Below are 60,552 nucleotides of genomic sequence, written 5' to 3'. Positions count from 1 at the left end.
TCTCCAGCCATGCCCTACTTGCCTACAGTTACCACACAGTCAATCCTTTTATACTAGGATGGACTGATTAGGTTACAGCTCTCACAACCCAATCATTTTTACCTCCAAACATTCTTGCATTAACCCAGGAATGTTTATAGGACAGCTTACATCCAAACCATAACAAGTTTAGGAGGGGGAGAGAGCAGCCTTGTTTCCCATCATAGGGTGTAAGCCCAGAGGGCTTGCTATTCCCAAAATTTGAGATAAACTGGGAAGTATCTAGAAGAAGAACAAGTTAGAAAGGCAAAAATGGAGTTACTTGGGACAACATCTGGGTCCTCCTTCAGCCTTACCTATAATGCTTATTTGATCATACATTCCTACTTGTTTAGTCTTTGTTTAATGATTATTTGTCTTCTTTCCTGACTTTATCACCCTAATTTTAAGTCTTTGACTCTGATGTATGTTATTCTTAATATACTGTAACATTTCATTAAGGACTTTTGAATTCATTAGAAGTCGTGATAAGTAGAAAACAGAAATTGAAAAAATAAAATATTTACCATCTTCTGAGGTGTGTGGCCTTGTGACATATACGTCAGTAAATATGCTATTTTGTTACTTGTTTGTTTTATTCTTAAAATATTTTTATTTTAAGGCTTTATTACATTTGGTTCTTAATTTTACATGAAATTAGTTTTCTTTTGTTTTTTTTTTACTATTAAAGGGAGATATGATTCAGAAACTTTTTTAAAACCTATGATTTTAAGCTCTTTTTCAAAACTACAGCTGATAACTTTCTGAGACCTGATTTCCTCTCCTTCGTGTTTATCTGGACCTTCTTTTTGTTTCATCTTTATTGACAATGCATTGCTCAATTTGGAGGGGTTCCCCCTCCTCAGAAAAAAAGACTTGCTATGAAAAAGAGGTTTGTCTGGTTCGTTTCTAGAATTCACAAGGCCCAGATTACACTGATCCCTAACCCTGGACCTCCCATACTCAGCTTTACTGGAATGTAGAAATCCTCCTCACCCCACCTCAATGCATTTACTTACCATCCTCAAATTGTTCTACTGAACTTACTAATGAATATCTGTGAGTGAGATGAGAATGTTTTAGATATATCATGTACCCCAGTGCTTCCTTCTGTTTCTTCTTGCATCATTGCTGATCTCACTTAGGTCTTGTGACTTTGGAAGGTTTATCTCTATCCACTTTAATTTTGGGTTTATGGGAGTATCTTGTCACCTAATTTTGGTTTAGATATTGTTCATGAGTTTTACATTTTTCATTCTAAATATTCTGCAGGAGGAATTCAGAGAGATGTAAAAAAAAAGTATATCACTCTCATAACTCCAGAATCCTTCTTCTTTTCATCAAATCTTTATTTCATGGAGATTTCAACATTCATTTAATGGGTTGAATCAAGCAACACTAAACATCAGAAACGTTATTTTTGTGTTTGTACCTTTTATTTGAGGATACTAACTCTCAACCTAAAATTGTATAAAGCTGTTATTTTTCTGATATGAATCAATCTAAAATATTATCTCTAATATAAGTAGAACTGGAACCTTTTAAAACAGGACTCTAGAAATTTTGCCATGTACTGATATAAAAACAACAACAACAACAAAAATCTAAAATACTTCCTTAGAATGAAGACAATAACAATTATTGATATAAGAAATTATCTGTGACTTCCATATACTCAAAATATATCATTTACTAAGATTATAGTTTATAAACAATCAGTAAAATAATGTAAAATAATGCAATTTACAATTATAGCATGCATGACTTCAATCAACACTTTTTGGCAGTGGGTTAAATACTACCAGATAAAGAAAATGTTTGAACCCAATTCCCCTAAAGTAATGAGTTGTTTTGTAAGATTTTATAGCACAACAAAGGAAACAGAAATTTGAATAGAAGCCAAGAATAGTCATAGAACAAACTCTGACCATACTTTATTGGACTTGTCTCATTTGCTTTCATAGGCAGTGGGCCTTCCTACTTTCTATTTCTCCTGCGGAGGTAAATCTACTCCATCTTCAGAACGCCATTTATTCTTTATTTCTTCACTCATATAACACTTAGTTCTTTAGCTTGGGAATATAAATTACATCAAATTGTCTTCCAAGTAGATTTCCAAGTAATTTCTGGATATTGCGATCACTGTGTCTCTTCTATTTATTTCTGGATCCCCAGTTTCTAGCTCATTGTAGGTGTATAATAATTGATAATGGAAAAAAATAGATACCTGGAGCTCTGGTGAATGACTGACTATATCTGGAAGTTCAGATGCGAATGTTAAAAATATAATCTGCAATATAATATTTCTTTCCACATGTAGCTTTAAAATTATTTTTTAAACTTTAGCCAGAGAATCATTATCCATTTTGAAATTTTAAAATAGCATATGGGCATTCTATTTTGGATCCAATGGAATAGCAATGTTCAAAATAAGGAATCTTGCAAAATTTGATAAGAGTTTGCAGTAGGTTCATTGGAGGTTGTGTTTGCTGGTAATAATAAATCCAGGTTTGCACAGATAGAGCATCTTGTCACATAAAATTTGTTACAAAAAAGTTTACAAATTAATTCAACATGATTTTCCAAGTGCAAACTATAAGCAAAAGACTGTAAAAAGATATAAAGAACAAATCCAGTAAAAACAATATTAAAATATTCCAGAAGCACTAAAGAATTCAAATTTGTCCCAAAACATTATTGATATTATGAATATCTATGACCAGACATCTGTGTTTGGGTAAATCTAGTAGATTAGCATTCAAGACAACCCAACAACATATTCTCTCAAAGTCAATAAAGTACAAGAGGTTTTAATAGAATTCTTGAAGAAATAAATGCCACTAAAAAACCATAAGCAAATGTTTTAATAAAATGTTTGGAATGACAAGAACCACTTAGGCATCTTTAGTTAAAGCAGGAATACTTGCAAATAAAACATGCAATTACCACATTAGCACAATAGCAACCAAGTCTATACCACTGGATTATAATTTCATATTGAGTTTTTTCTTCAGTTTTAAAACTGCTCTAATAATGGCAATTCTCAGTCATCTTCTTGGGATCTTGCTTTACCTAGAACAACATCCCTATGATTAATAAAAAAGAGTGGAGGTGGACTGAAGCAAAACCATCATCACTTTTGTAAAGAAAGTCTGAATAGTCATTTTCTGCTGATATTGTCAACAGCATTGTCAACTTAGTCAAAAGATATTATACATTTTATAATTTGATGAAGTTATGTTTTTGATCTCTTTAAATCCTTTGCTTACATGTTGGTAATTCTAAAAATGCCAATGTTGACAACAGTCTGGAGCTGTGTTTTATGTGGCCTATAGAATTACATGAACCTCATAGAGAACATGTATTTTTTGGCTACAGTCACTGCAATATAATGGATTCCCTGACTCCTACTTAAAATGGGTTGCAACTGGCTTTATATACACCTCTTTCCCTCCACTTAGTCTCATTATAGTTTATGGCCACATATGGATGGCCATTTGATCTTCGGTGAAACATATACTAAGTTATCCTTTCTAATTTTAAATGAGAAAAGCAGAACAAAACAGCCAGTTTCATTCTCAGACCTGGATAACAGGGAAGAAGTCCTACTTTTGCTCATTAAGAAAAATTGTTCCATATGTGGGAGGACATTTTAGGTTGTGTCCCTGGAAGAAAAAGGAGGAAGGTGTCAACTTGACTGTTTTATCTTTTCCCACCCTCCTGTGGTCATCCTTTACCTACCCTTACCCTTTACCCTAGGAGAATGAAGGCTCAGAAAAGTCACCCTGTGCCCCTTCTTATGCTCATTCTGTCAATATTTATTGGTCCCCTGTTTTAGCATAGGGACTGGATTAGGTAACAGGAGAAGAGCAAAACTTGGTTTTGCACTTAGTGAATTTAAAACCCAGAAAACAAAGCAGAATTATGTTATTATACATCAAAATATAATCAGAGTGATAACTCTTTTACAATTGAAACTATTGTCACAAAACACCAAACAACTTCAATTCCAATGAATGAGTCAAATAAACATACATGAAGAATCCCAAGAAGTGAGAGGTAAATGTTAAGTAAACAGGAAATGAAAAAAGGCAGAAAGTTCTAAAGAGCATCTCTTATGTTTCAAACATAGACCTTGTCTATTTGCTGTAGCAGCCCTTTGAAGTTTGTAACTATTTTACTATACAAATATATAAACTGAAGTTCAGAAATTATAAATTGTCTAAGACAATTTGAAGCTAGTCCAGGTTAAATTTTAAAACTGAGTTTCTAGAATCTAGACTATGAAGCAGTTGGCACTTAAGCTGTGCTTTGACTAGTGGGTCTAGGTAGATAGGAAATTAAGAAAAGAAAAGGCAGCAAAGCTTAAGGCAAGCAGTGAAATGAGATCAACAGGATCAGAACAGAAAACTCAACTATGACAGTAGTTGACAAGCCTAGAACTTGCACTGGATGTTTGAATTCTGGAGAATCAATACGAACTCTGACAGGAAAAGGCAGAGTGAACATGCAGGGCTAAGGAGATTTGCCAGGTTGTAGGATATAGGTGGAATACTAGGCAAAGGGACCTGCCCCTGGGTGACATGCACCAAAACCAAGAGGAACATGTGTCCATCTGTGAATGAAATTTTGTTTTTTGTTTTTGTTTTTGTTTTTGTTTAGTTCTGGGGATTGAACTCAGGGGTTCTCAACCACTGAGCCACATCCCCAACACTGTTTTGTATTTATTTAGAGATGAGGTCTCCCTGAGTTGTTCAGTGCCATGCTTTTTACTGAGGCTGGCTTTGAACTTGAGATTCTCCTATCTCAGCTTCTGGAGCTGCTAGGATTATAGGCATGCACCACTGCGCTTGGCCTGAATAAAGAATTTATATATATATATATATATATATATATATATATATATATATATATATATGACAGTGGAATGTATTACAATTCTTATTATACATATAAAGCACAATTTCTCATATCTCTGGTGAATAAATAATTTTTTAAAGCACCAAAAAGTCATTTAAATTACGTGAATCAAATTTCCTATGATAGGATGTTCTTGATTTCTGTCTTCTGTAACTCTGCAAAAAGTATAAGAATAGAAATGGATTTCCCCAACCTGATGGTGTGTTTTTACAGAGTCAGTCTCAGTAAATGGACCACTCTCTATCTGGTTCCTCAAATTGAAAACCTAAGCATCATTCTGGACTCCATTTCCCTCTCATCCTACCTCCAATTTGTAAAAGAACCTGATTAATTCTAACTTCAAAATTCAAACCTGGCCATTCTTTCCTATGATGGCTTCTACTCTAGTCTTGGTCACCATTATCTCTTTTTTGGCAGCTTTTTCCCAGTACCATCTACTTACCCCTCAACAACAAAGCAGCTCTGTAAAACAGCTACTCAGTATAATTTTCACAGTGGAGAAACTCGGAGTCTTCCATCACAAATTCTTAGCCTAGTCTACCAGCCCTTCAGGATCTGGCTTCCCCCGTGCTTCTGATGAATTTCCCCCTCCTGATTCCCTGGCAGCTCTGCTGCAGCCACACTCTCCTTGTTCTCCCATAGACATGCCAGGCACTTTCCAAATTCAGCTCCTTTTCACTTAGGGTCCCTCCACCTAACATACAGCTCCCAGGATTTCACATTTCTCCGTCTCTTAATATATTTGGGTTTCTGCATTAAAAAAATGTCAATTATTCACCATGTACTTACCAAAGCATCATCTCTGCAACCCCCTATAACCACATCTTCTCTTTACCTTTGCTTAATTTCTTTTTTAAAATTTTTATTTATTATTATTTTTTAGTCATACATGACAGTAGAATGCATTTTGATATATAATACATACATGGAATATACATACATTAATCATATTGTTTATTCTATTCTGCTGTCCTTCCTATCCTCCCTACTCCTCCTCTCCTCTCCCATCATTTCTCTCTATCCAATCTAGTGTGACACACTTTTTTTTTTCTTTTTCTCATTACAACATCATATATGTATTCTGTATAACAATGAGGTTCTCCTTCCATCTTCTGTGCAACACCCCTTCTTCCTCTTTTTCCCTCCCACCTCTCTTCCCTATTTAGTGGTAATCTTCTTCTCATGCTCTTCCTCCCTATCCTATTTTGAGTCACCCCCCCTTATATCAGAGAAGACACCCGGCATTTGTTTTTTAGGGATTGGCTAACTTCACTTAGCATAATCTGCTCTAATGCCATCCATTTTGGCTTACTTTCTTTATAGTGCTTATCTCTAAAATTTTGTAATTATATATTTGTCTTTTTTCTTCCTTAAGGTGCCTCTCTCTCTCTCTCTCTCTCTCTCTCTCTCTCTCTCGTAGTACTGTGGATTAAACCCAGGAGTGTTCTCATACTGGGTTACATCCCAATCCTTCTTTATTTTTTTATTCTGAGACAGGGTCTTTCCAAGTTACCCAGGCTTACCTTGAACTTGTGATCCTCAAGTCACTGAGATTACAGGTGTGCAGGATTGTACCTGCCTTGTGCTATCGCTAATGCAGAATCCATGCCAGGAATAGCATAGCTGTTAAATATATTTATTCAAAAATGATTTGATGACTACAAACATAAGTTAATAAGTAGACATTATACAGAAATAAAATGGCATATGTATGTAGCAACTCTTTTAAAGCTATCTTTTAAAACACAGCTTCCTCCCAAGTACCCATTGTCTCAATCTTCAAAGAGAAACACCTTGCAAAGTCTGAACAATGATTTACTTCTCTTACCACAAAATTGCAAGTAACCCTTGGTTATTTTTATAATTTCCTAGTTTTTATACTTTTAAGACTATGCATTTTTTTCTTAATTTGTGACTATTCTGTGACATTTAGTACATTCACAATTTTATGAAACATTACCTCAATTTAGTTTTAATACGTTATCAATAATGTTACATTTTAAAGAACTTATTGTCCAATTTGGCATGGTAGGAAGCAAACTGATTACATTGCAAATATTAAATAAAGAGATGGCATTGAGTTTTTATCTAATCATATTTATATAAGACATTATATAGTGTCACCAAACAGCAGGTTAAAGAAAAGCAGATATTTTTAAAAGTAATCCACCTGATAAATAAAAATAAATTATCAGTTTGTTACTTCATAATTTGGAACCTGCATTAATTAGTGAATATAGCCATTGAGCATAAATGTGTACAAACATCACAAAAAGGAATACAGACATTACAACTTTTAGAATCCAACTGCCAATTCTTCAGGAACACAGAAGACAGGAAAAACGGTCAAATATCACCTTGGGTGTGCAGCCAGCAAAGTCCAGACAGGGGCACTCTATAGGGTCAAATTCCCTTTGATCTTCAAACAATAAATTGGAAGAACAGCTTGCAAGGAAAAGTTGTAGATTAAGGGATTTAAAATGTATAACAGTTGTTTTCTGAGCATGCTTAAGCTGTGTTGAGAGATGCACATATTGGAGATAAAAAAGTGCAAAGAAATTGCAACAATAGAAGTCACAGCTGTGGTTACCTTGGAGAAGAGAGAAGGAATTGTAACTGGGTCAGGGTGTCTGTAAGAGCTTGGTGCTGGGACAGCTGAATATCCACATGCAAGAGAACAAAGCTGGTCTCTGCTTCATATCATCTACAAAAATTAACTCAAAATGAATCCATAACAGAAATATAAGACTTAAAATCATAAAAATCTTAGAGGAAAATCTCCATGACACCAAATAGGCAATGAATTCACAGATACAACATCAAAAACAAAAGCAACAACAAGAATAGAAAAATTGAGTTTCATCACATTTTAAAGCTTTGGGGCATCAAAGGATATTAGTAAAAAAAAATAAAAATCGCCCACAGAAGAGGTGAAAATATTCACAAATCACATGTATGATAGGATTCAATATCCAGCCTATATAAAGAACTCTTACAACTAAATAAAAAGTTCAATTAAAAAATGAGCAAAGGGCTGGGCATGTTTGCACATACCTATAATCCCAGGTGAGACAAGAGGATCACAAGTTTGAGGCCAGCCTGGGCAACTCGGTGACACCTTGTTTTAAAATAGGAAATGAAAAGGGCTAGGGATGTAGCTCAGTGTCAAAGTGCCCCAAGACTCAATCCCCAGTACCAAAATAAATGCAAAGACTTGAATAAACAGCTCTACAAAAGGCCTAGAAGTACATGAAAAGATATTCACCATGTTTACTCATCAGGAAAAAGCAAATGAAAACCACAATGAGATGCAATTTCACACCCATTAGAACGATTATAATAAGTTTTTATCCTCTGATTCTGGGGATTGAAACTAAGAGTGCTTTACTACTGAGCTACATCCCAGTTCTATTTGTTTATTCATTCATTCATTCACTCATTCATTCATTTTTTTAAATAGAGAGAGAGGAGGGAGAAAGAGAAAGAATTTTTTTAATATTTATTATTTAGTTTTTGGCAGACACAACATATTTGTTTGTATATGGTGCTGAGGATCGATCCCAGGCCGCACACATGCCAGGCGAGCACTTGAGCCACATCCCCAGCCCTCATTCATTCATTTTTAACTTTGAGATGGTTTTTCACTAAGTGACTAAGTATCTCACTAAGTGGCTGAGGCTGATGTCAAACTCTCCATCCTCCTGCCTTAGCCTCACAAGTTACTGGGATTTCAGGTGGGTACCACCATGCCTGACAATAATTTTTTTTAAATAAAGAGAATAAACAGTATAGGTGAAGATGTAGATAAAATGAGACTCTCACACATTGCTATTTGGAATATAAAAATGATACGAATGCTATGAAGAACAATTTGGCAGTTCCTCAAACTGTTAAGCACTGAATTATGATATGACCTCAGAATTCTGTTCTTATATACATATCCAAAAAATTGAAAACTCAAATAAGTATTTGCATATACATGATCTGTGCTCCATTAGCACTATTTAAAATAACTAGAAAGGAGAAGCAGCCCAAATATCCATCAGTAAGTGTATGGATAAACAAATTGTAATTATCTGTACAATAATGTATTAAGTCATAAACAGAAATTATATGCTAATACATTGTACAATTTGAGAAATCTGGAAAATATGCTAAGTGAAAGAAGTCAGACATATCACATACTATATTATTCCATATATATTAAGTATTAAAAATAAGTATAAACTGAAAAAGCAGATTAATGGCTGCCAAGGACTTTGGCAAGTGCAAGACAAAATTGATACAAACAATGTGGCTTACACAACTGGGAAGCTAAGCTTTCACACAGATTATCCAACCCTCCACCATCCACCTGGGGTAAGGTGAGCTTCAACATTATCCACAAAGAAGGCCAAGGACCAAATCCTCCTATATTTTGAGTGTATAAGATTACATATTTCACCAGCTAATTTGTCATATGTATTTTTTCTTCAAACACAATCCAAACACAACATTTATGTGCCTGAGTTCTGAATATCAGAATTGCTGAGGGATAAGACATTTTCATGAATCGTTTAAAAAAATATTTATTTGTTCTTCCTGGAAATAATTATTGGCACTTTTTGCTTTGCCATGACAGATTTTTTTTTTAAGAGAGTAGTATAACCTGGTGTCTTTTTGCATATATATCCCCAGTAAGAGAGTTTAAAAAAGAAAATGAAATCAGGGAACACAAGATGGTGTTCTTCCACAGTGTGACATGGCTGTCATTTTTATCAGTTATTGCTACATGAAAACCCACACCCTAACTTAATGGCTAAAAAGAGCACCCACATACTTAGCCAATTTTTGCTATTCAGGCTGTGTTCTGCTGAGAAGTTCTTATTTGCAGATTAACTCAGCTGATGAGTTGGCTAAGGGCTGGTGACTTCATCTAGGATGGCTTGTCTGCTCCACTTGGTCTACTATCCTCCACAAGCTAGCCCAGGCTTCTGCCCATGGCAACTGACACAATGTTCAGAGAAAGAGCCAAAGTATGCAAGGCTTCCTGAGGCCTGGGCTATTATTTGTGCAGTGTTTCTTCTGCTGTGTGTTGTTGGTCTAAGAAAACCACAAATCTTGCCCAGATTCAAGAAATGAGGAAGTAGTCAACTCAAGGAAGGAGCTGTGAACATGCATAATAATGGGATTCAAAGATAAGGAACAGAATACTCATGATATTTTTGGAAACCATCTCTTATCTCACTAATAAAATTCCCTCTCAAAGAAGGAGGTGCTCAATGTAGATCCACAAAGGCCCCAGAGGAATTTCTGAGCAGACACTCTTCCTTTACATCTTCACAAAATTATCATTTTAATAAACCAAATACATTTTTACAAAATCACCATTTACTAAGTTAAAAAGCAAATGGTCAGGACAATATGTTTTTATAAAAAAATATATATGTTCTTTGCCTACTTTTAAAGCGAACTGGACTAAATGAAATAACCGTACAGAAATCTGTGTCTTCAAAGATAAATGAAAATCTGGACAATTCTCAAGTTAATAAAGGAGAAATGGGCCAAAACCAAAATTAATCCCTTTTTTTCATCATCTTGACTGAACATATTTTCTCTGTGCCCTGGTTGCTACCCATTGTTCTTGCCAATATTAGCTAAGCGAGTATAGAATTTAACCACATGTTTTAAATTATTTTGTATATTGGAAAAAATAAATCCACATGATTTCATTGAACTAAATGATGACAGAAAAATGACTCCTATAGTCACCTTTTTGAGTGGGAGTTGATGGAGGAGACACAACAATGTGATTTATTCAAAATATGGTTCTGAGTTATTTTTCTGAAACCCTGTTATTAAAAGCCAAACTAATCAGCTCAACTCACCTTTCAGAGATTAGTTAGAGAGGTTGGATAGAATAAAACTTGAAGAATGAGACGAGAAAACTAAAGATTCTATTTCAAATTTTTAAATTACCTTCTGTATTTTATGACTTCACATTTTGTTTCTGGGTTAAAATAGAAAGCCTAAGAAAAATTGATTAAATTATGTCATAAATTTTCCTGAAGTACAATGGAATTTTTGACATTTTCATAGAAACTTATGCTTTACAAAGCATTTTGACTTATCTTTCTTTATATGATCACTCTTAATATTCCTTTAAGGTTAACATGATTGTGACTTTTATGTAAAATGGGGAAATGAAGTACAAGGGTAAAAACTTTTATAGGGTGATTCATGGGGAATTTGAACTTGAACCTAGATTTCCATCTAGTTTATCATCACATCATAAAGCTCCTGAGTTGGAATTTCTAATTATCATAATTGTATAATGTGATATAATGTAATGTGATAGATTATTTGTATATATTGTTACACTTTACAAACTCTTCAAAGACAAGGACTGAATCATACCTTTCTCCATCTCAAAACTTCATACATCATTTTGCACATAATATAGACATAACAGATACTCTATATATAAGCAAAGTGCAACAAAGGTCTAACATTACATAAATGACTTGATAGATTTTTACTATAATTTTACTATAATTACAATACTAGGCATTAAACCCAAGGATGCTCTATCACAGTGCTGTTTTTCCAACTATTATTTTATTTTTTGAATAGAGCCTGAGTTGCCCAGGCTCTGCTCAAACTTGTGATTCTGAAAAAATAAAAAATATGGATACCTGCTTATACTATTGTTCAAACTTCCATTTTGAATGCTTATTTTTTTTCTTTTTTATTTGAGCTTTTCCATAACAATTAGAAAAGAAATTAGAAAAGATGATTAAATGATTTATAGTAAAATGTTTATCAAATAAAAGTTTATTAAAATGTCATTTTGATTACAGATGAAATGACTTGGATAATTAGTCTCCTCTTGATCATGCAGTTTGATGGATTTGGATCCAATGGGGTGGGGATAAGAAGACACATCTTTAATGAAACACAGATATTACTTTGCTCACTATTTTTCTCTGGGCCAAAAGTCACATGCTGCCATAAAGAAACACTTTAAAAGAAAATATTTTCTAATTCTGAATGACTCTCATGAAATAAAATTTGGTTTTCTACAAATTTGAAATGGTGAGGGTATCAGGTTCCATCATCATTTTCTTGTCATAAGATTGTATTAAAAATTTAACTACATGAAAGAAGATATTAGTTGGCCTTGCGTTGTGTAAAAACATCAGCTAACCTTTTAAAAAACTGATATTGGAAATATTCTGTGAGTTCATTTATGATGAAATTGAAAAGAATCTCAAGAACCCTCTAATTCTCTCCAAAATAAAATTATGCTATCATTTTGCCATTGAGAGTTTGAATGGACTTTTCCATTTCCTTTTCTTTTTCATCATACTGCATTGTCCCTCATGGCCCTTGTGAGATGATTTTCTTAAGCAACTTAATCAGCTTATGCATGTATTTTTTTTAAAAAAAAAGAGAGTGAAAGAGAGAGAGAGAGGGAATTTTAATATATATATAGTTTTTGGCGGACACAACATCTTTGTTTGTATATGTTGCTGAGGATCGAACACAGGCTGCACACATGCCAGGCAAGCACACTACCAATTGAGCCACATTCCCAGCCCCATGCATGTATTTTTCAAGCATAAAAAATGGCATAAAGTTGGCTGTGGTGGCACACTCCTGTAATCCCAGTGGCTCAGGAGGCTGAGGCAGGAGGATCACTAGTTCAAAGCCAGCCTCAGGAACTTAGCAAGGCCCTAAGTAACCCAGCAAGACCTAGTCTCTAAATTATACACACACACACACACACACACACACAAAGGGCTGAGGATGTGGCTCAGTAGTATAGTTCCCTGGGGTTCATCCCCCAAGTACCAAAAAAAATGCCATCAATTTAAAGATTGAACCATTATTAATTTAGACCAGTTATCTTCCAACATCAATAAATAAGGATGGATATTTTAAATTGGAATATCACAGATATATATATATATATATATATATATATATATATATATATACACCACACAATACTGAATAACTAAGAGTATATTATAAAGGGATTTTTCTCTTTGTAAACAAAAGACTTGCTGTATACATGTTTTTAGGCAAATAGGCCAAAGTTTGAATACCAGCTTTTCCACATTTTAGCCAAATTCTTATTAGCTAGCCAGTTTTGACACCTCTATATCTCAGTCTCTCCATCTGAAAAATGAAGATAAAACTATCAAATTCTAGGATTCTTATGTGTAGTAATATATATGATTCAATTTCAATTTTAGAATAAATTATATATAAAATTATAAAAACTGGGGAAACTTGTATATTAGGTTTGGAAGAGAAGCAGTATTTATGTTCTAGATCAGCATTATCCAATAGTAGTCACTAGTCACAAGTGACTATTCACACTTTAAGTAAAATTAGACTAAATAAAATTCAAAATTCAATTCTTCAGTCACACTACATTTCAAGCACACAATATCCAGGTGAAGTTAGAGATTGCTGTATTAGACAGTGAATAAGAATATTCCATTGTTGCAAATCTTCTGATGGGCATCATTATTTCAGGCCAGCTAGGGAACAAACCAAATTAAATGCTAAATTATTTTTTTAACTAATACTGGTATATCTCTCCATGAAGTCTGGGTATTTGATCATATTTGTCTCTTCCATTCTATAAGCACTCCATCAGACAATGTTTTTAATTTATTTCACTCAGTGAGAATGAGGATTTGCAATTCAATGCTATTAGTTTCTTTCAAAAGAAAACCAGTGTCTAAATTTAAATACCCAAAATCACCCATCCATGCTGACTTACCAAAAGGCAGAACAAAACCAATGAAAAGATCCACTCAAAAGTATCTTTAAATTTTTACTATGATTTAGTTTTCAAAATGAAATAATATTGAACATTTTCCCAAAAATCTTAATAAAATTTATTAGTACTTAATAGCATGGCTTTCTCATTCTCAGTGTTTTGGATGAATCTGTGCACATTTTTTTCCCAGTTGTCTAAAATACCCTACTCTATATACTGCCTTTTAGCTCAAAAACTCCCCTTTCTTCTTCAAAATTCAATTCAATTGGCCAACAGGATGGTAGAAAGGAAGGTTCTACACTCATATCCCCTAAAGCAACAATGATTTTCACAGCCACCAACAGAAAATGTATTTTTAGAAAGAATTTTGAGAATCTGGCAGGAAGTGAAAAAATCCTAGTGACACAAGACTAAAAATGCCTGTTTTGAGAAGGCAGATCTTTACTCAGGTAGCAGACCCAGAATCAGTCCTACCTCCTGTGGTATTAGATATAGCTCTGTTTGGCCTTCATCTTCCCACCAGGATCATGTGGGACCAAAGGTGAGTCATTCCCCTTCTTCCCATGCCCTAGGTAATAGGGCTGCCAAATTTGATTCCAGCTGAGGACCCTAAAATGAGTTGTGATCTATCTCTCTCTGCTCCCAGCCATATGGGAACATTCCTGCCTGCATAGAGACCCACGAGGAGACACATTTGTCCATGACCTTGGAAGCCAATTTGCCTAGATCCTGAAAGAGCCCTGCAAACTTCCAGCCCCTCTCAGCTGCAGGCTAGGGATCCACCATAAGACATGCCCATTTCATGCCCCTGGATTCTGCTTGCTGTCTCAATCAGATTGCAGATCCTAAAGCAACACTAGAAAACAGATCCCCGGATCCCAGCAAGAAGCACCATGTACCATGTACCTGGAAGTAGACTTATAGACTACAGTCTCAACTATAAGCACAGAAGTATCCTTCTGACTCTCTTCTGGTGTTGCCTCCCCAAAACCCACCTAATAACCTGGTGAGAGCCTTCCCTAGTACCTGATAGGAGACATAACTTTCTGTGAACCCAGCAGAGCAAATGTGCTGTCCAGAGAAGATTCAGAGACACAGTGAAAAAAAATATAAAATATCTTTACTATTACATCCATGAGTTGAGCTTATTAAACATCACATATGTTATTAAGTATGCCTATGTGCATACATGCATACACATAGACATACACACTCATGCACACTCAGAGTTGGCCCCCATACTGATGAGCTGCACAACTACATATTCAACAGATTAAACTATTACACTATTACCCACTATTTACACAGCATTACATTGTGTTAGGCATTATAAGTGTATGCATTTGTGTATGTTCTATCCAAATACCACACCATTACATGTAGAGGATTTAAGGGTCCTGAATCCAAATCACCAGCAGATACCAAGGAACAACTGTATATATTCAAAGTACTGGAAAGATACAATTATATTGTTGCCACAAATTTCCTCCAGAAAATAATTACATTTTATGTATGCACAAATATGCCACAATGAAACCCACAATCCTGGAAAAACAGTATGCAACAATAAAAAGTACATATCAAGAATTTTTCTAAAAAGTAGGCATGTGAGAATTATTATGTGATGCATCTCTTTCAATAAAGATCTTATGCAATTATTCCTAAATAGCATCAACTTAATTCTATAACATCCAAAAAAGATGTGCATAGGCATTGTTGTATACCTGAAAAGAATAATAATTCTGAGGCTACCAAAACCAAATCTTAGGCAGAAAAAAAATCTGTCCTAATTTATGCCTTCATCTTATCTCTGCTAAACCACTAGAGTCCATACAACTGATAGATCTCTATCAAGTTCTATACTCTTTCTTGCTGGCTGTGTGGTCTTGGGCAACTTAGCTTTTCCAAGCCTAAACGTTATTTATAAGATAGGGTTAAGGCACTTCTATTTATCTCTAAGGATTGTTGTGAAGATTAAATATTATTTAAGAATCAGTATTGCTGGGTGTGGTGGCACATGCCTATAATCCCAATGGCTCTGGAGGCTGAGGCAGGAGGATCATGAGTTCAAAGCCAGCCTCAGCAAAAAGTTAGGCACTAAGTAACTCAGTGAGACCCTGTCTCTAAATAAAATACAAAATATGGCTGGGAATGTGGCTCAATAGGGGAGTACAGCTGAGTTCAATCCCAGGTAACCCTGTCCAAAAAAAAAAAAAAAAAGAAAGAAAAAATATTGTTTGAAAAGTTAACGCAATGTTAATATGATTAATATAAGCATCTAATATAAATATCTAATCTTAATATTTACTGAATTAGTATAAATACTTAATTTTTACAATCAATACATTATGATTAATGATTGATATATGGTACCTGTTACTGTAAGAAATTCCTAATTTACCTCCTTACTACTAATCTAACGACTGGCTAGTCTCACTGTGACAAAGTAATTTTTTTCCAAAATAAGAGTTTAGTCTTTCCTCTGGTCCTCTAAGGGTCAGCTTACTTATCATCTCTCCCACAAAGTCATACTACTTCTTTTCATAATGTGACAGATAATCCTTTTCTGTCTGTAAAATCCTCTGTTGCCCTTTGTATAATATTTATGTTATAGGTAATTGCCCTTACTTGATAGTGGTATACAAAATGAGAGACACTAGCACATACAAAATGCTTCCAATGTGAAAGGTAGTGTTCAGTATTTCTAATTACTTTTTCCAGTTACTCCTTAACAGGTTAAGAAATAGATGCTAAATGTCTTGATCAAGGACATTGGGTGAGTAAGGTAGGAAGTCACTACATAAGCCCAATCTTCATACTTCAAAGACCATATTTCAATTGCTATGTCTTGAACTTCTTTATATTCCCAGAACCTGCTACAGGATTTAATAAATATTTGAGGAAATAAATTAAAAAAATAAAAACACACACTTGACTACTTGATGTAGTCAAGTGTATGTATCATTATGTCAAAATAAACATCACTATTATATATAACTGTAATGCACTGAAAACAACTTTAAAACAGAAATTACTGCCAACATAATTGGGAAGAGGAGAAACACAGCTCCCCTCTTTTTCAGATAAAAGAATGATCCGTTAATAAACAATAACAAATAACAGAGAAATACAGAAAGGAAAAAAAAATCTACCTGTGCTCTCTGGAGACTAAACAAAACAGTGAATTTTTAAAGGTTATCAAAACTTGGGTGAAGAAACTAAAAGGAGTTTTCAATGTCTACTCCCATGGCCTGAGGACAAACTGCAGTCATGATGTAATAAAATGTATTAGGGTGGCTAATACTCTGAGAAAAGCCTTCCATCTTGGTCACCTGAGGAGCAGAGCAATGGAGTCTGGGAAATCCAGTCACCAGAAAGTGAGGGGCTAACCTCAGATGGTAGAAATCTAAAGAAGAAGGGTTCCAGATAATGGGTAAGAACTCTAAAATACATGTGCTGGATCCACTCAAAGGTTCCCATAAAACTAAAAAACCTAGTCTGAGATCTAAATTTTCACCACAGTTGAGATAGGCTTTCTAGTCTGAGTGTAGCCAAGTTAAGTGCCTGCTAATGAATATTCTTTAGAGAATTAAAACAGTATATAAAGTCCCAACATATAAACACACAATGTGCAGGACATAATCCAAAATTACTCAAAGAATGAGGAACCAAGAACATGTGAGCCATTCTTATAGGAAAAGACAAACATCAGATGTCAATCACCAAATGACCCCAACCTTGGGGTGATCAGAAAATGACTTTAAAGAAGCTGTTATAATGCTCTATAAGATGAGATAAAAAATGCTTTAATGAATCAGAAGAAAGGACAGACATCTCAGCAAAGAAACAAAATGGAAATGTATTTCACGTGTGAATTACGTGAAATGTAATTCATAGAAAAAGCTTAAAATCATAAATGGAAATATCAAAAGCAGTATTCAGTAAACTTAAAAATTAATCAATACATAAATTTTTTCCAATCTAAATAAGAGTGAAAAATAATGCAGAAAGCCTCAAGAACTACTGAGTAAAATCTTGAAATCTCTAGAATATTTTTTTAGTCCAGAAAAAAGAGACTTTAGAAGAAAAAACTATTTAAAGAAAGAACAGCTGAAAACATCCAAATATGGTAAAAGAAAAAACAGTGATTTCCACAGATTCAAGAACCTCAGGAAACACTAAACAATGTAAGTATGAAGAAAAACACATCTAGCATGACATAGTCAAACTGCTGAAACCAAACATAAAGAGAAAAAAAACTAAGGTCAACCAGAAAATAAGCATATAGTGGAAAAAAGAAGAAGGAACACAGCATAATTTGGCTGAAAAAAAGCTGTCATCCTCGAATTCTATGTCCTTTAAGAATGAAGGTGAAAAGGCTACTGTGGTGTAAAATAAACTAAGGGAATTCACAAACATATTGACACTAAAAGATAAGCTTGCTAAAAGGGCATTTTTTTTCAGACTGAATGGATTTAATTGCAGAGATAAACACAGACCTTTAAGAAAGAATGAAAAGTGCCACCAAAGAATAAACATTTGGTAAATTTTTAAAGTGAATTTTAATGTTTTTAAAATACCCAAAAATACTTCATGCAAAAGCTGCAGTTACCAATGAGCAGAAAAGAGAGATCCTACTCCCTCTCTGTTTCAGGTATTTTTCCAAACTTCAGCAACATTCACTAGTTTCTCCTCTACAGTTCAAGTTCTCATCTAGTTCCAGTTACAATATAAGTTACTCTACAGGTCTATTCAGGTCTTTCTACTGCTATTTACACCTAGTATCTCAGCATCTCTTGTTGGTTCCCACAATCTTATTAGCATTTCCTACATCACTTCTTTATTAAAATACTTTCAGTTGAATTAGCTGGGTGTTATTTGCCATAATTTAAGTATTAGTCATTAAATATTTATAGTACATATCACACACACACACACACACACACACACACACTATACTTTGTCACTGCCATTAGGTATCTTATGCTCCAATTGGGCAGTGGAAGCCTCTTCAAGTCAGTTCCTGTATCTTTTTAGCACATTATAATGAGTTTTTTAGTTTTGCTGTCTCTGACAAATAATGTATTTTTGATTCACTGTTTTTTTTCTTTGAACTAATATTGAATTTGGCCATTTCTCCCAGGGGCTTGGATTTAACATAAGTAAAGAATCCTGGGGAAGGAACAGATTTTGTTAGGAGAGACTACATGAGCTCAGGTAAAAACCAACTCCTGAATCTCAAGAGCAAAAAGTAACAATGACTTATATTTGACAATGGCTACATATCTGACATCAGAATTCTTGTTAAATAGGGCTTACTTAAAATTCTATTAATAATTAAGCATGTATCTGGGTCTTTTTTAATATAAGGTTTCGAAAGGAAGTATGGTAGTTACTTTTACCCACACTCTTTGAGGATTTGTAATAAACTCACCCACTGCTTGGCAGAGGCTTCTTATGTTTCTTAAAATTAGAACAGTTGAGACTTAGTGACCCCAGACTACCCCTTGCAGCACTTTAATATATTGTCTTACAAATTTTTATACTATTTTTTACCTAAGAGGTTTCTTATTTTTAGGTTTTTTACTTCATATTATATCCTTTCTATTTACTTTTAATCCTTATAGAATACAATGTATGAGATAAACATAATTATTAAATTATGAGAAAAATAAAGGTCTTTAATTGCCAAAGAGATTCTTATCCTGTGAGGTAAATTTATGACTTATATGAAAACTATTTTGCTAATTTCTTTTAATGGATTTTTTAAATTTAAAATTCCCAAGTAACAAGGATATAAATATCATTAGTGGTGAGAAGAGAATGTGATAAATGACTTTTCAATATACCAGAAGAAGAATAGATGTTTTTTTGTCAAAAAATAACTTATCATAAATTTATCAACTTAAAATAACATCTATTTATTGGCTCACAATTCTGAAGGTCAGAAGTCCAAGATAACATGGCAACATTTTCTGCTCATGGTATCTTTCCAGTGAAATGAAGCTGTCAGTCAGGTTGAGTTCTTGTATGAAGGTTTAGGAGAAATTCCAAATCTGAACCTATCTTGTAAGCAGAATTGAATTCCTTGAAGTTGGAGAATGTACATTTTTCATTTCCCTGCTTACTGCACATTAGGGATGACTCAACTGTTGGAGGCTGCCCTCATGCAACCTGTCATGTATCCTCATGTGGTACATCCAACCTTCAAGCCAGCAATGGTACTTCAAATCAATTCTTGTGCTTTGAATTTATAAGTTCCTTCACTTTTGATCTGCACATGCATATTTGTAAAAAATGTATGATTCAGTCAGGTCCATCCCGACAATCTCTAACTTCAGGTCAGTTTGGAGCTTTAATTATATTTTCCAACCCCTTTTTGCATTGGAAGGTAATGATTTTAGCTCATGCTGCTATAGCAAAGTGTCTTAGATTGGGTGGCTTAAAAACAGCAGAAATGTATTTTTCATTGTTATGGAGCTAATGAATTTCAAGTCAAGGTACAAGAAGATTGGATGTCTAGGGAGATACTACTTTCCTCATTCATGACAACGCTTGTAACCTAATCAGCCTCCCCAAATGATACCAATGCTATCAAATAAAGGGTTAAGACTTCAACCTATGAATTTTGGGGCAACTAAAATGCACATGCCATAGTAATCACGAAAGTGACATTTCATCACATTCAGAAGTTCCTTTCACAGAAGAGGGAGATTATACAGGGGTGACTATCATTTGGGATGATCTTGGAATTCTTCCTCCTGTACAAGTGTTCTTAAAACTATGAAATAATCATTTTATTTTAAATAAAAACAGTATATACAATGTTTATGAAATTGTTATTTAGATTTGGGTAAATAACTTTCATGTAATAAAATATTGCCTTAAGAATAAAAATTCTTAAAAATGGTCCCAAATTTTAAGAAAAAATTGAGGTACTAAAAATGGATACTATAAAACAAGACTGTTCTAAAACCAGAAGGGTATCCATGGAGATTGGCATATTGATGAGAAAAGCCATTCAAATCACAGTTGGAAGTCCATGCATTGATTGCCAAAATTAACAAAATAAGATTGGAGTCCATTAGCTTATTAATTAATCAAAGTCCATTGTGTTTCAAAAGATTAAAATTGAGCTGTTGTAATGCGAATTTCGAGAGTCCTTTCCCATGACAAGATTAGAAGACAAAGCTAAGGAAAATGTCTGGAATTCTGATTGGATCAAGAGGGGGTCTCTGAAAATAGTTTCAGGGTAAATTGAATGCTACCACCTGCATTTCTTTTACTATGACCTGATGGTGCTTGACAATGACAGGGTTAGCCTAGGACAGTACAAAAGGAAATTAAAAATATCAGTGTCACAGATTTGTGGCTTCAAGAGGCCAATCTAAGCCTTCAAGAATCATCAGTGTGAGACTGAGGTGCTGTTCTGGAAAATCTTAGGTCAAAATTGCATAGTGTAACATTATAAATACTCTTTGATTATTTATTTCCTTATTGCCTATGTACTCATTTCTTTCCCTCAAAAGTGGAAATAGCACACCTTTCGTTTTGGATGCCTTCCTGAGTGGCTGGAAATTTTAGCTCTGTGCTCAGTAACCACAAGAAGCAAATATCCTCATTAACCACTCAATCTGATTATTAACCTCTATAAACAAACACTGGTTGCAAAGTTGATTTCCCCCTAAGAAAGGGAAAAAGAAATAAATAATGACTTAGATTCTATTTGTAAACTAAAATGTTCAAGCTTCTGAATAAAACATGTCACAAACAATATAACTGTGTTTGTTAAAAACAAAACAAAACAAAAAACTTATTGGGAAGGCTTTCAAAAAGATCCAAGAATTGCTTTTGATGGACTTTGACATTCTTGAGATGACAATAAATTTCAGCCAGAACCTGAAGCAAAAATAAATAAATAAATAAACAACAGAAAGAAAGAAAATGTTGCCTGGAAACCTATTGAGTATAATCATAAAATGATAGATGCATCTACATGATTTTACATATAATAGAAACCAAGGACATTTAATGCTTATATTTCTATGGACTATGTGTCAGTACTCAGCTCAAGCTTCTACTCTTCAGGTAGCAATTTGAGTAAATGAAATATCCTCAGTATGTATTCCTCAATTTGTCTGGAAAATAAATACAGTACTGCTTACTCTGTGTTATTACCATCATGATAAACAGAGAATACAGATAAAACATTTAGAAAATACTCACCATCTAAGTCTGGATATTTATTATTATTGTTGTTCTTGTTCTTGCTGTTATCTAGTCTATCTTTGAAATCTCATGATATTTAACATCCATCCCAGGATGTAGAGATCTAGAAGCAATGTAAGACTAATATCCAAGTGCTGACTTCTAGGGCACCCAAAGTGAGCTGCACGTGAAGAATAAATAATAGTCCCAAGAAACCCTGACTGCAGGAAAAAAGAAGATATGAGAACAGTATCGCCTGAGGTAGACACAACTGGATGGCAATGACAAGCTCAGCTAGAAGAGTTGATAATTTTACAAATGTCAAATGCAGGAAGATGAGAACCTTGGAAACCTGTAGACTCTACAGCAGCTGGGAGTTTCTATACTTGTTTGGATTGTTCTCTACTGATACCAATAAGCATTTGTAGAAAAGACTGAGATATATCCTGAGATAGTTTAATTTTGGTGTAAACATGAAGTCAGGGATGACATGAGACTGTTCTCTTAATCTATCTTCTTTTGTTATTTAAAAAAAAAACATGTGGAACAGGAGGAAGAGTAAGTATCATTTATCTGTGGTGGTTAAAATTTATCAGAAACAGTCATCAGAAATACATCTGGTATACATATGTATTGGAATTATTTGAGGAGAAATTTTAAATAAATATGATTAATACATTGAAGGCTCTAATGAAGGAATGGAGCACATGCAAGATCAGATTGATCATTTTAGTAAAATTATGGAATTTAAAAGGGTTCAAATTGTAATAAGAAAAGCTGAAACCAGTTCAATTTAGCAAAGGTTACTTGAGCAAGGAAAATATTCTAAGAAGTTAAACATCTTAACACAGGTTATATTTATAGGAAGAGAAAAGAAAGTAACATACAGAGACAACATTTATAAAAACAATTAGCACTTTCCTTCTGTGGACATACTCTGGTAAGTTGATATCTGTGTTTGGTTGTAACTCAACTGCTGTGACTGCCCTGGCTATAAAGGTCACCTTTAAGATATATTGGAATTTGTTCTAATCCAAGGTGCAATTTTCCATGTATGCAGGTTGTTTGGGGCCAAAATTAGTAGTCAAATACAAATACTGGTTTAGGCTGAATTGCTTCAGGACAACAAGAAAGAGGAAAGCACATAACAGAAATTTAAAAAAAAATGTCCAACAGCTCAGTAGAGGACTCAATGTCACTGAGAAAAGAATCATTGAGCTTAAAGACAGGTCAAATTGAAATGCAGACAAAAATAAAAGAAAAAAAAATAGTACCATTTAATAGAGGTAGAACTACTTCAAACATTCTAATATATGCATAATTGAAATCCTCCATAGAGAAGAGAAGGATAATAACACAGAGGAAATAGTTGAACAAATAATGATAATTTTAAAGTTAATGGCAGACAATAAGAAGCTCAGAGGATATCACATAATTATGATAAAACTTAAAAAAATTAATTATCTCTAGGAATACTTAAACTTCTGGGAAAAAAGTATTGAGAGCAACAAGTGAGAGAGAAAAACATATACAGAGGAACAAAGATAAAAGTATGCATGGTTGGCATGTTATCAGCAATTATGTAAAGCAGAAGGCAGTAGAATAACACCTTTAACTACTGGAAGAAAACAAAAGAAAACAAACCTGTTACCCAATAATTTTATACCAACAAAAACATCTTTAAAAATGAAAGACATTCTCAACATAAAAAAACTCAGTGAATTAAAGTTTTATACTTAGTTTCTCAACTAGAAAGAAGAGTAAATATAAAACTATTCAGAAAGAAACCAAAAAGCCTTGAAATGGAATAAATTGCGATTTTAAGACAATTTAAAATTCTAAAACATAATTGCCGAATGCAAAAAGTAATATTAATACACTATGTATCTTAACATATGTAAAAGTGAAGCCATAAGGCAGGGTGGAGGAAGGGAATTTGTGAATGCTGCTGTGAAATTCTTTCAGAACACTTGAAGCAAGATACTACTATTTGAAGATAGACTCTAATTTAAGACATATATTGTAATCCTTAAAGAATAGATTTGTTTTTTAAAAAAAGGTAAATGAATGTATGTATGTAAACATTGCTCTAAAGAATGAATGGATAAGAATATTTGGCAGCTTTAAGTCTATCTATCAAATATTGGAAGCATAGCTGATGTCCTAAAAGAACTGATACACACACTGTGATACATCCACACAATGGAATATATGACATACTACTCAGCAACAAAAGGTTCAATTATTGTAATTGCTTTTGTTTCAAGCATTGAAATCCATTCCTTTCAAAAAGGCCCTAAATTTTACATATCTACAAAAAGAACAAATTATTTATACTGCCTTTTCTTTACTATATTTCATTCATCAAAAAATATAAATATTTTGGTCTTGACATTTTTTTTATTTTTCTGAACTTATTTTGATATGTGATTTTACAATGAGTATGATATTGCTTGTAAATGTTATATTTGAAGGGTATAAAGTCCTTGGATAAAACTCAAAGATGTTGTGGCTTGAAGAGGGAGGGATATTAGCCAAACATCAAACCTCCCTCAGTCAATCCTTTCCCAGTAACAATGGGCCTCGAGGGAAAAAGCTAATTTTCATCCCTTCCTGGGTTCATTCACCCCCTCCCAACCAAAAAGGGTTCTAAAGTTGGACTTTTACCCTTTCTCATTGTTGATGAGTCCTAGAAGGAGAAAAGCAAATAGTGAAGCTCTGGGTAACAACAGGTTACTTAAAGGTTACTTAAAACTACTTAAAGGTAGTTTTCACTTGACACACTTGCTGCTGAAGACACTGAGAAAGGAAGATGAAAGGCTGGGGATATACCTCAGCTGGTAGAGTACTTGCCTTTCATGCATAGGCTCTGGGTTCAATCCCCAGCACCATGGAGCTTGGGGGTGGGAGGAATGTGAGCTGAAAATACTGAGTTCTGAGCTTTTCCCAGTGACAGTGAGTGAAGGGCTTTTTACAACTTCTTTCCTGACTCTCCAAACCAACATGTCCTGCTTCAGTTTCAAATAATTAAGCTACACTCATTGTAAAGAAGAAAATTCTGACTCTTTCTATAACCAGTGCCCATTTTTTTGTGTGTGAAGAAAATAAGCATAAGAAAGAAAATAAGCCCTTTCTATACCTGATCCTTTTGGAGTCTGATTCCATCCTGATTATTGGTGTTTTGCTTACAATAATTATACCATGTTTTTCTTAAAATAATTATACATATAAATATATTTATTATGTTATACTACTTACATGTAGCAAATAACTAGAGCTTAATTTAGGGGGAAAGAGATTTTCTTTTATATTATTTATTTTATCTTTCATTGGTCCAATTCTTATTAATATGACTAACATAAGAAGACAATAGATACTATGGAATCATGATTTCACTAGTAGAAAAAATCTTCAATATTCCAAAAGAATTTTAAGACTTATGATTGCTTTAAGAATATGAATTTCTAAAAACCTTTAAGAGCATTTAAACTTACCAAACATAATTACTTTATTTATAAACAGGGAGACTTGAGCCCATGCAGATGGTGTCAGAGAATTACTATAGCCCAGGCCTTTTGATTCCTAAATCAAAAAAGCATTTTCCCCAGTTCCTCTTGCTTTCTTTCATAAAGTAAATTACCTGTACCTAGTGCACATGTGGATAAAAAGGTCTTAATTCAACAATCCCTAATTTCCTAGAGACATGGCAGTGAATTCCTTATGATGATGCATTTTCTTTAATATTGCTATTAAGACCAATTTTTGCATCAAGTACATATATTTTCTGAAAGAAATAACAAAGTAACTCTTAGAAAGAATACATAGTTTTCATCCTTTCACAGTCAAGTATCCATATTTCATAAAAAGCTAATCTCATGTTAACTATTATGTACTAACCCATGACTTTAAAAATAGCTAGAAATCACATCTTCCTTCTGCTTAAAGGCAGTTTAAAGGTAGTTTTCACTTGACACACTTGCTGCTGAAGACACTTCCAAGACTTCACATATGTTAATTAGAGCAATCAAGGCTCATAAAGCCTAGAATTTTGCAACTTTCCAGAGAGACTCTGGGAATACAATACCTTTCATTTCAGTGGACCTGTTAAATTCAATTATGCATCCCTCTTTCTGTTTTGGCAGTTGTCTCCTAGTGAACTCCTATAATCTGCAAAGTTAGAAAAATGCAAACCGAAAACTGAAAGATTCAAACTTTACTATTAACAAGAGAAACAAACTCTTACCATTATGAGCACTTCTATTGGCAAAAGTTTGAGGTTTTTATTTGTGAAAAGATAGTAATTTCTAGATTCAAAAGACAGACATTACCAGGATACAACATAGATATTATGGATGCAGCTGCACACATTTTAAAAAATCAAATTTTAAATCTACCTTTAATTTTCTGCATGGTAATATGCAAACTTTTATTATAATTACTTCATTTTTAATTGGAAAAAAAGAACACCTATAAGCTCCTTGCTTAGCACCTGAATGAATAGTCTGCATTTTAAGGAAAAAGTTTCCCTTTCCTGCCCTAGGGCATTTCTGAGAAAGGCTCACCACTCCCTCCTACCAGACCAATCCCTAACCATCCACATTAGGACCCTCCTGGATCTGATTTCAGAGCCTCCCTCATAAAAGTCCCAGAACCAAGTCTATTTTGCTTCTCTCCACCATAGAGAGATGCCTTTATTTGTTAGTTCTGACAAATAAATTCTTGTGTGTCTCTGTCTGGTCTCCATCTGTCATTTCTCTCTTACCTGTCTCTCATTCCTCACTTTCTCTTCCACACCCTTCAAGTGGTAAGACTGAGAGAGAAGTAGGACCATATAAAAAATTGAATTTTGACTCAAAAACTGCAGTCAATAGCCCATAAAACCAACTCTGAAAGCCAACCTACTATGTTATTTTTGTTGGAAGTCAAACTGCTATCCTGAGTAATAATCCAGAATTAAAATATAAATTTTGCAATTATTGGGCCCAGGTGGCCAAAACTTGATTAATAACTAACAGTTTCTCAATATTTTGTCCTAACTTATCATTTAAAACTGATGAGTGTGTATGAATGTGTGCATGTTTGTAACTGGTCCACTTTATGCTTTGAATATAGATTTATGTTTGATGAGCTACACTTTTGTTATTGATCATTATAGGATCTCTTTAGACTTTTTTTAAAATTTACTCTTTTATTTTTTTATTTGAGAACACTAAATAGATTTATAAAAGATATTTTCCAAAAATGTGCTTCTTAACAGTAAAAATGGCATTCATAAAGCAGAAAGTTGGGAGCAGGCAAAGATAATGGAAACTACACAAATTCAAATGTTCTAGGTTCCTATTCTAGGTGCCAACAAGCTTGATAAAATTACCCATGTTTTAAGCTTTGTCTTGACTATTTTGTATAATAACTACTATTGTCCTAGCTGATATTTATCTTTCAGTTTATTTCTCTATACAAATGTAATAGAATTGAGCTTATTAATATCAGGAAAATTTAACCACATTCTATTTTGTAAAGCATAGTATTTAACAAAGAAGATAATAGTCTCAGACTATGCAGGATTTTAGCCACATGCAATGACATTTTTGATAAAAGGCAACCTTCTTGACCTATATAAATCTCAATGGTCTCATCTATAAACAAGGATGAAAAAATATATATTTTATAAAATAAATAACAGTATTAAACAATCCTTACAATATACTCAGACTGGAATATGGCATACAGCATGCTGTTCTATAAATTCTATCTATTAAAACAATTTGTTAGATGAATGACTTTCTTTATAATTGGATGCCAAAATATGTCTATCAAATATTTCTCTTTTATGTTTTTTTTTTGGAACATGATCTCTTTTTTCAAAGCTGGGGAGAGGGAAAAGTTCTGGAAATTTAACCCAGAGATGCTGTACCAATGAGGTATATATCCAAGTACTTTTATTCTTTTTTTTTTTTTTTTTTTGAGACAGGACCTCACTAAATTGCTTAGGGCCTCACTAAGTAGCTGAGACTACTCTTGAAATTGTGATCCTCTTAAGGCCTTCAGAGTAGCTGGGATTACAGTTATGAGTCATCCCACCCAGTTAGTACATGGTTTCTTTAAACATATATGCCATGATTCCTCCCTGAAACAAAACACTAGAATAAAGGGAGTCCAATTTCACTATGGCAGCAGTAAGAGTCCCTGTGCTAGGTAAAGGTGAAGTCACTTATCCCCATCTTCCTGAAGAGTTTCCACAGAACTCACTGAGTTCCTTAAATGTACAAACTTTCTGGGGCTTTTCACTTAAAGTATTTGTCTTATCCATTGGCCTTTTTCCTGTTGCTTGTTGTTATTTTGTTTGCCTGATTTCTTCAATAAGCTATATAAAAAGAGGAAATTTTGTCTTGTTTTCTGCCAAGAAGAATCTAGAATGTGTTAATAGGTTCTCAAAAAATACATTGAAAGACCATTCACCGGGAAATCTAGAATCTCTTAAATTCCACTTCTAAAATTAAAATATTAAATAGGAATAGAAAGTTAAGGCTAGAAAAGAGTAAATATGTCAGGAATATATTTTTTTTTCTTCATTTTATCTATAAAGTATTTATTGAAGCCAGTTCCAGTGAGAATATGATTCTTAGGTACAGAAACATGAAATGATACATGACATCACTTTCATTTAATATTATAAAACATCTATCTTGTAATAATAATCTGAAACAGCAATTGAAGTGACACAAAATATTATAAAATGGACTGATAGTTAAAAGATATTCAGATAAGTCTTTGATGTTCAGGAATTTAAATATCATGTCTTCTGCAACTAAAATGTTTTCCAAATAAAAACCTTACAGGGATAAGTGAACTGGAAAAGTTAGCACAATGGGATTCTCAAGATGCCTATTACAATTAATTATGATGACTACTGGCATTTTATTACTTTAATTATTTTTTCCTTTTCATATGCCATTAAACTCTTGCCATGAAACTCTAAATTCCATAAAAAGAGAGACCGTATTTTACCTATTCGACATCTCTTACAGTGTTTTGTAAGAAATGCTAACTAAATCAAATTTGTGTATAATGGATCTCAGAGTACATTTTGTATACTACCACCACTTAAAAATTCACTTTATCTTTCTTCAAAATCTTAATTATGTTGCTGAGACTCATAGATAGTTGCATAGTAAGTTTCATATAATATTATATTGAGACATCTGATCTAACTTAGACTCATTTGGATTTCTTTTCTGGAGAATCTGAGAGACAGTAAATTTGTTTTAAACTGCTAAGGATAAGTAGATTGCTATTTAGAAATATATATCTAATATAGGTATGCATCCAAATTATTTACCTGTTCATTTAATAATATACTAATTATACAAGTTTCCATGATAAAATACAAAATATAGGCAAAGGGTAACAATATAACATGTTGGAAGTATGAACCTGTTTATATCTCAAATGCTAATAGGCAAATAAGATATATGAACAGAGATGTAGTAACAAGGAAAAGATTGATATATCCTAAAAGACTTGCATTCAGGTACAGGAGAATGTTATGAGTTGAATAGTGTTCTCTCAACACCAAATAGATAATGTTGAATTCCTAATTCCCAATACTTCAGAATGTGACTTTATTTGGAAATAAAGTCATTGCAGATGTAATTAAGTAAGATGAGGTCATACTACAATAGCGTGAGCCCCTAATCAAATGTAATCAATGTCCTTATAGATAAGATGGTCATGTGATGACACTCACAAATAGTCAAAGCCATATTACAGCAAAGGTGTTGATGGACTTCCATAGCTTCAATCCAAGGAATGCTGGTGATGACGGAAAACCACCAACACCTAGGAAGAGAGGAAGAATTCCCTAAGGGTTTCAGAGAGTGAATGATCCTACCCACACCATGGTTTTGGACTCCCATTTCTAAAACTGTGAGATAATAAACTTACGTTTTTTGAATGACTCAGTGCGAAGTTATTGTTTGTAGCAGTTACAGGAACCTGAGATACAGGGCACTGGAGCCAGATTGCCTGGGTTCTAATCCTGAGTTCACTTATTAATGTCTGGAATGCTTGCCAAGTTTTTGAACCTCACCTACCCTATAGTACTTTGTTGCAATAACACTTGGAAAGTTAACAGTGGGGAATTTTTGTTTAAGTTTCCAGTATAAGAGTGATATTCCCACCATCTGTGAATCCAGTGTCCATTGATACAACACACTGCAAATCATAAATAATAATTTTAAAAATTGTGTCTGTACTGAACATAGACCAACTTTTATTCTTGTCATTATTTCTTAAGCAATAGCTTATGACAACTATTTATACAGTATTTACATTGTATTAGGTATTACAATTAGTCTCAAAATATTATGAAAGAGGATCTGTACAGGTTTATGCAAATACAATGTTATTTTACATAAGGGACTTGATCACTCACAGGTTTGGGGATCTGCAAGAGATGCATACCCACAGCAAGGGTGGTATTAAGCATTGATATGCATCTTTCTCCTTCATCTCCTTGGGCACATCTAGTCCAAGCATTTAGACTGTAGAGTCAGATTTGCCAGCCGAGCTTCAAAAGTTACAGTTTGTGTAATTTGGGGTATATAATGTCTCTTTCTTTTTTTGCTTTTGTTTTCATATCTGTAAAATGGACAAAATAAGATTTTACAATTCAAATTTTATCACAGGATTCAATAAGATCATATAAAGTGTTAACAGTAACAGTGCTTTGTGCGCTGTGATCACTCTATATATGTTAAATAGAATATTCACTTTGAAATCAAACACTAACATCAAATTTAGGTTTGGCTCTAGTTGAGAAGGAGAGAAGCCCCTCTTCTTCTGGTGTTTAAGGACAGTGGCCTAGATCACCACAGAGTTCATTTTTGTGGTGCATACCTTGCAGAGGAGTCTTGTGTGAATTAGATTTTTACCAGATGTTGGTTGCTCCTCTAGAATCCCCTTTCCTAGCAGCAGTGAAGTCTTCCAAATGCCTACTCAGGAATAAGGCAGGTGCACCCTGCTTTCTGATCCTGACCAGGACTTAACTCTCTGCTGCTGTGTGTATCCCAGCATGTCTCACTGGATAAGCAAGTCTTGCCTCTTAAGATTGGAAAAGGGACAAAAGCATACTGACACTCTTCAGGATGGTAAATGTGACATTCCATCAGCTGTGCAACTAGGCCAAATGAAAGAGGACCAAAAGGAGAGGGCAGACTAAAATACCTTACTTCCCAGGCAAAAGAAGTTGTGGCTTCAAAAGAAGGAGAGGAACTGAGAAGCTTTAGGAAAACAACAGTGACTGTCAGAAGCACCTTGCCTGAAGCATTTTGAAAGCGAGATGATTTTTGATCAAAGACAGCAAGGATGAAGTGAACCTGGAAGAGAGAAACACAAACTGCACTAGTCTCCACAAAGAGTGGCTGTTTCTGAAAACTGAAGCCTTTGTGTGAATGCCACATGCGAAGGATTAGAGTAGGAAGAAAGGTTTTACAGTCCAAGCTGAACTCTCCAATTACTGTCACAACAGGGAATATGTCCTGAGGAAAATATGATTGAAACTCTTTGACCATGATCTGGATGAAATAATTTAGGCTATACCCATTCAATGTATTATGGTATTTTTTATAAGATCAAATTTTAATAAAGTATAATTTGACATCGAAATGTCCCCTACACACACAAGAAAAGGGAAAGAGAATATATCAATAGCTTAACAGACAGTTTAAAACAGGAATATAGAATAAAGCGTACACACCTAGCTGGGTGATTGAATGAATGACAATTGATAAATCTGCAATGTAATGTCATTCTTTCTAATAGCATAATAAAATTCTATTAAATTAAACATTCAAAATTTTTTCTTTAATTCAGTTAAACTGCTAAAATTTTGCTTCAGTTATTGTTCTGAATTTTCTTGAAAGTGATTTTGTTGATGGTTTGGTAGTTACTATCTTCAGAGATTTCTATTTTTTGCCATTCTACCACTATCAGTCCATTTATTTTTTTTTCACATGTATAAATTTGTTAAGGTTACAGAATTTTAGCTGTCTCTAAACTAAAAGCAGGATATAGAGCTTATTTATCTTTTTTGAAAAGTATTTTTATTATCATATAACATACATGACAAAATGAGTATCCTTGAATAAATTTTCATAAAATGAAAGACCCAATGACTAGGATTCAGATTAAAAACCAACATTATCCCTCCCCATGAGCCTTCTCAGTTCTCCTTCTATACACTCTTCCAGGTTAGATAAACATCTAACACCACAGATAACGTTTTGACTTTTTGACTTTTCATACTTTATGAGTGTAATCATACTGCATCCTTTTGTGAATATCCTCCTCAGTTCAACATAATGTTTGTGAAGTTAATCTGGTATTGAGTGAAGTAATATAGAAGAACCCTGACCTACAATGGTTCAGCCTATTATATTTCTACTTTAAAATAGTGCAAAATATACAACAACTGTTTGGTTTTTCCTTTCTTATACATTATTTAACAAATTATATGAGATATTTAGCACTTTGTTGTGAAATAATTTTAGTGAGAGATGATTTTTCCCAACTGTAGGTTAATGTAAGCATTCTGAGCATGTGGAAGATAGGTTATTATAAGCCATGATTTGGGCATATAAAATGAATTTGCCACTTATGATATTTTCAATTCATGGAGGTTTTGGGGGGCTATAAACTGCCGCAGTCTGGCTGGGCACAAATAAGAGAGAATATTTTTTTAATATTTATTTTTTAGTTTTTGGCGGACACAACATCTTTGTTTGTATGTGGTGCTGAGGATCAAACCCGGGCCGCACGCATGCCAGACAAGCGTGCTACCGCTTGAGCCACATCCCCAGCCCCTGAGTTTAAAGTTTTTGATTGAGTTCTTTGGATAACAATATCTTAACAACCTGTTGGGAGAATTCTTTATTGACAACATTAAGATCTTAACTAAAAAGTAAGAGTGGGCATAAAGATTGAGAATAAACCTGAACATCCCTTTTAATTGTTTTAATATTAATTGATCTAAAACAACAGTGACTGCTCTTACATAAAGATGGTGTCAATGACTTTCATATTAATATATTCAACTTATTAACAAATTAAATTCTTATTCCATTTCCTAGAATATTTTTGCATGTCTATATAGTACTGAACCTAGGGCCTTGTGCCTGATAGGTTTGGTTGGAGAATAGGTCTCACTAAAGTGCCCAGCCTGGCCTTGAACTTGATCCTCTTGCCTCAGCTTCCCTAGTAGCTGAGCTTTTGATTCACATTTAAATTAGATACCTTGCTATAGATGTAATTGTATATCTAGTATTATGTCTAGTATTTATCAACCTCTGCATAATAATATCTTCAAATTGTAGTTGCCTCAAGCCCCATCCACTTTTATCCAATTTTTAGTCATTTTTAATAATTTCCTGACCCAGATTTTTACCTATGGTCCCTAGGTATTGTTAATTCCTCTTTTTGTGGCTCAAGTTTTTGCCTGCTGCTTACTTTCTTGGCTCTTGCTTCTCCTTTCTCTCTCTGAACCTTCCTCACATTCTTCTTCAGAGCTACTAATCAAATAGGAGATCTACCAACTTCACCATTCTTAGTAGAGCCAAAGCCAACTGTGATGAAGGCCAGTGGTGTGTGAAATGAGGTAGGGCAATCCCTGGGGACAGGAGTTTATCTTTTCTATGAACTATTTCCACAAAGAAGAACGGGTTTCAAATATCATTTTTCCTACTCTTTCATGTTACACATTTATGTTTTCTAAAAGTCTTTATGCTTCCAAGCATGGTTCGTGGATCATTCATGTCAGTATCACCTGGAAATTTGTTAGAAGTATAATTTATGGGCCTAGTTCAGATGGTCAAAGCCAGAATCTCAATTTCAACCTTGAAATTTAAGAAAGTTCACTCACAAAAGCCAGACCGCAGAGCTGGAGTGAGCTCCAGAAAACACTTGTATTTCACCCAGGCTCTAGGCACAGTGACAAATTACATGTGTAGTTCTTCCTGTTCCCTTTCAAGGGTTCTAATCATCCTTCTAAAATCTGGTCTCAGTCATGGCTCTTCACTTTATCTAAGAGCTTTTTAAGTTTCTTTTGGGGGAGGGAAGAAGAGCAAGAAGAATCTAATTCTTCCTATTTTATTTACCACTAAGTTAAGAGCCTTGCAATCCCTAAGATTGATGGATTTCCACAGGTATTGTGGAGAAAGGGCACTCATCCAAATATATAGGCAGCACCCATGCTTTATGTAATGAAGGCAAAGATGTACTTTCAGCTGAGAAAAGGATAATGTGATTCATTACCCTGCTACATCTGGGATCCAGACCCAGAATCATGTCAATGAGTCCTATGACAAATATAAAATACCTAATAATAGGTTGGGTCTTATATCATACTAAGTGTGTTTTTTTCCAAGAAAAATATCTATGAATTCTAATTTTTGGTTTTAGAGTTTGGTTTTGATCACAACCTTCTAATTTCCATGTTCTGAAGTCTAGAAGAAAAATCCTTGGACAGATCTGTCACATTAGTCAGGAAGGGAGATATTCTTGGGTGTATTCAATTACAGTACTGGTTTTTGACCTAGAAAAAAATCACAACATATTTCTCTTTTCTCAGCTGGAGAAATAGCTTAGGCAGTGCCATTGGTGGCATGTGACCTCATGTTGCCAAGCCAGGGCCTGAGATCAACTGTAGAGCTGATCAGAACTTGACTCATCAGCTCTGTCTCCCTGAAATTCTCTTAAGATTCCCAGAAATTCCCTGTAGAGAGAGAGAGTGAAAGAGATGATGTACACACATGTACTTTCCCAGCTTGAGGTGATATAATCCTAGAGGTTGGATAATGGTCACGTGCAGAGAGAATCAGAAGCCCATCAGTGGGTTGACAACAATACAACACATGAAGAAAGAGAAATATGAGGAACATCATCCTCAGTTCCTAATGACTTTACAGTACTTACCCTAGTTCCACAGACCTGCTCTCTGAATGAATAATGGGTTTTCTCATCTCCTCCAATTCTCTACCATAAACCTTCTACTTTTTGTTTTACTGGGTACTGTATTTTCCTTTTGTATTTTAAAAATTTCCCCATCTTAACATTCAAATTGTATCCAGAAGTGATCCCCCATGGCATATATATCAGACATAAAGTCTTCATGATTGCAAAATAATACTAATGATAATGAAGTATACACAGAAAATTTTTATGAAAGGAGAATTCACATTTGGGGCAGGACCTAGTGCTGATTTGGTTGCAGTGTGAATACTACAGATTCATTGGAGGGAGGAAGAATTTTTAGGGTACAGATACAAAGTCAAAGAGCAGACATTCAAATTCATTAGGACCAAGATGGATCCAGGGGATTGATATTTTAAAACTGATTTTAAAAATTATGTTTCACATCATATTTAGCAGATATGTAAGGAATAAGCCTGGGTGAAGTGTCTGACAAATGTGTTCAGGAGTGATTTTACCAAGAAACTTCCCTATTCAAGTGTGCCTACATCTAGGCTTTCAATGGAAGTGCTCCATCACAATAAAAAGTGAAAGAGGAAGTTCAAATATTACTACATAAGATTTTCATAAATGTGCTCATGCAATTTTTACACAACTAATTATTTGAATTGGAAAAAAATAACTCTAAAGCTAAAAATATATTTGCACATTTTGGTGAGAATTTTCTCTAAATGAACCCCTAAGTCTTATTCTTGCAAGATAACTATTTCCCTAGAATTCATATCCTGCAACTTAGGGAGTTCATTTATCTTTTCATTTGAGAATCTTTGGTAAAGCAAGATATGCCCAGCTGAAATTCTTTGCATTTAAACTCTGAATGTAAGCAGAAAAGAGATCCAAATTAAGGCAGATCACAAAAGTTTATGAATAAAAGAGGAAATGATTAATTTTACATTTTAAGGATATTTGGTTCATTTTTATAGTATTTAATAACTATTCTATTTATCTTGGCTTCATTCATATTTAAATGAATTAAAGCAGATAGCATAGGCCTTCAGTTGTTTAGGAAGATTTTACAATAGTCCTTTTTGTGCTTTATTTCTAGGTAATATATTACATTATAATAAGAGTAAGCATTATTTGGATGTAGATTTTTTTATTGATGATCCTGATGCTCTTTAGAATTAGAATTGAAGGATGTTATATCATATAATTGTCTTTAAATCCCGATAAGAGGAATAATTGCATTTTTGATGTTTCAGTATTTCAATAGGGTTTGAATGAGCCCTTGCGCTTTTATTTTTTTTAAATAAAAAAGATTTATTATTTCCATGGCATCTTTGTATGAAATTATTAGTTAATAATTTGGAAACCTATTATGCAATTGGTGTCTTTGAATACATTAGTTTTTATGTAGCATTTTTTCAAAGTAATTTTTATTTATCTCTCCTCATAGAGAAGGAAATGGACAGTTCAAGCTTTTGGCCCCATTTTGGAGAGTTTATTAATATTAAACCACAATAGGTCCAATTTAAACTTTTGCTCCCTTTTTTTACCACCACCTTGGGAGGTCTTTTGCATGGTATTATATATTGTGACAGAAAAACACACATCGGTATCTGTAGGCTTCTAAGTACCAGGGATTCTTACAGTTGTCTTCCAGTATTTCCAGATGGAATCCCTTTGGAGTAATTGACCTCTTTTTAGACCTCAGCTTTTGTTTCCTCAAAAGATCAGCATTTTTTGACCTTGTATAAACCTCTGCAATTTCTTTACCTCTAAAATTTGGAGATTAGGCATAATGATCTACAAGTTTTCTTTCCACACAAATTCATAATTCAGAGAAACCACTGAAGGGGAAGGAGCAGAAAACAGGTTAATAGAAGAAGAGAATACAGTGGACCAGACCATCTGGGAGGTAATTGAAGTAGCAGCACATAGATGAAGAATATCACTTTCTTTTCTTTCCCAAGGCAATATCACCCACGTCCATGGCTTTAATGACAAATATTATGCACTCCTCTGAATGTAAACCTCTAGTTTATACCTTTTCTCTGAATTCTATCAAATTCAACTTTTAATGCAACATTTCCACTTGGATAGGTCAAAGGTACCTCAAAATCCATGTGTCCAGAATGTGATTTTTCATCTTACCCTTGGTCCCTTCCCTGTTCTGTCTCAGTAAAGTTTGCATGTGCCAGGAATACTGGAGTGACCTTAATTCTATAGCCTCCTCTTCTCACATCTATTCCATCTACAAGTGCCATCATATTTTTTCTAAATAGCCATCAAATACTTTGGCTTATGACTGTCTACTCTTGTCGGGCTCTTGTTCAAAATATCATCTCCATTCTCTGAAGTACGGGAATGAGTACTAGCTAGTCTCTTCCACTCATTCTCTCCTTATGTCCAGAGATTTTTTGCATTGGTATTTCAAGCTGCAAATCTGATCAATTAAAATTCTTCTCTCATTTTTTAAAATGAAACTCAAAAACTTCAATAAGATCCCTTAGAGAAAGAAAAACTTTTCCTCTACCTCCTTATAATTTGTAGTGACGACAAGTTAAATTAGAAAAGGCAGGTTAACAGGAAAAAAAATATATGTATTTTATTTGATGTTAATATTCTTTCATGTCACAAAGTAGAAAACCCAAAGAAATGATTAGATTGGATATTTATATAGCCTTTTGATAAAGGAAGCAAAAGTGTGGAGAAGTGACTAGAATAAGCTAAAGGATTTGGATTTCAAAGGGCAGTAAATTTGGGGAAAATGAGTAGGAACTCTAATAAAGAGAACCAGTCAATTTATGAAGTCCAAACTTTCCTCTACTTTATTCAAAACGGGTCATTATTTTTGCACTGAGGCCTTGTGACGGAGAAATTATTGCCATGTTCATAATGTATACACCTAAAGTCCTTGACCAGATCACAGGGAATATCTCTAGAAACACCCCCTACCATCAACCTACCCCCTCTAAATTAACCCAGCTGAAATTGAAATGTGTTTATTGACCAGGCACTCCATTATATTCTCATGTTCTTGATGTTCAATAAATCTATTATTCTAGCATGGAGAAAAAATATTTCACCAGTTGGAAGAGTTCTACTTCCTTCCGTGATTGACTAGGAAGTTACTGTGCTTCCAGTGTTAGCCACAGCAGGAAATAAACCAGAGTTCTCTTCTCAGTTCCTTGTAAATGGCGTAGGTTTTCATTAAACTTGAATTTGACCATGCTTGTGAAGCTGCCCACTGAGATCATAAAGGTCTGTAGGACTGCCTATTGACAGCTAACAAATAAAAAGGCCCTTATTAAACCAGGTCACTGAAAATGTCTGAGAGTGAGTGAACTTACTGAAATTTACTGAATGAATTCTCAGGAGCCAAAAAGACAGGTGATCTGCTCCAAGTCACCATGCAGTATAAATAGGGAAGCAAATGATTATATATATATATATATATATATATATATATATATATATATATATATATATATATAATAGGGAGTTCTAGAAGCTATTTCTGTGTTTCATTTGTTTCTACACCCACCCACCCCCGCTTTTTTGGGTCTCAAGAATGTTCCCCATCACAGACATGTTCATAATTAAGGAAAAGAGTTGCTTTTCCATTTTTATTTATTCTTTCAACTTTTATTTATTATAAATTCAACTTTTATTTATTATCTCAATTGGTCACATTTAACATGCCTGTTTTACAGATGAACTATCACTAATTGGCAAGAAAAAAATCCAGTCAGCAGAATTTTCTAATATTCTATAAAGGGGTGTGGCTTTGCTCAAGTCTTTTTTTTTAACCTCTTGCTGGAAAGTTGACCTAAAGGCTTAGCACACACTTTCCCATTAAATTACTACTCCCCTCCCCCAGGTCTTTATATTGAGAGAAGCATCTTTAATTATCTTAAGCCCATTTCAACAATTGTTTTCCCTCTCATTGCTCTGTTTCTTCTTTCAGCAAGTTTGGTAATAAAGCCCTAACTAGCAACATTTTCACTTACTACAATTGTGTAAACATAGAATCGGTTATATTTCATATTATTGGATATGAAATAATTAGTAACATTTTAATTTCAATCCTCTAGCAGTGCACACAGTTTTCTTTGATGATTTGTTTTCAGCCATGTATACTAAACAGGGTAAGAATATGAGCTTAAAAAATAAAGTTGGCTTTAAATGTAGCAATTTAAATAGATTCTATTTTTTATCCTCCTTCTCCTCTCAGGATTCTATGAATATTTATCAGTGTCACTGAGAGATGATTAATGCAGGCTTAAACTTGTCATATGGGCAGCTGTACAGGTAAGCAGCAGAAGGAGCAAACTTAGTAAAAGCCTGTGCAAATTTTTAAAAGTACAAATTTTGCATTGGAATGGGTCAATGCCCCTTCCTCACCCCCATATTGGGGATGGAACTCAAGGATTCCCACATTCTAGGCAAGCACTGTACCACTGAGATACTTGGCCAGCCCTTTTCCTTTTTTTTTTTTTTTTAAAGAGAGAGTGAGAGAGGGGAGAGAGAGAGAGAGAGAATTTTTTAATATTTATTTTTTAGTTCTCGGTGGACACAACATCTTTGTTGGTATGTGGTGCTGAGGATCGAACCCGGGCCGCATGCATGCCAGGCAAGCGCGCTACCGCTTGAGCCACATCCCCAGCCCCCAGCCCTTTTCCTTTGCACATTCTATGAAAGCACTTGTTTTAACCAGCTTTTTCACTGCTATGACTAAAAAACCTAACCAGAACAATTTTAGGGGAGGAAAAGTTTATTTAGGGTTCCTAATTTCAGAGATCTTGATCCATAGACAGCAGGCTCCATTCCTCAGATTTTAACATCATGGTGGAAGAATGTGGCTGAGGAAAACAACTCACATGATGACTAGAAGAGAGAGACTCCACTCACCAGACACAAAATATATACCCCAAAGCCACACCCCCAATGACCCACCCCGCCTCCAGCCACACCTTACCCAATTTCTGTCACCACCCAGTTAATCCCATCAAGAGATGAATTTGATTATTGAATTAATGCTCTCATAACCCAATCATTTCTCCTCTAAACTTTGTTGCATTGTATCACACATGAAGTCTTGGGGGACATAGTACATCAAACCATAATACACTCAACTACTAAGCCCATCCCAGAACTTTTCCTTTTTTATTTTAAGAAGAGGTTATACTAAGTTGCTGAGGGTTTTGCTGAATTGCTGAAGCTGGCTTTGAACTTGGGATTCTCCTCCTTCAGCCTCCCAAGTCACTGGGAATACTGAACCTAGCTGCATCTAAATGTTTTTGAGAACAACTTTTAAGATGCCTTAGATGACTTAACCCTGTTATCTTGAGTCAATTTGAAAATGCAAAGAATAAATAATGGGTGATTTTTTTGTGGAGCTGTAAGTTTACATAGCTAATTCTAAGATGATTGTAAGAATCTAAGATACTCCTTTCCAAAGCTGATAACTTGCTCCTAAATTTTTTCTAAGCATCTAAGGAATGTATCACAGAAATTCAGAGAAAAAATAATACATTTTTCTTGAAATTAATTTTAATTGTTTTTTTTTTCAAAAATTATACTGGTAGTGTTTTTCCTTTTAATACCCCAAGCTAACTTAAAAAATACCGACAAAAAATTTATGACAAGCAAATACAAGAGAAAAAAAATACTAAAAATATTGGCAGTTCTTAAAGTTCAATGCTGAAAACCAGTAATCCTTAGAAAAACATGAAACATTAGTTAACTACATCTTCAAGAGACATCTTGTTGAGACATCCTCTCTGACAGGGCTATGACAAAGTAACTTACATAAAGTAACTACACAGTCTTCCAAGCTGAGATGTCACAGAATCAAACATATACATTTTCTTTGCTATGAAAGATTCTTCACCCCATTGGATACTCTCTCCTTATTATAAAGTAGCACCATGAAATGGTTAGAAATAATGAATTTGAATCTAAGCCATTGGGACTCTGCCATGTTTTAGATAACTAACTTTCTTTCTTTCTCGGCTCATTATAATTTAACTACCTTCCATTTCTCTTCTCTTCTCCCTCCCCTAGATTCACTTGCTCTACCTTCTATTATTGTTTTGATTAGCCCATCATAATTATATATGAATGTTGGACTCATTATGGTATATTTGCATGGGCATAGCATAACTTGGTAGATTTCATTCCTCAGTACTTCCCCATGCCCTCCCCTACTCACTCTTGATCTCTTGATCTGCTTCTTCTGTTTTATTGTATTTCCCTGAGATCTCTTCTTATTTTTTTATTCTCTACTTTCACATATGAGAGAAAAATATCTAACCCTTGACTTTGAGTCTTGCTTCTTTCATTTTGCATGATGTTCTCTACTTCAATCAATTTACCAGCAAATTATATACTTTCATTTTTCTTTATGGCTAAGTAAAACTCTATTGTGTTTATATACCACATTTTAATTAATCCATTCATCTGTTGAGGAGCAGCACCTGGGCTGGTACTTTGGCTTGGATATTGTAAATTGTGCTGCTATAAACATTGATATGTATGTTTCACTATACTAGACTGATTTTAGTTCTTTTGGATAAATGCCATTGAGCAGCTTTTCTCTGCCATCTTTTTCTGCTAGCCCGAAGCTATGGAGTTGGCTAACCATGAACTGAACCTCATTCATTCTCTAAATTATTGTTGTTGGGTATATTGCTCACAGCAATAAGAAGTTGACTGATCTAATTTCTTCTTCCCAAATAATCTAGACCACTGAAAAAAATGAAACAGTTATTTCTTAGTATTCCTAAAGAATTTATTCTAGGACTTCCAGAGGATATATTAAATCCAAGAGGGTTCAATTCCTCTATTTGCACTTAACCTAGAGAAATCTTCCTGTATGCTTTAAGTCATCTTTAGATGCTTTTAAGTGTTTAATACAATTTAAATGCTGTGTGGATAGTCGTTATAATGTACTCTTTAAAATTTTGTGTTATATTTTATTTATTGATTGATTGATTTTTAGACTATTTCTTATCCATGATTTGTTTAATCAATGGACAAGGAATCTATGAATACAGAGGTCTGACTATATACAAAAAAAAAATGATAACAGTTTTCATCCTATGGATAACATCAACATTATAAGGAAATTTCTTGTCAAGCAATTCTTGAATGATCAGAATAAAGCCCCATAGTTAGTTAAGTTTATAGGTTGCTAAAATGATAATTTGAAGGGTAAGGGATGTGTGAAATCATGTCTCTGTTAGTAGTATATGTTATTTATAATCTTTAAGTAAGATGCTCTATAATTGGGGTTTTTAAATAAAACATTCACAATGATCTCTGGAAGTGGAATTATCTTTGATGATTTCTTGCCCGCAAGGACTTAATGAGATTCTTAGTTGGCAATTTGGTATATTAAAGTTTAAGAAGAGCTCTTGTAGAAGGTGAATCTTCTATTTCCCTAAACCTTTAATGGAATTTATATCTTTATATGGGATTTCTTGTAGATTTTTCAAGAAAAAATAGATAACACTGAGGGGGAGCATGTATTCCTGCTTTAAAATTGTCAAGTTCAGCATGAGAAGCAAATATGGTTGTTCCCAGAGGCTTGACCCTTTGAATCCAACGAAACATTGCTAATTAGGTTTTAATATCTCCATTTAGTAGATTGCACTTCAGAAAACTTTCTGATGTATTCATCAATTTTATTTTTGTAGCTCTTTTGAACATGCTTGTCTAGATATCTTCCTTTCCCCTTTCCCCTGAAAATATATGGAGAATAAGAGGGGAAAGATTTCATTATCATCATCTTTTATGAAATGCTCAGATCAGCCAAGGCCTTCCTAAGTACCTTTTAGGTGTAATGAAACAACTTGAGAAAACTGTGTACAATTTTCTTATTCTTCTTGTTCTTCTTATTTTGGTTTAAGATTTCCTCCATATACCTGATTTTACAATCACGTGCTACCATCAATGTAAGTTCCCAAGATCCCATCTTCTGAGATATGTAAACACACCCTGTTATGACTCCCAGAACTCCAAACTAGGAGTATTATTACAAAGAGTCATGACACTGTTTCTAGTATATTTTGATTAAAGGTGCATGAACACACATTATGGCATTTATGTTCATAGGTGTCCTTTTTACTTCATTAGAATCACGACTATTCTGACAATGCAAAGGGGACCACTGAGCTGGTTGTATTTATGCTGACAATTTCTACTACAAAATTGTAAGTTATGAAATATAATTGTAGTATAACTGTGGGGTAAAATGGAATCTGCTGGTGTTAATGACATTTATTTCATTCTGGCTTAAATTTAGAATGGAATATGATGAATGAATATGCTGTGATATATATTCTATTGGCAATAATCATGCAAAGTTTCATAAAGCTCTGTACATTATACTTCCTTGCTTCACATGGTCTTTAAAGTAATTCTGTGAACTGAGTACTTCTTATGTGTATTTTATTCTTGGAAATTAGAGCCCATGGACTGGCCAAAGATGACTGAGGTGAAAAATGGAAACCAGAAAACATAAGCTACCAGTCTCAAAACTGTTTATTTCAATGAAATAGTTTTAAATTTGAGAATTTTTTTAAAAGGCAAATAATGAAAAATGGTCATCTATAATTACTTTCAATTTTTGTAGTTTTAAAAAAGTATTGTTTAAGAATAATAACAAAATCTGTGCATGTTTAGTACATTCACAATTTTTATTTTTTCAAATAGCTTCAATCCAAGGTTGCTTATCCTTATTGTTTCTTAACTGAATATTTTCATCAGCAAAATAAAGTCCAAACTTACTCCAGGAATAAAAGCAATATTTCTCATGGACTACAGTTGACACAATATATTAGTTAAGAATACTTTAGGTATTATGTAAACACTAAGTATGAATTATTTTTCTTTTTTTGTCATAAAATATGTTATTGGAAAAAAAAGTCACCGTCTTAGCAAGATGGGGGGTAGGAGCCCCAGCGACATCGGGGTCCCGGCCTCAGGCTGAGCCGCTGAGTTATCCCGGCGCTGTCTCGGGCTCCGATGCCCTGCGCCCGGCCGCTGGGTCCCCGACGCGAGGAAGCGAGTGTGTGCCTGGCGGCGTCCAGGACCAGAGACGGGGAGAGGGTGTGGGCAAGGAGCAGGGCGTGAATGCATGTGGAGCGCACGGGCGCCTCGGAGCTCCAAGGAAGATGAGTTGCTTCCTCGACGATGCACGTCCCAAGTAAGGACCAGAGCGCGCCGGGGCCTGGGTTTGGCTTCAGGGTCTCTGTCCTTCCTTGTTTGACCCCTGATTGTCCGCATTTAAAGTAATAATAAAATGCTTAGAAAGCAAACGGTGGGGATGAGAAGGGACGGTCCGCAGGTTTCCGTGGACTCAGGCGGCCACTGCTTCTCTGGCTCCCTGGCTCCACACTCTGCCGAGCTCAATCCTCGCGGCTCCTGTCGCTGGGCTCGCCTGGCACCTCTGCCGGCTTCTCCGCCTCCTTGGCGCGCTCCTGCTCAGAGTTGCTCGCTTGTGGGGATGGAGTTCTTCTTTGTCCGCCCCTTGGGCTTGGTAGGGGACTCCAGGCCGCCGCCCTGCACTACTATTTTCTTCCACTTCATCCTCCGATTCTGATACCACGTCTTCACCTGCAACTGGCTCAGGCCCGAGGACTCGGCGAGATCTATTCTGTCGGACGTGGAGAGGTATTTCTGCTTCTCAAAGCGTTTCTCCAGGCCCATCAGCTGCACCTCGGTGAACACAGTGCGGCTCCGGCGCCCCTTCTTGGCTTTCGTGCTCGGCTCACCAGGGCCTGCGGCCTCCAGCTTCCCGCGGAGCTGCAGCTCCAGCGGCTGGTGCGGCGCACCCGCGGCGCCAGGCAACCCAGGCCCGGCGGCCAGCAGCGCTGAGCCCAACCCGGAACAGCCGAGCGGCGCCAGCGGGAACTTGAACACCGCCTGTTCTGCCTTCAGCACTGCCAGGTGGCTGTGGAAGGGCCGCGCCGCCAGCAGCGCCTGCACGCCGAACTTGAGCAGCTCCCCCGCGGCGGCGGCGGCTGAGGCGCGGGCGGTTCAGTGAGGATTTCCTCGATCATGAAGCTTTGGTAGCGGTGTGGCCAGTGATCTGCACAGCCCTCGGGCGGGCCGCAGCACAGGGCGCCCGGCTCCCGGCTCCCGGGCAACTGCATCGCTGCAAAAAAAAAAAAAAAAAAAAAAAAAAAAAAAAAAAAAAAAAAAAACAAGGACACTTTTGTAATGGAATAATAATTAAGATTTTGTTTGTAAGGAAGAAGGGGAAAATGGGTACTAGGCACATAGTTATCAATGTCTTCCTTAAAAACTCAGTAAACATTATCATTGTTTCCCTTATTTCACTATATTCCAGTGAGAATTTCATTTTTTACCAATGCTGGCCCTCAAATATGAGCTTTGGAAGCAAAGTAGTTTCTGTCATTTAACCACAAACATTTTGTTCATTTCTTAGGTATGTTGTGTCTTCTAAATATAATATTTAGAACTAACAACACTTTCTGGGAATGTATAGAAACCATATTGTTGTAGTATTTTGTTTGTTTTCTTTTTGGTGGATAATATGTACATTTAGAAAGTGGATGTGGATTGACACTTTTTCTTCAAAATAGAGGTATGGAATTTGCCCCCCTCATTGCTTTCTGAGAAAAGTTCTAGAACGTAATAAAGAATTATGAGTAAAAGACTGGAAAAAAATACCTATTAATAGGTCTTCCATGAGAACTTTATCTTGATTTTTTAGCAAGAGAACAAAAGAAAGTTTTACATGTTATGAATCTCACATAACAGAGGGAGACTATCAGCTCAAATATTGATTGAATTTATAGAATTGTGCAGTTTATGAGAAGATGTACTTTTTGCCTTTTTCCATACAACAGTAAATATATCATCTAAGTTATCAACACTCATATTGTATTTTCATCACTCTATTCTACAAAATAATATAAATATATGTTTAATATACCAGCACTTTGATAATAAAAGTTTTAACAGAGAACAAAGTATGATTGTTCCAAGCTTGAATCTGTATGCACATAATTCAGGATACCAGATTCAGCTCTACATTATGAAACTGTGCAAATGCTAGTGAGTTATGTAATATCTCTGAATTCCATTTCTTTTTATATAAAGTGGAAAAAAATATAGGCCATTCCTGAGTCTTGAGATAATTAAGGATGTCTCAAAGCATTTAGTAATATACTTCATGAATTAGCTATTTCTATCAGTAATCTTATTTATTTTTCATATTCTAAAAATACCAATAAGTTTTAGATACCATTATATAGAAGTAAGTGGGAGAAATAAGAGAAAAAGTAGGAAAGGAAAAACAAAGAAAATGTTATTTTAAATGTCTGCTATTTTGTCTTGACTAAAGTTAATCTAGGAGAAAAAAATGGAGCAATATTTTTCCAAAGATGGATCACATTTTTATCTCTTCTCATTCTGGAAATCCAAGTGGAAACATAAGTGCTTAAAAGAACCACTATGTTTGGGGTTAAAACAAGAACAGCAGTGTTCCAGTAATAAGATGTAAGAAAATGTTTTCTAGGAGATTTCATCTTAAAGAACTCTCTCCATATTTTGGCAAGTCAACCACATCTTCACAATAAATATATGAAAATTACAGTAGTGATAAAAACAACAAATTTAATATTTATAACACAACTCTGTCTTCTCTAATATGCATGCCTATATACCTAGATTTGTATGCGGAGAAATTGGATAAGAAGTTTAAAGCTCATCTGGTTTCTCTCCTCATTCTCACAATGGGAAAATGCAGAGCCAGGCTGTCGAGGGAAACACAGAAGCCAATACCTTGTTTGAGGAAATAGCAAGGGCAGTGAATTCTGTTTTACTAGTGCACGTGTGAAAAATATGTGGAAAACATCACAATATAAATTTATTTATGTTCTTCAGAGTGGTTGTGGCATGCAAAACTAGTCTCACAAGATAATTTGCACCTTGTAGTGTGTGTGTGTGTGTGTGTGTGTGTGTGTGTGTTTTCTTGGGGATGAAAAAAGATGAGACCTGCATTTTGATTGTTAGAGAATGCAATGATGGAGCTTACTGAAAGATAACCAAATATTTCTGTCATACTTTCTATAGGGAATCATTATGTTCCTTGTTTGGTAGTCTGGCATAACTCCAAGCTAAAATTTATTCAGTGGACTACAAATTCTTCTTCTTTTTGGTCTTGAATTAACATTATTTCTTCCACTGATTTAATAAGAATTTGTTTCTCCAGTTTTAGGAACCCAGCATTAGGATTCCATTCATGCCGTATGGTATGTTACTAGCAACTTCTTAAGTAGAATTAAGTGGTTGGAACACCCTAGAACTACATAATGGGGAGACCTTGAACTTTCAGATTAGTGTGGGAAAATTTGATGTTTACCCATTAAGAACAGATTCACAGACTTTAATGATTAAAAATCAGGAAGATACATAAGATGAACAGGGCATCCAGGAAAATACTATAGTGTGGATAAACATGTACATAAATATGTACATCTTATGTGTATCTCTCTCTCTCTCTCTCTCTCTCTCTCTCTCTCTCTGTGTGTGTGTGTGTGTGTCTCTCTCACACACACACAGCACATAAAAGTGTAAATCAATAATCCGTCAATCTCTTGAAATATAATACTCCCCCAATTCTTATAACATCAGTCAGTAAAATCTTGCACTTGTTCAGCCTTTATTTTCAGTGTCAAAATATTCTCTAAGAACAGATTCTTTATATCTCAACAGTGGTGATTTTTTGTTGTTGTTTTGACATTGCATGATTTGCCCATTATCATGCACTTTCTGGTTTGTGTATGTGTAGATGATTCCATGATTAAGACCTGAATCAGTCAATGTGGCACTGACTAAGGACCGATTCCTCCCGTCGTTGTCATTAGCCGGTCTCCTGTACTTGACTAGACAGTCCCAGACTTCATTTTCCAGCCTCCTTTACTACCACGAATCACCATGTGACTATGTTCTGACCTTGTGATTTTGGCAACCCTGATTCAGGCAGAGGCTGTAATGTGCCAGAAGGGGTCTGGTGTCTCTTTTTGCCACCATCATGGCCTGCATTATTCACTGTATCTAGGAGCACAAAAGGTGCAAGAGACCTCATCTTCCATAGGGAACAAAGCCTACTGAGCTGCTGACCCCCACTGAGGCACAAACCTATGCTCATGAATTCAGATTTGTGATTTTTGAGCTGGCAGGTTTCTCGACTGTATTTCTTAGTATTAATATGGCAACAGCTGGTTGTCTTCTAATTATGTTTCTGTAGATCCTTTTATTTTGGTTTACCTACACATAACTGAAACTATTCTTAAAGGAAATACTGCACATGCATGTATCACCTTTTAAAGAAAGTTATTTTACTTTTTCTTAACTAAGTGGCACAGCCTCTAAATTGCCATAATAATCCTCAGCTGTCTTGGCAGGCAGGAAGAGTGTTGTGAAAGGGTCATTTCCTTCTGTATTTATGAGGACACACAATTAGCTGCCACCAGCAGCCTCTCATCTGCTATTTCAAATAATCATAATGTAAACCCTTGAACATTTTTAACTTGTTAAAGAAATCCTGTTTAATTTTGTTATTATCATTGTTTTCTTGAGGAAAATAGCAAGTATTATATACACTTTGCAGTTTATAAAATAATTTAAACAAAAGCATTCAATGAAAATGGTATTTAGAGATATATAGACCTGATTTAAAATGACTTTTGTTGGCCAAATAACCTTAAAATTATTATTAAGACATTCAGAAACTCTATAGCTTTTTCAGAAAAGTAGAATTTTTAGTAATTTCTTTGCAGATTTGTTGTGGGTAAAATGGTTATCTGGTAGGCTTTAATATTAAACCAGTGTTATGTTCAAAGGAAGAGAGTTCAGCAACCATTAAGTAAATTTCCACATAATCAGGTTCTGCCTTGCATTTCCCAAACAACATAAATGATATGCAAAGACCACAGCAAAGATTGTTTCTGTTTTTTTGAGGAATCTTCTCATTCCTTCAAGGTCATTTTTCAAAATGCTTTGTAAACTTTCTCCAACATCCTTATTCCTTTTCCCCAATGTCTTTCCACTCAACCTCTTCTTTATCCCATTTCTGTGTCACAAAGCACGAAAGATATGATTAAACATGATGGAGTTTCTTGGGAGAAATATGAAGGAAAGAAACTGAAAAAAAATCATGAAGAAATAGAAGAGAAGAAAGTTGAGAATGTTTTAATAAATGTCATCCCTTCAATATATCTCCAATTAGTTATATGGTTTATGCTTATGATACTAGCTGTGACATACTGAAAGCTCAGCAGATGTGAATGTTCTAAAATTTTACTTGATTAGCATAAAAGTTAAGATGACAAGGAAATAATCATTTGATAATAAATATTTAGTAATGTTGGGTACCAAAGGGATGAAAAATAATTATGAAAAAGAAGGAAAAGATAAAATATATTTTGTATATATAGAGAGATACGTATATGTGTGTGCATACATGTATACATGTGTGTTTTTTCATCTCAGTATTTAGTTTAACCCATACCTCTGACTAATGAAAGACTTTAGAACTTGTTTCTACTATTTTAAAGAAATATAGCTAGCTAGCTAGCTAGATAGATAGATAGAGAAAGAGACAGAGATACAGAAATCCTTAGTATCAAACTCAATATATAGCCAGAAGAGAGTACACAACCCATGAAAACAGCACCTAGATCAAGACATAGAATATTTCCAATGCTCTTCAATGGGGCCTAATGATCCTCCCAGTCAATATTCCTCCCCAGGTGTAACCACTATTCTCACCCAGTTGCATAGAAAACATTTTTATACTTTAAATTATATTGTGTATGAAATTATACAGGTTCTGCTTTTTTGACTTCTTTTTCTCATCAACACAGTATGAGTTTCATCCATTTAGTCATGTGTATCAAAAGGTTATTTTTACAATTTTATTTTTCTGGTTGTTACAATAATAAACTAGTTTTGTATTTAGTTTTTTATCTATTCAATAACATTAAAATCTTTCTTAACTTGAGGCAGTTATAAATATGCAAGTATGAGTTTTTGTCACGACTAACTAATATATATATATATATATATATATATATATATATATATATATATTCTGGGTTATATATAAGCACTAAGACTGCTGGGCCTTGTATATGTATTAATAATTTTATTTAATAATGTCAAAGTGATTGTATCAAATTGTACTGCCACAAACAATATAAATTTCTGATTTTTCAATATCTTTGCCTAAAATTGTTATTTCCAGTATTTAGTCATTCTTGTAAGTGTATACCATATGATTATTTTTAAATGAATTCCTCTCATTTATTAAATAAATGTTTTAATTTACACTTTTTTGTGAGTAATGATCCTGAGCACACCTCAACTATTTCAGATACTTTGGCATTTCAGTGTGCAGAGCCTCTTCAAAACTTAGTTGAATTCATAGTGCTTTTTGCTTATTCTTCAAATGTCTTTTTATAATCTAGGTACAAGTCCTTTTTAGGCTTTACCTATGACAGCTTTATTTTTCATTTTGTGGCTTGAGCATTTCACTTTTCTAATGACATCTTTTGATGAAAAAAATGTTAATAATGTTATTAAATCCAATTTATTAATATCTTCTTATATAGACGATACCTATTTTCTTTAGACATAGATTTTTAAATTTAATAAACAGTAGAAAAAATACTCTGTCATATATGTATATTATTAATGAATTTACATATATCATAAATAAATATGTCATTGTTTTATATATATAACAGTTTTATATACATAAAGACACATAAATTTATATAAATGCAAATATATGGCATACACTTATTTGAAGATACATACCATTTTCATTCAGCTTAATTTTTTTGTGGATTTACACATTGCCAGATGAAATATTTCTATATATGGTACAAATTGTGTAGGGAGAAGAGAGAAAACTAGAATTATCATTATTAATTATGTTATTATTACTATGTACTTTTTATGTAAAGAATATTGGTTAAATTAAGGAGAAACTCTTTAGACTCAACCTAAATCATGTCAAATATAAGACTGGTAGAATTTAATGTTTTTTATTTTATTTTACTTCTATTTTATTGTTAGCATAGACGCATCCCTAAAAATGGTGATTATAATTAATCATGAAACAAATAACACAACTAGAAATAATGGCTTAATAAGAAAATAAAGGAAAAGAAAAATATATTGATAAAATGTCACTGAAAATCAGCATCAAATTAAAGTACTTGCAATGTTATACTCCTTTTATCTTTTGTTTCAATAGAGTGAAATAAGATTAAATCACACATTAGACTCTGAAGGAAAACTAAGCAGCTTAATTTAAGCACTTGATTTCTTGTTAGTTCCATTCACTTTGGTAATACCATTAAGCTATGGCTTTTAAAATAGATGTCAATATGGGAACTATTCAAAAAATTGATTTTTTAATATTTGAATAAACAAAGTATATTTTATTAGTAGTTAAAGTAAGATTTAGATTTTTATTAGTCAATAGGGTTAGGAAGACATTGTACTGAGCTATATATTCATTTTAGGATTTTATTTTAAATTTAGCAAATAAATGAGAAGAAAAGGAAAAATGAATTGGAAATGGTACCCTAAAATTACAAGGTGATATATTTCCATATTATATAATTGAATAACCACTATTTTATTCTGTGTGTATGTGTGTGTGTGTGTGTGTGTGTGTGTGTGTGTGTGTGTGTTTTGGATGTCCATGAGTGTGGATTTATAAACAACAAGTATTATTAGAAGTTCAACAAGTATTATTAGAAGTTTTTAGTAATGAAGGAGAAAAATTTAAATACCGGTGTACAGATAGTGGTCTTTTCAAAAAGTCTTGCAACTTCTTGATATCTATTGATATATTCCAAGCTTTAAGACATTATTTCTGATTATTAAAATGACAGAAAGATATTTTAAATGTTTGATTCTAAATAATGAATGATTACTTAATATGGGCTTTTTTTAAGAGAGAGAGAGAGAGATAGAGAGAGTTTTTTAATACTTATTTTTCAATTTTCGGTGGACACCATATCTTTATTTTATTTTTATGTGGTGCTGAAGATAGAACCCAGTGCCCTGCACATGCCAGGCTAGCGCATTCCCACTTGAGCCACACCCCCAGCCCAATTTGGCTTTTAAAATTACATTCATTGTCCTTGAGCCTTATAGTACCATTGTTAAACAAATGTAGACTCAGAGAATATGTATTAAGCTTTTGATATATAAGTTTTATCATCATGTTTTGTGAGAATAGAGAACATACATATATGGATGCCATGAGAAATGATTATTTTACAAAACTGTAGTATCTTACAGAGGAAGCATTTGACAGATGGACTTGTATTGACTGAATGCTGTTCCCCTCCAAAATAAATGTTGAAGTACTAAATTTCTCCAATCTGGTCATGGGGCTACTAAGGAGGTAACTCCAATTAACTAAATTGATAATGCTTTAGGAATGTTGTCTTTATAAGAAAAGAAAGACACACCAGAACTCACCCCCTGTGTACTTAGACATGCAGATAAAACCACAAGAGGCCACAGAAAGAAAGTGGTCCTCTATAAGCCAGAGTAAGGTCTCACCAGAAATAAATAGTATTCTCACATTGATCTCAGACCTGTAGCCTCCAAAATAATGTGAAAATAATTATCTATTATTTATGATATATGGCTCATGGTAGCTAGAGTAGCATAACACAGGACCTTCCCAAATTCATGCTAGACTAATCATGAATCATCTATAGTGGGATCTGACATTGTTCATGGACAGACTTTATCTTTAGTTGTTTGTACCATTGTTTGTGCAATCTATGACAGTGAAAATCTTCTCCTTTTTTGTTCCTACTTATCACATTCCTATTTATATTGAAACCTCCTTTAGAGAAGAAAAATAGTAAATACTATATACTTTCTGAGGATGAAATGAGGAGTACTAGGGGGAAATAGGAGGCATCTTAATGTACCTATAGGTCACGAATCAAGGAAGGAAATACAACAACACATTTGCTCACCACCACAGCCCAGAAAGGGCTGTCATGATGCTGGTGTAGGCACTCTAAAGGACTGGATCCAGTTATTTTCTGTTTCCCAAGCCAATAACGTAACTTTCCTAGGCTCAAATTGAAGATACAGCATTTCACTGCCTCCATTGAGTTGAACAGGAAGATGTCTGATGCTCTCTAGAGAGAAACATACTCTCATAAAAATGTGACATTTCTTTCTGACTTTAGATACTGATGTAAAACAGGTACTTTTTCTTACAGGGCAAGTTTGGTCATTAAAATTCAAGAAGTCTGCATAACAAGATCTTCACAACTTGTCTAAATAGTAAATCATGCTTTTCTATACATGGAGAGACTTGGAAGAAGTTTGGGGAAGGCACCTCTCTGCCTCAATTCTCCGAGTTTATCTAAAGGCTTTGGAGATTTTTAAGAACGCCCATTTCTTCTACCCATATCTTCTTTTTCTGCTCAAACTTTGCCACAGCACCTTTGTGAACAAAATGTTCCATGCGGCAAAGTTAACTTTTTTTTTTTTTATGAAAAGTTAAACTTCACCATGCTGCAGGCAAATGATTTCAAATAACCAACAGCTAACACCTGAGACAAGGAGTGGTGGTGTAATGGGGGACCAAGCCTACTGGACAGAGTAAGGTGAAGTAGACGAATGAAACAAGTTTCAAGGTATGAGCCCTTAGTGCTCACTAAACCCCATCCTGAGAGGACAAGAAGGACAGCTTGTCACCACCCACCTGGAAATGAAGCAATGCTCTGGCCTGCCTAAAAGGAATTTCTTAATAGGATCTGCTATTTCTTTAAAACTGTCTATTTATAAGAGGTCCCTTTCAGTAGCTATAAGGTAGCTGGCCTGCGTGCTGGGGCGGGTCTGTCTCCTTTGGAGGTCCGCGTGGGCTCAGCCTCTTCAGCAGTCCGCTGCAGCAGCGCAGGGACTCAGCACTCCGAAGTTTCGCCTTTCCCTCTGCTCCATGGAAGAGCAGAGGCAGCCCCGCTCCTCAGGCGGCTCAGGCCAGAGGGCCGGCCCAGCACAGCTGCCCGGGCCGCGCTCTGCCAATGTAACCGTTGAAGTGACACACTTCAAAGGTAACCATCTTTTCTGACGATTTGAGTTCAAGCAATTTTAAACTTTTGATGTCCATGGTGAGCTGATACTTGAAGATAATATTATACAATGCACCAAGAAAAACCCATGATGAGTTTTATTTTTATTTATGTTTTAAGACTTTTTTTTAGTTGTAGATAGATACAATACTTTTATTTTACATATTTATCTTTATGTGGTGCTGAGGATTGAAGTACCTCATACACACTAGGCAAGCACTCTACCACTGAGCCACAACCCCAGCCTCCCCCCCCACACACACACCCATGAGTTTTAAAATACCTCTCTTTCCAAAACAAATGGCTCAGAGGTAGTCCTAGACACTCAGAATTTACCTTACCCTTTATCTAAAAGTCATACCAAATATATTTAACATAATTGTTCTTGATATAATTAGATAACCTGTTGAGAAATGACTGTTGAGTTTAAACAAAAACACAGGTGCCAAACTGCCATCTGAAATTAGAAGCTGAATATGTAGAGTAAATATACACATATATACACAAACACACGTACAAAAAAACATTTCAAACTAAGATACATTCAGAGAATAAAGAAAGACTATTGGGTCTAATCTCCACTGAACAAACACCTATAGACATAGACTCTAATAATTGAATATTCCAGATAAGAACTATTTCCCTCCTCAATTGCCATTGGATTGTCTCCATGCTGTGAGTCTCTGCACTTGTATCCAGGACTCTGGAATAGTGATGCTCTCACATGAGGCCCCTGAAGCCAGCAGTCATCCTCTCAAGTCTTAAGTAGGGTGCTTTCTCTCACTTGTCTTCTCCTTCTGTGTCTCAACATCTCTTATTTTTCATAGGAAACAGCATTTATTTTTTTTAAAGCTAATTTAAAACTGATTATTTTGAAGGACAAAAAAAATTCAGTAACAATGTAAAATTGTTGACAAATTTAAAACATCCTTTTAAGCTACACACTTGGCTGAATTTGGGCTTCTCTTTATTCTAAGCTTGGGCAAGGGTTGACGGTGACTGGCAGCTACACATACCACCTGTGCATAGCTTATGAACCTTTTGGGATGAAAGGGCTAGTAGTGAGGCTTATGGCAGGACTGGCTTGAAGCCATCCCTTTTTCAAAACATCACCAAAAAAGCCTCTTACTCTCTTGACCTGGTTGAATATCCTGAGTTAGATATACTTTTCAGTTCTTCTAAAGACCCATATTTACCCCAGATTTCAAAACAATTGGTTAAATATAAGAAGTATTTTCCTATTCTCACCTAATCCTTTCTAAATCTGATTTTCGTTTCTTGATCTTTCCTTTTCAATTTTAACACAAGAGGAAAATGCAACCCTAAGGAACAGCTTCTGAATTGCAGAACCACACGTGGGCTCCATAATCTGAGTGTGTCAACTACTGGGGAGGAATAAAACTAGGTAAAAAATTCAATGAGTGTTAAAGAAACTAGATATTGTTGAGAAAGAGTAAAGGCAGGAAACATCAGAGTAAAACCCAAAACAATTTACTACATGGTCTTGCTAAGAATTTGTTAAAATGAAAATGCCAACACAAAGTTCAGTCATGGAATCAAGGACATTTTCATTCCTCTGGAATTCCAAAGAAAACTTTAAACACTTTGGAAAAAACAGTTATTTTAGGGATCTATGTGCAAAATCCATGCATACCACAATGTGCATACTGAAAACCAGCATTTGGGGTAGAGCATCCTGGAAAGGTCTTCCTTATCTGCATATTTGGAAAATCTAGAAAAGAAGTAGATAACAAGAGATTTAAGAGAGGAAATCTTTTGGTAAGATGTGGAGGGAAGACTTCACATTCTCTCTTTTTCTATACTGGACATAATACAGTCTCAAAATGACACTCCCAAATACTTCTTGGGTAATTCCCAAGCAATTAGTTATGTTTTTATTTTTTGTCTAATTACTGCTTACTATGATTTTTCAAAATAAGAGAAGTGACAGAATGGAAAATTTAACATCCCTAAGGTTTTTGAAAATGTCTTTTAAGAACTAAAAAGATTCAAGGGTGGGCAGCTGGCGATGTGGCTCAATGGTAAGGTACTTGCCTGGTATACACAAGGCCCTGTGTTCACTCCCCAGCACCACAGTAAGTAAGTAAATAAATAAATAATCATGAGGTAATTCTTGTAAAAACACATCAAACTACCAATTATTTGTAATTTTCAGATTACTTTGGAAAGGAATAAAACCAAACCAAAAAACACAGCATAGAACAGGTCAGTGGTGCTAGACAGTGGTGCCCAAAATGCTATATTACCAGGTCTGGTAATATTTACTAATATTTCTCTCACACACACTCATCTTATATTGAGTTTAAAATATATGAATCTAGGTTATAGAAGTTTAAATTTTTTAATATGAAAGGTTAAATGGAAGATCTTCAAGTGATAGGGGAAAATTATAGAAATTCTTCCAGTGTATTCCTTTTATTATAAAATAACATAAAGCTGTGAAGTTTTCAATGTTTTTTTAATTTCAGTTTTTCAAGAAGGATTTACCACATACCTACTCAGAAGCTACTCTGCTAGGAACTGAATAACTTTGATTAATGCAGAAATGTCTACATGTTAACTATGTGGAGAAGTGGTTCCACCTCCCTTGATTCTATTAGAGTAGGTCTCACATGAGACCCTGGATTCCCAATATTTAAAAGTTCCTGATTCTGCTGGGCATGGTGGTGCACACACCTATATTACCAGTGGCTAGGGAGGCTGAGACAGGAGGCTCATGGGTTCAAAGCCAGCCTCAGCAACATTGAGGTGCTAAGCAACTCAGTGAGGTGCTGTCTCTAAATAAAATGCAAAATAGGGCTGGGGATGTGGCTCAATGTTTAAGTGCCTTTGGGTTCAATCCTCAACTACCAAACAAAATTTCCTGATTTTGATACAGGCCCACACTCATGTTTATGACTCTCTGCTAGATGACTATGCAAGTGTAGGTCCTCAGAGAAGCAGACACCAATAAAAGATTACTCATGTGAGAGATTTATTAGGGGAAACCTTCATGAGGGGAAATGGAGAAGGAACTGAGGAAGACTGGCAGAGCCAACAGACTAGGATGGAGGACTGGTAAGAGTTGCTTCTCCACATTTAACAAGATTTTAATTTTGTAAAATGCACTTCAATTTTAATTTTGAATTCAAAAGAAAAGATCAGGTGTATTTCTAAGCTTAGACTGGATCTTTAGCTAGCAAGAACTGCCAGAAAATTCTAAAATAGAAACCATAGAACTTTGGCGCCACCTTGTGGTAAAAAGTAAACTGAGAACGATTATCCGCAGGCGGTGTAATAAATCTGTTTTTCATTTACACAAAGTAGTAGGGAAAATTCTGATTTCTTTTTCCTTAGATTCAAAATTAAAATATTAATATTATAAATATTCACACCTTGGGGCTTTAAAACTATTTTTCCAGTTTTTGCAACCAAATTGATTTAAAAATGTGAATTTTGCTTTCAGCTATTCTACTCACAAAATTTTGTGCTCATATTTTTACTTGACTGCTGTAATACCATACTTGATAGGTTTCACTTCTACCTCAGTGGTCACTCTAACTGCTTCCATTCTTGGAAGACAGAATGAGGATCCTCAGTAAAAAATAGCATGACTGCATTCTTTCAAGTTGTTTGTTGTCTCAATAAATATTGTCTGCTATGTGCCAGGCATGGCTTTCAGTTCTGGTGAGAATGAATGAATGAAAGAATGAATAAGGGTCCAGCCTGCCCTTCAAGTTTATAGTCTTGAGGTGGGGGAGCTGCAAAAATATGTATACAAGCAAATAAATGCATACAAACAGAAATTGAAGGAGATTTCAGGGAGAGGGATCAGAAAGTATAAAAGTCTTGTCATCTTGGAGACTAAAGAACAGTAGAGCAGGAAGCAGAAGCTGGGTTTTGCAGGGTTCAGAGGATCATACTTAGATTTTGAGGAATTTAGGATTTTATTCTCACTGGAGTCGGGAGCTGATGGAAGTGTTAGAAAGGGAGCATCATCAGAACATGGCAGGTGCTTTAAAAAATAATGTTAGTACTTAATGATTTCAAGCATTATAGGAGTGCAATTGGTGCTGTTAAGAGTTCTGATAAAAACTGAGCTAGCTGCTCAGACCTATTGAGCCCTTCCCTGAAACACCCCAGTCACAGCCCAGCATGGAATCACAGGTTGTGAATCTTGAGATTTGCTACTGAGTCTTATTTTACTTATTGCTCTTTAGCCCTCCCATCCTGCTGGATTTATGATGCTCATCAGCTAAATTTACATTACTCGTTTTCTCATTCGTCTGTCTCTCCCACTATAACATAAGCCCCTTCTCAGCTGTCTTCTTTACTGCTGAATCCTAAGCACACTGTCCAGTACATGATAGTTGTTGAGTAGATGCACACTAAATAAATAAACACAATAATGATTTTTATAGTTTCTACCCACTGAGACTCAAATATAAAGCTCATTTTATTGAAATGTATTGTTATGGTTTGGCTTTGGAATGTTCCCCCAAAGGCTCACGTATTGAAGGCTTGATTCCTAGTGCATCAATATTCAGAGATGGGACTTTTGGAAATTTTTCATGAGGGCTCTGACCTCATCAGTGCATTAATCCCTTGATGGGTTCATAGCTGAAGGACTATTAGGAGGTAGTGGAAACTGTACAAGGTGGAATCCATTTGAATGGAGTGAGTCCTTGGGGTGTGCCTTTGGGAATATCCTGTCCCTGGCTCTTTTCTCTAGCTTTCTTTGCTGCCCAGTGGCCATGTGGTAAACAGCTTTCCTCTGTCACATCCTTTCACAATGTTGTTCTGTACAAAGAAATTAAGCGAACCATGGACTGAAACCTCTATTATGGACTGAAATCTCTATCATGAGCCAAATAAATCTTTCATCCTTTTCCTCAGGTATTTTGTTACAGCAATGAAAAGCTGATGTGAATGAAACCATTGCTGGTAAATTTCTTCTTACAACTTTCTTTTTTGTTGTCTCTTCAGTTAGTTTCTTCTGACATCCTTAAATAATTATTAAACATTTTTAAAACCAGATATTAGTGAGTGCATAATTTTCAGCTATTGGGCTGGTGATGTACGTTTGGGGTACAGCACTTGCCTAGCATATGTGAGGCCGTGAGTTTGACTGCCAGCACCACAAAATTGTGTGTGTGTGTGTGTGTGTGTGTGTGTGTATATATATATATATATATATATATATATATATATATATAAGATTTGGAGTTTTTTTATTATAAAAGACTAAAATAACCTTCATTGTTGTCCTCCATAAATTGTACATGACATTTTAATGGAATGAGGTGATAAGATTGACAAAGGTATTATCTTTTGTATTTAGGTTCTTGCTAGGACATTTATTTTAATATCAGAATCAGTTGACAAATCTGTATCATATGCATGAATGTTTTGGTTTCCAATGTAAGTTCTTGATATATCCATAAGCTTATAGAAAGTAGGCCAATTCAACAAGCTATAATGAATCTTCATACTATGTTTCAGGCACTATATATCCAAGTGATGGACATATAGCTATGATCCTTCTTGCTGTTGCAGAACTTAAATTCTAATGGAGAAAGTGAAATTAAAAATGTTAAAAATATCTTAACCATATTAACAAAATGATGAGGAACCCAAATTTAGAGGAAGTGAACAGAAGGTTTAATGGAAGTGGTGACTTCTGCTGACAACTGAGTGAGCGGTGAGAGTTGAAGAACCAGAGGGAAAGTTTTCCAGTAAGGGGAACTGGTGTGGAGGATAACAAATGGGGCAATAAAATGAGAATGTAGAGGAAGTAGGAAATGGATTACGCAGAACCTTTAAGTCATGGCAAGGTATTTTGATTTTATCCTAAGTACAAGGAAGTTTTAAGGAGCGAGCAATGTAATTAGTTCTGGTTGAATTAATGCTTTGCATAAAGTATATGGATCATAAGAAGCCTGCACAAAACTTTACTGGGTTTAATACTTCTGGCCAAAAACAGTCTCATCAGAGTCCAACTGGGGCCACAGCTGCTGCAGAAATTCCTCTCCTCAGTGTTTAAGAAGACATTGCCAGAGCCTAGAGTTGAGATGAGAGCTATTAATAGCTGACATAAAGTGAGGAAAAAGCTACATTGTGTGAGGCTGAGCCTAGGTTAGACAAGCTCAGGAGTCCCAGACAAGTCCCAGGAGGAACAAGCTAACAGCTACACAGGTGTGTAGCATCCTCCTTACTCTCAAAGATCAGGAATCTCATCCTTCCTTAGTCAAGACTAATTCCATGGGAACCTTTTAATTGTACATGGAAGGAACCACATTTTATTCCAGTACCCATTTTTGATAGTGGTGCCACCAAAAGGTGGATTATCACATATTCATTTTTTAGAGATGCATTAACAAAGTACTACAAAGTAGGTATCTAAAAGAAAGCTATTGTCTCACAGTTCCAGAGGCTATAATTCCAAGATCTAGAAATCAGCAATGGTTCTGAGAGATGCGATGGGCATTTGCTCCACATCAC

The 60,552-nt window shown here is 34.7% G+C and overlaps 1 pseudogene; it reads right to left on the bottom strand.

Annotated features, from left to right (window-relative positions):
• Positions 1 to 44,304: 44,304 nt before the first annotated feature.
• Positions 44,305 to 45,051, bottom strand: LOC144253084 (homeobox protein BarH-like 1 pseudogene; annotated as a pseudogene).
• Between the last annotated feature and the right edge of the window lie 15,501 nt (positions 45,052 to 60,552).

This window comes from Urocitellus parryii, unplaced genomic scaffold (assembly GCF_045843805.1).
Source record: "Urocitellus parryii isolate mUroPar1 unplaced genomic scaffold, mUroPar1.hap1 Scaffold_91, whole genome shotgun sequence".
Taxonomy (NCBI): Eukaryota; Metazoa; Chordata; class Mammalia; order Rodentia; family Sciuridae; genus Urocitellus; species Urocitellus parryii.
The sequence above is the reverse complement of the archived record's forward strand: the minus strand, read 5'-3'. Positions and strand labels throughout refer to the sequence as shown.